The sequence below is a fragment of the Anolis sagrei genome, chromosome 2 (assembly GCF_037176765.1).
Source record: "Anolis sagrei isolate rAnoSag1 chromosome 2, rAnoSag1.mat, whole genome shotgun sequence".
Classification (NCBI taxonomy): domain Eukaryota; kingdom Metazoa; phylum Chordata; class Lepidosauria; order Squamata; family Dactyloidae; genus Anolis; species Anolis sagrei.
Window position 1 is genome coordinate 28,279,347 of NC_090022.1, and position 72,089 is coordinate 28,351,435.

At 42.7% G+C, this 72,089-nt stretch overlaps 1 protein-coding gene across 1 annotated transcript; it reads left to right on the plus strand.

The window, feature by feature from the left end:
- Positions 1-12,376: 12,376 nt before the first annotated feature.
- QARS1 (glutaminyl-tRNA synthetase 1) lies at positions 12,377-55,065 on the plus strand. The gene is made up of 24 exons (XM_060766491.2): positions 12,377-12,560; positions 16,221-16,368; positions 18,579-18,688; positions 20,362-20,437; positions 24,119-24,183; positions 24,464-24,517; positions 25,722-25,782; positions 27,582-27,653; positions 29,026-29,111; positions 29,553-29,639; positions 37,049-37,148; positions 38,268-38,346; positions 38,502-38,610; positions 40,614-40,744; positions 41,978-42,070; positions 42,904-43,041; positions 43,150-43,237; positions 44,539-44,685; positions 44,811-44,915; positions 48,457-48,549; positions 51,097-51,224; positions 52,663-52,729; positions 54,020-54,145; positions 54,833-55,065. Exons 1-24 carry the CDS (start codon positions 12,426-12,428, stop codon positions 54,881-54,883), a joined length of 2,349 nt encoding a protein of 782 aa, XP_060622474.2. The 5' UTR covers positions 12,377-12,425; the 3' UTR covers positions 54,884-55,065.
- The last annotated feature ends 17,024 nt before the right edge of the window (positions 55,066-72,089 follow it).

Here is a 72,089-nt window from a genome sequence, read left to right on the forward strand (position 1 = left end):
AACAATACACATTGACTGAAATGTTAAAAATTATGACACGACATATAAGGAAAGAGACAATATTGTCACTAAGGGTGCATCTACACTGTAGAATGAATGCAATTTGACATCACTTTCACTGCCGTGACTCAATACTATGGAATCCTGGAACTTTTCATTTTACAAGGTCTTTTAGCCTCCTCTGCCAAAGAATGATGGTGCCTCTCCAAGCTACAACATCCAGGTTGCCACAGCGTTGAGCCATGGAAGTTAATGTGATGTCGAACCACATTAATTCTACAATATAGATGCCCCCCATATCCCCTTTCCCTGGGTGTCAAATCTGTTTTGGACATCAAATGTGCCAGATAGAGAGCATTGGATTATGTGTCTGTCTACACTGATGAAAACAAATCTGTTTGGCACAGCATTTTCTTAGTCTGCAGTGACACTGTTGATGCCACACACATTGTGATGAGATTGCTGTAACCGGCCACACATCTCTGCCTGCCAAATTAATTTCCAAACCTCTGCATTATATTCAACCATGTGGGAATGTTTTCTCTATAATGTATGCAGATAAATGTGTTTTCTTCCAAGCGAAGGTGCGTAAATACTGATATACTGATCTACAAGTATTGAGATACATGATGAACCATCTTTTGAAAAACTTCAAAATTCCCCCTGGGAAAGAGAAGGCTCACCTCCCAGTGCCACCAACCAGTTTGGCACATTACTAACTCCTCTCCCCAATAACGCAGCAAAGCTATCCACACGTCTAAAAGTCCAGATTAATAAGAAACACATTACAAACTAATTGTCACAAACATCATGTGTCAGGATCAGAGTGAAGTGTGTAGCTCGCATGACTCTGGAGACCAGGGGTTAATTCTCTGCCTCAAATGTCCAAATGATATGACTAGCTTCCAGTACTTGAATAAAACACTACACTGTAGAGCAGTGGTTCCCATCCTGTGGTCCATGGACTACCAGTGGTCCGGCAAGAACTAAAATATGCTCCATGGACTCATCGTTACTATATCGTTGCAACGAGAGTAATTGTTCTCGCAAAACCCTCTTATAGTGCCAAGGCCTATTAAATATGGTTTTCTGTGGGCGAGCAGATGGCGACTACTGGATGGCATATGTTCTGTATCAGAAACTAGAGCTGATGTGGTCTATCCAATGCAATTTTCTGAACCAGCAACCCAAATAACCAAACTGAATGTAAAGTTGACCAAAAACTGATTTGTAGCCCTTTTGGTGCTAAGGTTGGAGAGTGACCACTGCTGTAGTGTTAATGAAGTTGACACCACTTTAACTGCTATGGCTCAATGCTATGATATCACTGAAGTTATAGTTTTTACAAGCCTTCTCTGCCAAAGAGTGCTAGTGGCGCAACAAAGTACAAATCCCATAATTCCACAGCACTGAGCCAGGGCAATTAAAGCGGTGTTAAGATAGATTAATTATACAAGATAGATGCACTCTGAGCTTCATTTTCTTCTCCCCTCAGGCAGCAAACTATCTTCAGCTGGACTGGATTAGATGGGAATCATACTATCCTTCAATTCCTCCAAGACCCAGAAAACAGAATGAAGATCAATAAATGATTGCCCCTTTTTGTGGCAACAGCAATTAATTTGCCTAAATGGATCTTCTTAAATTCAGGATTTTTGTTACTTGTTTTAATTTGCTATGAATTATTTAAAAGTTGCTGGTTTTTGTGACAAAACTTTCCCAGGGTAGCTCTTAAAGTGTGCGTGTGTGTTAATTATAATAATATTAAACAGTTACAACAGCCACAATAGTTAATAACCACAGTATAAAATCATAAGAGTAAATCATCACAACATAAAATAATTAAAATAGTCACAATGGTTGAAAATGACACTATAAAAACAAAAAGGTGTAGAATGCAACCACTTTAGTGAAAACTACGATTTTCTACATTCTGTAGACTGTAAAATGTAGTCTGCTGGACTAGCCACGTTGTCCAAATGCTTGATCACCGGCTCCCAAAGCAGTTACCATACTCTCAATGCAAGAAGGGGAAACGTAATGTTGGTGGACAGGGAAAGAGATTTGAAAATGGGCTTTTAAAATCATTTTATGTACATGCGGCCCACTCTGTCATTATGTTTGGTTTTCTATGTTCTGTGTATATTGTTTTATATGTTTTGATGTTTTATATTTTAATGTTATGTTGTTTATTTTACTACAATTTGTATTTTTATATTGTAGTTTGTTGTTCAGGCTTGGCCTCATGTAAGCCGCTCCGAGTCCCCATTGGGGAGATGGTGGCAGGGTATAAATAAAGTTTATTCTTATATTATTATTAAAGCCAACCTTAAAAACTGTGGCATTGACACCGAGTACTGGGAAGCCTTTGAGTGCTTTAACTGGAGGTCAGCTGTGACCAGCAGTGCTGCAGAATTCAAAGAGGTGTGAATGGAGGGCAAAAGTGAGAAATGTGCCAAGAGGAAGGCACGTCAAGCCAACCCTGGGTAGCTCTTAAAGTGTGTGTGTGTGTGTTAATTATAGTAATATTAAACAGTTACAACACTTCCATCTGGGAAACGATGTCCTCACTGTGGGAGAACATGCAGATCAAGAATAGGGCTCCACACCCACCTACGGACCCACCGCCAAGACACTACACTTGGAGGACTGCTCTAACTGGAGGTCAGCTGTGACCAGCAGTGCTGCAGAATTCAAAGAGGTATGAATGGAGAGCAAAAGGGAGAAACGTGCCAAGAGGAAGGCACGTCAAGCCAACCCTGGGTAGCTCTTAAAGTGTGTGTGTGTGTTAATTATAGTAATATTAAACAGTTACAACACTTCCATCTGGGAAACGATGTCCTCACTGTGGGAGAACATGCAGATCAAGAATAGGGCTCCACACCCACCTACGGACCCACCGCCAAGACACTACACTTGGAGGACTGCTCTAACTGGAGGTCAGATGTGACCAGCAGTGCTGCAGAATTCAAAGAGGTATGAATAGAGAGCAAAAGGGAGAAATGTGCCAAGGCAAGGCACGTCAAGCCAACCCTGACCAGGACCACTTCCATCTGGAAAATGATGCCAAGACACTACACTTGGAGGACCATCATCCTCGAATTACGAAGGATCACCTAAGTAAGTAAGTAAGTCTGTATTGTATACAATTTCAGGCTCTTAACAATCATTACAAAACAGTAATGTTATTTATCTCAAGATGCTCTGTCCTTTTTTATCTTGGAAGCTAAGCAGTGAATTTGGATGGGAGACCACCAACGAATGCCAAGCGCTGTAGGCTGTACTTCAAAGGCAGGAACAGTAAAACCACCTCTGAGAATCCCTTGCCTAAGAAAACCCTATGAAATCCATGTGGTGACCATAAGTCAACAGCCAACTTGAACGATTCATACACAAACAATGTTATTGCTTATGATTTAATCCCCTGCCATTCAGTTCAAAGAACTTACAAAGCAGCTTATCGCAAATTAAGGCATATGACGTAAAAGGAGCAATGAGTGCAGTGGTGACTTTGGAAGAAAACAGAATCCCCTTGTACAAATGTTTGCTGATCAGGTCTACAAAATGCCTTACGCGTTTAAGGAATCTGCCATCATCAGAGAACCATGAGAAGCCGTTTCACCAGAGGACTGTTTCTCTTTCAAGAGGTGTCGATCTTTATCTTGCCTCCTTTGTTACGGAATGGCATTCTTCTGCCTGATAAGAACATGTCTAAAAACGCAGTGAGAGGATTAGACAGAAGCCGGACAATGAGGACAGTAATCCCAACCATTGGTCTCTGATACATTTCTAAATATATATGACATCAGCCTTCCTTCAACATTACAACACTAGCTAGAATGAGCCAAAATAACAGTGTGAGTGTTTTGCAATAATAGGCTGGTAGCCAAAATGAAATAATTGTTCTTTGTTGAATTGGGATGAGCCCTGATGACCGATTCAAATAGGGATGAAATATAAAGATTGTGGAAAGAACCATATGTAGAGTATTAGTTCTGAATTTCCATGCAGAAATATACTGTACATACTCAGGTGTGTACGTCAGTGTGCTGACGCTCGTAGCTATTTTGGGATGCAGTTTGGCATCTTTTATTCTGCACTCCACTGCCATAGGGTTTGATCGTGTAATGCAGAAGCTTTAAAAAGTCAATGTAGTTCTAGGCAGTGTAAAGGGAAGTATACAAGATTCAACCTAAACATTTGGTAGGACTCTTCTAGGAGCTGTTTGGCAGTGGAGTACACTTCCTCGGTGGGTGGTTGAATCTCCTTCTCCAGAGGTTTTGAAGCAGACACGGAATGGCCATCTGTTGGTGTTCTGTCACACCCTGGGCCTGTAACAATTGTCTTTAGTATAGGATGTATACTTTATGACCAGCAGGAAGCCAGGGCGCCTCAAAGAGAGGTTCTCAGAGATTTTTCTGAAGTGATGGTCTTTAGAGTCTTTAATGATACAACAAAGTCTTTATTATGGAACAAATAACAAATCTTCAATGGTTCAAACGACACTTCAAGGCTTTCTTAGTCTAGTCCTCAAGGGACTGGTACCTGACTTTGATTAACTGTACTTTCTCTGTAAGAAAAAAAAAACCCTTTTTAACCTCTCCTAGGCCGTCTTTTATCTAGGCCTCGTTGATCTGGGTGCTACTACCAATTCCAAATGCATCTGGGCATCGAGTAGACCTACCAGCTGAGGCTTGTAGATATTTCAGCTGGAGTTCCGTGGATCTGTAATGCTGTTCTCCCTTCGAGAATTCTTAGAAAACTTCAGGGCTGTTTCCCTCTGATGCTGTGAGGCTGAGAGGCTGTGAGGCTTCGGGACCTTTCCCCTGGAATTTCTGTTTCTGTATCCTCGGATGTTCTTGATAAAAGCTTTTCTACGGGACGAGCTGGTCTACGTCCTGTAGCTTAGCTACCTTGTGTAAGACTGCCCAAAATGGCTCCTTTCCCTCCCAGAGCCCCGGACAAGAGGCAGAACCAAAGCTTAATTATGATGGACAGGTGGCCTGCCCTATGATTGCGAACTTTAACAGAAAGAAAATAAAGTTTGAGCTCCTGGTACAGCCGTACCAGCACAGTTGGTGAAGGGAACCCCTTTAGTTAGGCACCCCAAGGCTGGTGACAGAAAGCAAGCAGTCTCCGTAGGTGAAGCAAAATCTCTTTATTCAAGTGTGGCCACACAGGGACAAACAGCCAAGACAGACCAGTGTCTTCAAAGAAGGCTGTCTGTGCCATTTGGATCTTTCAGTCACCTTATATACATCTCTTTTCGCTGTGTCATGGGCACACACCTCTCTTATCAGATCAACATTTCAAAAACATGTTTTCTCATATTTTGCCACTTCGGTGCCTCTAAACTGATCATCTTCTACAAACTACGTAAACACACATATTATTGCTACAGATAAGCATTTTGGGTGTTAACCCACCCTGGGCATACTCGACAATAGAGCATCTTGTGTCTTCCAGATACAATATCTCTTCTTGGCTTTCAGCCTTCTTTAGGCCAGAGGAGAGGGACAAACCTCTCTTTAGGTTTGCATTTCAGCATTTCAACATTTCTAAGTTCTGTTAACCCTTTCATTGGGAGTGTTCTGTGTCCATATGTGTCTTCCTTCATGGCGGAATGGGGTTGGACTGGATAGCCCTTGGAGTCTCTTCAAGCTCTGATTCTGTAAGAACGTGAGAGGCCACATACTGCATCTGAGGCTGAATCTATACTGTCCTTTATCCCAGGATCTGGTCTCAGTTTATCTGCTTTAAACTGGATTTTATGAGTCTCCACTGCCAGATAATTTGAGATAATCAGAAAATCTAGTATCAGATCCTGGGATATAGGGCAATGTGGATCCAGCCTGACTGAAGGCATTTCTAGTCCTATATTCTGCTCACATATTAGCCATCCAGTTGTCGATGGGAAGCCTTCTACTACATCATGAATGCAACTGCACCCTCTGTTGATGAGTTTTAATAAATCCATGTCATTATTTTATTGGGCATTGTAGATCCAACAGTGTTGCAGTGGGTTAAACCCTTGTGCTGCTGAACTGCTGACCTGAAGGGTGGCAGTTTGAATTCGCAGGACGGGGTGAGCTCCTACTGTTAGCTCTAGCTCCTGCCAACCTAGCAGTTCGAAAGCATGCAAATGTGATTATATCAATAGGTATCGCTTTGGTGAGAAAAGGCAAAAAGACGCTCCAAGCAGTCATGCTGGCCACATGACCAAGAGATGTCTACAGACAATGCAGGCTCCTTGGCTTGGAAATGGAGATGAGCACCTCCTCCAGAGTTGGAGATGAGCATTGTCTCCAGAGCCGGAAATGAAAGGAGAACCCTTTGCCTTTGTCTGTGTCTTTGTGTTCATTGTATTTCACTATAACAAGGCATTGAATGTTTGCCTGTGTCTGTTTATATGCTGTAATCCGCTCTGAGTTCCCTCAGGGTGAATATAAATGCATTATTATTAGTATTATTATCAGATGAGTCTTCATTGCCAGATAATCTGGGATAATCAGATCATCTGGAATCAGATCCTGGGATATAGGGCAGTGTAGATCCAGTCTGACTGAAGGCATTTCTAGTCTAGTTGCCGATGGGAAGTCTTCCACTACATCATGAACACAATTGCACCCTCTGTTGATGAATTTTATTAAATCCATGGGACCTTCCACACAGCCCTATATCCCAGAATATCAAGGCAGAAAAATCCCAAAATGTCTGCTTTGAACTGGGTTATTTGTGAGATTTTCTGCCTTGATATTCTGGGATATAGGGCTGTGTGGAAGGGCCCCAAGTCATTATTCTATTTTTTAATCCATTCTTTTTTTTTCCTTTTTTTTTTAAAAAAATCTTTTTTTAATCCATTTTTAATCTAATTTTTTAATGTCTGATTTAAAATAATGTCATTAAGTTGCTATTATTGTTTTGTTTTTGTTTTTTGCTCTTTAAATATTTTTCTCTATAGTTACACATACTCGTTCTTCCTTGAAACTAAACTTGGGACTCACTCCCATAAGAAGCCTTGTGTAATTTTACAAGTAAATGTATTACTTAAAACTACAAAATAATGCAAATAACTTTCTTACACATTGGTAAACACTCTCTCCTTGGCTTACAGTTTAACTGTATAATCCTATCCACACTGACTTAGACATAGGTTTAATGGATGGAAAATTGTAGACCAAGGATTCGGCTACATTGAAGAATTAATGCAGTTTGGCACCACTTTAACTGCCATGGCTAAGGCCCCCTCCACATAGCTTTATAACCCATAATATCAAGGCAGAAAATCCCACAATATCTGCTTTTAACTGGGTTAACTGAGTCCACACTGCCATATATCCCAGTTCAAAGCAGAAAATGTGGAATTTTATTCAGCTGTGTGGACGGGGTCTCAATGCACCCTAGAAGCTTTTTTCTCCTCCCTGCGAGTAAATTAGATTTTATCATGTGTAGCCTCAAAATAATTATTATAATTATTCTTGTTGTTATTTATTTCCTTCATGTTTATCCTGCCTTTCTCTTGATATTGGGACCCAAGAGCTGGAATTTGAGGTCTGTCTGGAGCACAGAAATCCTTGCAGTTTTGATTGTCCAGACTGGATTCAAATGGTCTGGTTTTACTGCAAGGACAGTTTCACTGAACTACAGGTGACCTGCATTGACTCTGGTGGATTCACAACTTCAATCCTAAAACATTTATTTATTTGTCGTGTCAGAACAACCAGTCAAATTATATTACATTTCTAACAGAGCAAAGCAAACAAGCAGATTACAAAATTTGTGAGTATGAGAGTTGATTAAATGTTCTTTGACCAGTATCTGGCCACTTGGAGTGCCTCTGGTGTTGCTGCAAGAAGGTCCTCCCTTGTGCATGTGGCAGGGCTCAGGGTGCATTTCAGCAGGTGGTCAGCGGTTTGCTCCTCTCCACACTCGCATGTCGAGGATTCCACTTTGTAGCCCCATTTCTGAAGGTTGGCTCTGCATCTCGTGGTGCCAGAGCGCAGTCTGTTCAGTGCCTTCCAGGTCGCCCAGTCCTCTGTGTGCCCAGGGGGGAGTCTCTCATTGGGTATCAGCCATTGGTTGAGGTACTGGGTTTGGGCCTGCCACTTTTGGACTCTTGCTTGCTGAGGTGTTCCAGTGAGTGTCTCTGTAGATCTTAGAAAACTATTTCTAGATTTAAGTCGTTGACGTGCTGGCTGATAAAACAGATCATATATATCAATGTGGACTTTTTATGCCATACTCAATCACATATGCTTGCCAAAACATATGTGATGATAACAAAATGTTGTTGGTTGTCATATTGTTAAAACTGATCACTCATAAATGTTGTTTTCAATACTGTTTTTTTCCAAAGACATTTGCCCCAAAGCAAAAACGTGAAGTCGGGTCTTGGAATTTTCCTGTAAAACCTGCCATCAAAAATATGTGGACCAGCTTAAAGGATCAGGGTTAGGCATGTCATGAAACAAAGAACCCCCATCTACACTGCCGTATTTATTTATCGTGTCAGAAGCGAATTGAGGGTACACAAACAAAGTTTTTAAAACATTATGCAAAAACTTGGTATCATATGGTCAGTGTGGACTCATATAATGCAGTTAAACTGTATTATATGAGTCTACATCAGGCATGGGCAAACTTCAGCCCTCCAGGTGTTTTGGACTTCAATTCCCACCATTCTTAACAGCCTACCGGCTGTTAGGAATGATGGGAGTTGAAGTCCAAAACACCTGGAGGGCTGAAGTTTGCTCATGCCTAGTCTACACTGACCATATGATGCAGTTTTAGACTGCATAGAATGACACTGTAGATGCGGCCAAAGGTTAGAGGCATTTCTTACTCACCCAATGACTATTACGATAAGTATATATAAAGTTTGCCCTAACGTAAGTCCATCAGTTCCTTTTGCTGTCTAGCCTTTTACTATCTGCCCTGTACTATTCTTGTAATAAACCTCATCATAACAAAGGCACTATCTCCACAACAACAATGTCCTGAACAGACAAACGATTAAGTTGTCTAGAGATAGAGCCTCCCGATAAACTTTGGCCTAATTCATTTTTCCTTCTGGAAAAGATAAAATAAAGTGATATCTGCCTACAGCAAAATCCAGGACTTCATGGGAGTTGATAGTAACACTCATAAAACACAGAACTATATATAAGATTTTACTATCAAAGCCAGGTCTTACTATGGGTAAATTAAAACTGTAATGGTGACTGTGGGGATTTTTGAACTGTGCAATTAATTTCTTTTTTAAAAGTCAGGTTCGACGTGGGATACATGCAACCCAAGTCCTAATCTGTCTATACAAATGTGGAAATAAGTTTGTATGTTCTACATATGGGGTCAGGGCGGTGCCATGGGATAAACCCTTGGGCTGCTTAACTGCTGACCTGAAGGTTGGCAATATGTTCTTGAAGGCTTTGATGGCCGGAATTACTGGGTTGCTGTGAGTTTTGCGGGCTGTATGGCCATGTTCCAGAAGCATTCTCTCCTGATGTTTCATCCACATAAAATACATTACAGCGCATGCGCAAAACCACACACACATATATATATGCAAACACACACATATACACATATACACAAATATATATACACATATACACACATAAAACACATATACACAGACTGGGCCACAGCAACATGTGGCAGGGGACGGCTAGTCTATATAAATAAAAATGTAATGTTCGTTTGTTCGTTTGAACTGGGTTTTATTTATTTATGACATTGATATGCTGCCCTTCTCACCCCTAAGGGGACTCAGAGCAGCTTACAAGATATATATACATACAATATATTATATTATTAGCATAGTACAATATCAGTATTAAATATTACTATATTGTACTATACCATTATATTGTAATATTATTTGTAATATTACATGTAATATAAATATATAATTATAATATCATATTCTTATTATATTGCATAACATTATAATATTGTAGATATTATATGTATATAAAATATATTATATTAGCATAGTACAATATCAGTATTATATATTACTATATTGTACTATACCATTACATTGTAATATTATTAGTAATATTACAGGTAATATAAATATATTATTATAATATCATATCTCTAAAACCACTGGATGAATTGACACCAAATTTGGACAGCATATACCTAACAACTCAATGTATGTCCATCACTCAAAAATTTTTGATTTGGGGAGTTTTAGTTTCTGGGATTTATAGTTCACCTACAATCAAAGAGCATTCTGAACTCCACCAATGATGGAATTGAACCAAACATGACATATAGGACTCCCATGACCAACAGAAAACACTAGAAGGGTTTGGTGGGCATTGACCTTAAGTTTGGGAGTTGTAGTTCACCTAGATCCAGAGAGCACTGTGGACTCAAACAAGGATGGATCTGGACCAAACTTGGCACAAATACTCCATATGCCCAAATGTAAACTCAGATGGAGATTGAGGGAAATAGACCCTGACATTTGGGAGTTGTAGTTACTGGGATTTATAGTTCACCTCCAATCAAAGAGCATTCTGAACCCCATCAATGACAGAATTGGGGCAAACTTCCCACACAGAACCACCATGACCAACAGAAAATACTTAAGGCCATCCAGTCCAACTCCCTTCACCAAGACAAGAAAACGTAATCAAAGCCCTCCTGACAAAGAGTTATCCAGCCATAGATATAGATAGCTCGATATGATTCTCGCACACGGAGATATAGTATCATAGATTTGAAAGAGACCCCTAAAGAAGGACCATTATATGTTGCATGTTCCAGAATAGGCAAACCAGACAATCTCCACATCAATACTGACAAAGAAACAGCAAGAAATGCTGTTCTAATATATGTAATTGCTTTATGCTTGTGGATAAACAGCAAGAAATGCTGTTTACCCACAAGCAGAAAGAAATTACATATATTAGAAACCAACAATTTCTCATTACTTTATTTTCCAGATCACCAGACTGGGCCACAGCAATGCGTGGCAGGGGACGGCTAGTTTCTAATAAATAGCATTAGAAATGACCTAACCTACGCATCACCAGGTACTTTAGTGTGTCCTCAAATCCAAAGTTCAACTATCATTCAACCCAACCAACCTGTTGTGAAGAGGTCCAACTATACTGTAAACTTATTGCACTGTAACTACTAAAGCTCAGTGGCTATGGAATCACAGGAGTTGTAGTTTCACAAGGTCTTTATGGGAGTTGATAGCCTTCAACACCAAAATTATTGCACTTTAACTACTAAAGCTCAATGGCTATGGAATCACGGGAGTTGTAGTTTCACAAGGTCTTTATGGGAGTTGATAGCCTTCAACACCAAAATTATTGCACTTTAACTACTAATCTCAATGGCTATGGAATCATGGGAGTTGTAGTTTCACAAGGTCTTTATGGGAGTTGATAGCCTTCAACACCAAAATTATTGCACTTTAACTACTAATCTCAATGGCTATGGAATCATGGGAGTTGTAGTTTTACAAGGTCTTTATGGGAGTTGATAGCCTTCAACACCAAAATTATTGCACTTTAACTACTAAAGCTCAATGGCTATGGAATCACGGGAGTTGTAGTTTTACAAGGTCTTTATGGGAGTTGATAGCCTTCAACACCAGAATTATTGCACTTTAACTACTAAAGCTCAATGGCTATGGAATAACGGGAGTTGTAGTTTCACAAGGTCTTTATGGGAGTTGATAGCCTTCAACACCAGAATTATTGCACTTTAACTACTAAAGCTCAATGGCTATGGAATCACGGGAGTTGTAGTTTCACAAGGTCTTTATGGGAGTTGATAGCCTTCAACACCAGAATTATTGCACTTTAACTACTAAAGCTCAATGGCTATGGAATCACGGGAGTTGTAGTTTCACAAGGTCTTTATGGGAGTTGATAGCCTTCAACACCAAAATTATTGCACTTTAACTACTAAAGCTCAATGGCTATGGAATCACGGGAGTTGTAGTTTCACAAGGTCTTTAGCCCTCAACACCAAAGAGCATTAGATCCTAGGCAATTAATCTGCATTCAGTGTAAACCAGGCGTGGGCAAACTTGGGCCCTCCAGGTGTTTTGGACTCCAACTCCCACAATTCCTAACAGCCTACTGGCTGTTAGGAATTGTGGGAGTTGTAGTCCAAACACCTGGAGGGCCCTAGTTTGCCCACGCTTGCATAGCAACCCTTCATCTGACGCAACCACATGTAACTCTGCACATTCTCAAATCCCACCTCTTCGATTGGTTCTAGAGGCCGGCAGAACGTTGCAACATTTCTGGCAGCTCTTCTTATTGGCTGGAGGACTGGAGGGCCTTCCGATTGGTTCATTCTGCGCCTGCCTCCTCCACGCCGATTGGTTAGACTGGCAGAAGTGAAGCCTTGCCTGAACGTGGGCGGAAGGAGAGTGGCTGAAGGCAGGAAGCATGGCGGCGATGGAGGCGGCGGCGGATCCAGACTCTCTCCGGCTCTTCCTCGGCCTCGGGCTGAGCGAGAGCAAGGCTCGGGAAACCCTCCGCAACGAGGCGCTCTCCGCGTCCCTCCGGCAGGCAGCCCTACAGGTCCCTTCCCTAAGAAATACCTTTGGGGGCATCTGCACTGTCAAGTTAACGCAGTTTGACACCGCTTTAACCGCCCTGGGCTCACTGCTATAGAATCCTGGGATATGCAGAGTTATCTTTCATGTCAGAGAGAGCTGGTGCCTCACCAGGATTACAAACCCTAGGATGGCATAGCCATGGCAGCTAAAGTGGTTTCAAACTGCGTTAATTCCACAGTGTAGATGCCCCCGTTGTAATTTACCTGACACACAACTGAATAAAATCCCACATTATCTGCTTTGAACTGGACTATATGGCAGTGTGGACTCAGTTGACCCTTGTCTCTTGTGCTATGCTAATAATATAATGTAATATAATATGTTGTATATACATATAATATTTACAATATTATAATGTAATGCAATATGATATTATTATTATATTATAATATATTATAATATAATAAGAATAATATGATATTGTATTGTCGAAGGCTTTCATGGCTGGAATCACTGGGTGGTTGTAGGTTTTTTTCGGGCTGTCTGGCCATGGTCTAGAGGCATTCTCTCCTGACGTTTCGCCTGCATCTATGGCAAGCATCCTCAGAGGTAGTGAGGTCTGTTGGAACTAGGCAAAAGGGTTTATATATCTGTGGAATGACCAGGGTGGGACAAAGGACTCTTGTCTGCTGGAGCTAGGTGTGAATGTTTCAACTGACCACCTTGATTAGCATACAATGACATTAAGTCTAGTCATGTCCAACTCTGGGGGTTGGTGCTCATCTCCATTTCTAAGCCGAAGAGCCAGCATTGTACATAGACACCTCCAAGGTCATGCAGCCAGCATGATTGCATGGAGCGTCGTTACCTTCCCGCCGGAGTGGTACCTATTGATCTACTCCCATTGGCATATTTTTGAACTGCTAGGTTGGCAAAATCTGGGGCTAACAGTGGGAACTCACCCCGCTCCCTGATTCAAACAGCTGACCTTTCAGTCAACAAGTTCACGGCTCAGAGATTTAACCCACTGCACCAATAATATAATAATACTTTATTTAGAGGCCGCCCTAATTCCCCAAGGGGAGTTGGGGTGGCTTCCAGACAAAAAAAGAAAGGCAAACATTCAGTGCCTTGGTAAAAAAAAAATACACATAAGTCAAAAAGTACAAAATAACATCATTATAAATTCATAGTTACTAAACCAGAAAATATAATTAATAATTAAATAAACATAGTTATCTAGACAAACATATGAACACCATAAGGACCAGAGCAACAAAGTGCACAGAAATATATAAAATGATTTTAAATTATTTATAACAGCTTGTGGGGTCAAAGTACAAATTGCCAGCGTCCAAGTAAGGCTGTCATTGAAGTGTCTTTTTAAAAGGTTTTTCTTAAGCAAAGAATACTCAGAGGTGGTTTTGCCAGTCCTTTCCTCTGAAATATATCCAGCAGTGATTGGCAGTCTCCCATCCCAGTACCAACCAGGGCTGGGCCATGTGTACTGAGTCTTAATTACAGTTTAGAATGAGAAATGAAAGAGTGTTTTGATTAAGGCCATCCTGCTTTCTACTTTTCATGCAGCTGTAAAAAAAAAAGTGAAACCAGTTGCCGTATTACATATTAGAGCAATTGCATAATAGAGCATAGTGGAGGAATATTGCATATTAGAGCAATACACAGTTACTTTCCAAACAATAGCTGTTCTGTTGTAGGTTTTTTTTGGGCTATATGGCATTTTCTCCTGATGTTTCGCCTGCATCTATGGTAAACATCCTCAGAGGTAGTGACCTCACTACTTCTGAGGATGCGTGCCATAGATGCAGGCGAAATGCCAGGAGAGAATGCCTCTAGAACATGGCCATATAGCCCGAAAAAACCTACAACAACCCAGTGATTCTGGCCATGAAAGCCTTTGACAATAAATAGCTGTTCTGTTTTTGTTTTTTTTTGCATTGGAATTTCCCTCCAGCAAATCTGAAAGTGAAAATGTTACTTTGAGCGGAGACTACACAGAGAACAGGCAAAATAAGGACAGGGACAGTCAGTCTTCTGCTTCATTCTTGTTACTATTCTCAGACAGAAATAAAATCCTTGGACAAGTGAACCTTTTAGATGTGAATGAGCTGGAATAGGGTTGACCTGAGTCTAAATAGGTGCCACTCTTCCTTCTATAGTTTGAGAACCGGCTGCTTATATTACACCATCCAACTGAAAAATATTATTTTCTTAGTGTCCGTAAGGCCTGTTCCTGGGCACTTGATTCAGAAAATTAGCACTTGATTTAAGCACTTGATTCAGAAAATTGCATTGGATAGACCACATGAGCTCAAGTTTCTTTGATATAGTTATTGTTTTCTATGGGCGAGTAGATGGCGACTGATAGATGGCATATGTTCTTTATCTCAAAAACTAGAACTGATAGGAGGAAACTGGTGCCATTTTTGGAATCAGTCAATCAAATATACCCACAAACAGAGCTAACATTAGAGGCACCAAAATATGTGTTGGTCAGTATTATAGTTCTTCTACATATGCACAATTAGCCCATGTGGCACCACGAGATGCAGAGCCAATCTTAAGAAATGGGGTTACAAAGTGGAATCCACGACATGCGAGTGCAGAGAAGAGCAAACTACTGACCTGCAATGCAACCTGAGCCCTGCCACATGCACAATGGAGGACCTTCTTGCGGCAACACCAGAGGCACTCCAAGTGGCCAGATACTGGTCAAAGGACATTTAATCAGTTACCAAGTTTGCAAAATTTGTGTTTTGTTTAATCTGTTTGTTTGTTTTGTTCTATTAGAAATGTAATACAATGTTCTGGTTGCGGATGACATGATAAATAAATAAAATAGCCCAAGTTGCAGCACAGAAGTGGTTTATAAGGTTTAAATAGTTGATTCCTGAACCACTAGAGGCAACAATAAGCAGGTAATTTGTATGTTTCACTATTGTTTGTGAATATATTCCTACATGAAAAAGTAGGGCAACAGTTCAACACACTGCCTAGCTCAGACATGGGCAAACTTTGGCCCTCCCCAACTCCCACAATTCCTAACAGCCTGAAGGCCTAGCTGATGGCAGTTAAAGTGGGGCCAAACTCCATTCATTTTGCAGTGTAAATGCATCCCAAATCACTCAAAATTGTTTTAGAGAAAGGAAAGGTTAAATTTGCAAAACCTCTGGAGAACAAGCCCTATGAGGAGTGGCTGAAAGAGCTGGGCTTATTTAGCCTGCAGAGGAGAAGGCTGAGAGGAGACATGATAAAGGCAGTGTATAAATATGTGAGGGGAAGCCATAAGGAAGAGGGAGAAAGCTTTGTTTTCTGCTGCCCTGGAGACTAGGATGCGAAATGATAGCTTCAAACTACAGGAAAGGAGATTCCACTTGAACATGAGGAAGAACTTCCTGACTGTGAGAACTGTTCAGCAGTAGAACTCTCTGCCCTGGAGTGTAGTGGAGGCTCCTTCTTTGGAGGCTTTTAATCAGAGGCTGGATGGCCATCTGTCAGGGGTGCTTTGAATGCGATTTTCCTGCTTCTTGGCAGGGGGTTGGACCGGATGGCCCACAAGGTCTCTTCCAACTCTAGGATTCTGTGATTCTTCTAAACAACTTTGAAACAGATTGTAAGAGAAGCCTTTTAGTTCTCCCATTGATTTCTTTGGCTCATGCAGGCACGAAGTCTCCTTGGTTCAGCGGTTGACAAGACAGTGGGCACCCTGTTATATAGTGTGGCCTCTCGACTTAAAGACCCAAAGCATCTTGGCTTCCTGGTGGAGTACATCGCTACCAAGAAAATTGTTACAGATCTGCAGATCAATGGTATGTGTTTAGAATGGAATATTGATTACACTACGTAACATGATTTTTGTGCCTGGGTTATAAATGTAATTTCATAATTGGTTCTATACTTAAAACATGGAAAAGGTTAATTAATTAATTAATTAGTTAATTAAAGTGCCGAAACTTTGTTTTTGCGGGACATCCTGCAGCACCTTTTGCTCTAGTTTTTCAATGAATATCTCATAGGATCTCAGTCAATTCAACATAGTTTGTGGCTGCCACAAAAAGGAAGTTTCAGGAGTATAACAACTACTTTTGAAGTAAGTATTGTACAATTAAACAGGAAATAACACTTTCAAAACAGGAACAGATTTTTTTTCAAATTTTGTTACAAACGGTTATACTTTGTAACAAAGTAGGTTGTTGTAGGTTTTTTCGGGCTATATGACCATGGTCTAGAGGCATTCTCTCCTGACGTTTTGCCTGCATCTATGGCAAGCATCCTCAGAGGTAGTGAGGTCTACTGGAACTAGGAAAAAGGTTTTATATATCTGTGGGATGACCAGGGTGAGACAAAGGACTCTTGTCTGCTGGAGCTAGGTGTGAATGTTTCAACTGACCACCTTGATTAGCATATAATGGCCTGACAGTGCCTAGAGCAAACTTTTGTTGAGTGGTGATTAGATGTCCTTGTTTGTTTCCTCTCTGTTGTTGTGCTGTTGTAATTTTATACTAGTCTCTGATCCTGTCTTTCATCCATATATTTGCAGAACGGTCTCTAAATCAAGATCTATTTATTACAATTATATTTCAACTTCAAGTAAGCTCAAAGTGGCATACATAGCTTTTCTCTTCCCATATAATATTTTTCAGTTTCAGCACTATCACAAGGACAAAGAGGGCTTTTTTGGTGGCTGCCTCAAGAGAACTGGATCTCCCTTCCTGAGTTAATCAGAATGGCCCATTTCCTGTTATCCTTCCATCAGAAGGCAACCCCCCTTTTATTCAGACAGGCTTTTAATATAGATAGATGTGTAGTGTTAGGCTCAGAGCCTTTGCCAGCTACACCAAGTCCTTGTGAGGGCTACATCCGGTCCTCGGGCTGCATGTTGTGAAGGCCAGGTCTAGAGCAGCCATTCTCAAAGTCTTTTAATCATAGAACTCTTCAAAAGAGTTCCCGTTCCTTGGGAAGTCTGACTTGATCACGGTGGTCCACGCTCTGATTATATCCCGTATAGACTACTGCAATGCTCTCTACATGGGGTTGCCTTTGAAGACTGTTCGGAAGCTTCAAATGGTCCAGTGGGCGGCAGCCAGGAGCGGTGCCCAGGGAGCATACAACTCCTCTGTTGTGCCAGCTCCACTGGCTGCCAATTTGCTACTGAGCACAATTCAAAGTGCTGGCTTTAGCCTATAAAGCCCTAAACGGTTCTGGCCCTGCTTACCTGTCCGAACGTATCTCTCCTTACGAACCCTCTAGGAATTTAAGATCTTCTGGGGAGGCCCTGCTCTCGACCCTGTCATCTTCACAGGCTCGATTGGCGGGGACGAGGGATAGGGCCTTCTCAGCGGTGGCCCCTCGGTTGTGGAATGCCCTCCCCAGGGACATTAGATCAGCCTCCAGCTTCTTAATGTTTCGCAAAAAAAGTTAAAACCTGCCTATATGTGCAGGCCTTCCCAAATACAGTGTAGCTATTAAACTCTGATCTCGGAACGGTTGGACAACGTGACTGGATAATGACTGGTAATGAAATGCGGAGGACTTACGGTTTTTATTGTGTTACTGATGTTAATTGTAATGAATTTTTTACCTGTGTTAAATGTTTTTAATGTTTAAATTATTTTTGTACTGTTGTGGGCATCAAATTGTGCTGTTTTGTAAACCGCCATGAGTCGCCCTTGGGCTGAGAATGGCGGTGTAGAAGGATAGTAAATAATTTTTTCCTGCAGAACCCTCATTCTGTCACTGATTTTCCTGCAGAATGCTAACTCTGCCCCTAAGCATGTGAACCCACAAAGTTTTTCAATCTGATTTTCTCACACAATGACTTTTATTTGGGAACATCCCAAATCCACATCCAAGACCACCACACCACATCCTTTCGTTGAGTGGAAAAGCTCCAAACTACATACTTGCTAGAATTATAAGACTTAAAACAACTCGCCCCGCCCCCCGCCTAATCTAACTGCTATATCATACAATTTTTCCTTCTAATCCACTTTTTCTAATCCACTTTTTCTACTTGTAGCTGCTCTGGAGTACATTAAAAGCCACCCTGTGGAAACCATTGACTCAGCAGACTTTGACCGCGTCTGTGGCGTTGGCGTGGTCGTGACACCAGAACAGATAGAAGAGGCGGTGAGTGTCAACATGAGCCTTAGATAGAATAAACATGAAACGATGGCTACTGTTAGCTTCTCCCAGAATTTGAAAAGTTTTTTTTCGGACTATTTTTTAAACAAATTTTTATTTTTACTATAAAAAAATACATACCGTGCACATACAAAACATTTACAATTCCCACCACCAACACAAGGATTATTTTCTTTCACATATTCATTTATCACATATTCATTTCTGGACTATTTATTTATTTATTTACTGTATTTGTATACTGTCTTTCTCAGCCCTCATGCAACTCAGGGTGGTTTACAATGGCAACGATTCGATGCCCCAAAACACCATAAAACATTAAAACAGAATATGAAACCATAACAAGAATATTAAAACATAGATCATTTGCGTCTCTTAATAAAAAACGTCCCATCTCGTCATCCAGTCGTTCCAATTCCTATGTCTTTTACCTTGCATTTTCAAACACTTGCTCAAACAACCAAGTCTTGACTCTTTTCTGAAATGTTAAGAGGGAGGGGCCGATCCCCTTCCCTTTTAATGTCCCCAGGAAGGGTGTTCCATAGTTGAGGGGCCACCACTGAGAAGGCCCTGTCTCTCATCACCACTACAGTGGTCATTCTGACTAGGGGATTCTGGGATTGAAACCCCTTCTGAATAATTTTTTCCCCCAAGAAACCCATAGTAAGTTCGCTTTAGGGTCACCATAAGTCAGATACATCTTGAAAGGCACACAACAACTACATAAACATCAGCAAAATTGTAGTACCTTTAGCTTCACTCGCTCCCCTGCAATACTTACCAGTTGCTTTTCAAGTTGGGGAAAAACTGATTGAGCAAACTAGTTGAATATTTATTTCACTACAAGATGGATGCAAGTCTGTGGGCAAACATAAACCACCACCTTTTTGCATTTGTTACTCGCTAAAAGCAAAAATTGAAACCGAAACAAGAATAGCAGTATTTGCATTGGTTAGAATGAACCCCGAACACTAGGCTTTGTTAGTGCATGTCTCTTTATAAGGAAAACTGGAAGCTCATACAGGCAGTCTGTAGGCTTGTTTTTAAGTTCAATTTTTATGTAAGTTGGAAAAGGTACATTTTTAAGTGTAACTAGTCAATTGTTTCCATTTTGAACAACATAGGGAAGGGTCAACATGCAACATGTTTGCATGGCTGTCTTTCTTGCCCCATTGTGCTGCTTATACTGTATATGTTTTCAAATGTTTAAGAGTTGAAAATTACATATACACACACACGCTTTACATTCAGAAGATTTCACCTCACTTTCTGTCCCTGTGATAATTGGATTTTGAAAAAAATGCTCATGGGAACAAGGATTTGTGAGAAAGTTTCAGTTGAGACACCTTTTTGACATCTTAGGAGTTAATTTCCCTCTCTAGGGGTAGATTTCTCTCATTTCCTGTTGGCTCACTCCCGTTCTTAACTATGAGTCTTTTGAAAGTCAGATGTTTGTAACTCGGGGACTGTTGTTATTATGTATTTAGCTCATCTGTTGCTTAGAGTTACAGCAGCACAGACAACTGTGGATATGTGTGTGCATATACTGTATATCTATGGTGTAGAAAATTAAATACGATATTAGAAAAATGGCCACTTTACATTTCTGAATCCCTTCTCCTGTTTTTAAAGTCAGAAATTCTTGAATTTCTTTCTAGGTAGAAGCTGTCATCAGCAAACACCGAGCCCAGCTCCTTTCAGAGCGTTACCGTTTCAACATGGGACTTCTGATGGGTGAGTCCTCGGTTTGCTTTCAGGAATAAAGAATACCACTCTGCTTCCAATGCATGATATTTCACTATTTTAAGCATCCATATGTATTACAATCCCTTTATCTGTGGGATGGATACCTGCAGTTTCATTTATCTATTTCCAACAAAATATGACCTCTCCAGTTGTTTTCTTTGATTCTCCAGTGCAATGCTATGTCTCTTTTCAGTAGGCCTTACTGTTAAAGAAAAGCACCTCCGGGTGTTATTGGCGTGCATCCCACACCATTTAATGAGCTTGGTAGAGCTGATTGGATTCACAGTCCAAAAACATCCAGATGTTTGGTTGCTGTGAGTTTTCCAAGCTATATAACCATGTTCCAGAAGCATTCTCTCCCAAAGTTTCACCTGCATCTATGGCAGGCATCCTCAGAGGTTATGAGGTCACAACCTCTGACCTCACAACCTCTGAAGGAAAAACAAGGAGGCGATAGGACCTCTTCGAGGAGAAGATGGGGCAATGCTGACAGGGGATAGGGAAAAGGCAGAACTACTTAATGCCTTCTTTGCCTCGGTCTTCTCACAAAAAGAGAGTCTTCAACCTCAGCAAGATGGAGTGGATGAGGGATTGGAGGACATCCAACCCCAAATTGGGAAAGAAGTCGTCCAGGAATACCTGGCCGCTCTTAATGAGTTCAAGTCCCCAGGGCCAGATCAACTACACCCCAGAGTATTGAAGGAACTAGCGGAAGTCATTTCGGAACCATTGGCAACCATCTTTGAGAGTTCTTGGAGAACGGGAGAAGTTCCAGCAGATTGGAGGAGGGCCAATGTGGTCCCAATCTTCAAGAAGGGAAAAAGGATGACCCAAACAACTACCGTCCGGTCAGCCTCACGTCGATACCGGGCAAGATTCTGGAAAAGATTGTTAAGGAAGCGGTCTGCAAACACTTAGAAACAAATGCAGTCATCGCTAATAGTCAACATGGATTTATCAAAAACAAGTCATGCCAGACTAATCTGATCTCTTTCTTCGACAGAGCTACAAGCTGGGTAGATGCGGGGAATGCCGTGGATGTAGCGTACCTGGATTTCAGTAAGGCCTTCGACAAGGTCCCCCATGACCTTCTGGCAAGGAAACTAGTCCAATGTGGGCTAGGCGAAACTACGGTGAGGTGGATCTGTAATTGGTTAAGTGGACGAACACAGAGAGTGCTCACTAATGCTTCTTCTTCATCTTGGAAAGAAGTGACGAGCGGAGTGCCGCAGGGTTCCGTCCTGGGCCCGGTCCTGTTCAACATCTTTATTAATGACTTAGATGAAGGGCTAGAAGGCATGATCATCAAGTTTGCAGACGACACCAAATTGGGAGGGATAGCCAATAGTCCAGAGGACAGGAGCAGAATTCAAAACGATCTTGACAGATTAGAGAGATGGGCCAAAACTAACAAAATGAAGTTCAACGGTGACAAATGCAAGATACTCCACTTTGGCAGAAAAAATGAAATGCAAAGATACAGAATGGGGGACGCCTGGCTCGAGAGCAGTACGTGTGAAAAAGATCTTGGAGTCCTTGTGGACAACAAGTTAAACATGAGCCAACAATGTGATGTGGCAGCAAAAAACGCCAATGGGATTTTGGCCTGCATCAATAGGAGCATAGTGTCTAGATCTAAGGAAGTAATGCTACCCCTCTATTCTGCTTTGGTTAGACCACATCTGGAATACTGTGTCCAATTCTGGGCACCACAATTCAAGAGAGATATTGACAAGCTGGAATGTGTCCAGAGGAGGGCGACTAAAATGATCAAGGGTCTGGAGAACAAGCCCTATGAGGAGCGGCTTAGGGAACTGGGCATGTTTAGCCTGAAGAAGAGAAGGCTGAGAGGAGATATGATAGCCATGTATAAATATGTGAGAGGAAACCACAGGGAGGAGGGAGCAAGCTTGTTTTCTGCTTCCTTGGAGACTAGGACGCGGAACAATGGCTTCAAACTACAAGAGAGGAGATTCCATCTGAACATTAGGAAGAACTTCCTGACTGTGAGAGCCGTTCAGCAGTGGAACTCTCTGCCCCGGAGTGTGGTGGAGGCTCCTTCTTTGGAAGCTTTTAAGCAGAGGCTGGATGGCCATTTGTCAGGGGTGATTTGAATGCAATATTCCTGCTTCTTGGCAGGGGGTTGGACTGGATGGCCCATGAGGTCTCTTCCAACTCTTTGATTCTATGATTCTAAGATGTCTGCCATAGATGCAGGTGAAACATTAGGAGAGAATTCTTATGGAACATGGCCATACAGCCCAGAAAGCTCACAGCAACCCAGTGATTCCAGCTATGAAAGCCTTCGACAACACATATAGATGTTCCTTAGTTCCCAACCTCTACCAGCTAACCCAGTGTTCACAGAATCAGAACACTCCCAACAGATGACCATACAATCTCTGTTTTGCAGAGAGGCCCATAGGATGTTTTCAGGGTGCCAACAAGAAGAGCTTGAAGATAATAGCTCTCCGTTGTTCCTATGCTCCCAGGAACTGGTCCTCAGTATTATATTGCTGCTGAATCTGGAGGTTGTGTGAAACTGTCTTAAACAGTTCTGGCCCAACTTACCTATCCGAACAAATCTCCCCTTATGAACCTGCAAGGACTTTAAGATCATCTGGAGAGGCCCTGCTCTTGGTCCCGCCATCATCACAAGTACAGTTGGCGGGAACAAGAGACAGGGCCTTCTCAGTGGTGGCCCCTTGGCTATGGAACACCCTTCTTAGGGAGATTAGATCAGCTTCTTCGCTCCTATCATTCCAGAAGAATCTTAAAACATGGCTATTTGAGCGGGCATTTGAAAATACGGAGTAACGGATATAATAATGGAATAACTATATGGCGGAACTGGACATTGTTTTAATGATTATTGATTGAAGTATGTTTCATTATAATGTTTGATTTTATTTTTGCTGATGTTTTTTATATTGTATATTGTAATTGTGTCCTTGGTGGCATTGAATTCTTGCCTTGTAAACCGCCTCGAGTCACCGGAAGGCTAAGAGGGGCAGTATAGAAATGTACTAACCGCTCTGAGTCGCCTAAGGGCTGAGAAGAGTGGTATACAAATAAAGTAAATAAATAAATAAATACTAAATACATAAATAAACTAATAACTGTCACTAGGCTTATTTTCTATCAGTATGTTAAGTTGGCCTTTATGGTAGTGGCCAGAGACACTGAATTCCATAAATTAATATGTGTTATGTGGAGAAATACTTTTTAAAGGGGCTATGTCAACTTATGACAATAGAAAACAGAGTTCGCGGTCTTGAAGTATTGTCCAGAAGTTTATTCATACATAATGTGTTTGGCCACAGGTAGAATTATAACCAGGGAGATCAGAAGGAACTTTCAGCAACGTCTCAAGTCTGATTCAGTCATATTTTATAAAATACAGATTCTCTCTTTTATAAGACAGAGGCCTAGGTTCAGAAATTTCTATTGATCCTGATTATAGAGACCATAGAATACAATGTGAGAACCATCCAGTCCAAGCTTCTGCCATGCAAGAACACACAGTAAAAGCACTCCCAACAGATGGCCATCCAGTTTCTGTTTCAAAACATCCATGTTCAGCCATGTTTTGAGGGATCAGTCAAAGACATTCAGTGAACCCACCACTGGCTGGACTTACCGTGTGTGTTTTGTATATGTCTTTTTCAGGAGAGGCACGGAGCAAGCTGAAGTGGGCCGATGGGAAAATAATTAAAAATGAAGTGGATCTTCAGGTATGGCAGGAGCCTACTGAATGGGGGGTTTCAGTAGGAAGGGACCACTCCGACCCCTTCCACACACCTGTATAATTTCCCACATTATCTGCTTTGAACTGGGTCATATGGCAGTGTGGACTCAGATAACCCAGTTCAAAGCAGATATTGTGGATTACATGCCTTGATATTCTGGGTTAGATGGTTGTATGGAAGAGTCCTCTGAGAGCCAGATTAAATCCAGAGTGCCCACATAGATAGTTCTGCCTGTGTTTACCTTTCCTCCCTTATTCATCTGCAGGTCCTCCACTTGTTGGGCCCAAAGACAGAAGCTGATCTGGAAAAGAAAACCAAGGTAGCATTATTAGGTTTTTAAATGCTGTATGTTGTTATTGTTATTGTTTATTGCTTATTGTGTATTTTTTGTTTTTGAGGTTTATTTTATTTTATTTTATTTTAGCTGTTTGTATTGATTATTTGTTATTGCCTTAGTTTATTGATGTGCTGTGGGTTTGGCCTCATGTAAGCCGCACCTAATCCCTTGGGGAGATGGTAGAGGGGTACAAATGAAGTTTTATTATTATTGTTATTTGCCATCTTCACAGCCTTTTTTCCTTCTAGATGCATGTGAGATTTATGAGGGTATTGCTAAATAACAGTGAATAGCAGGGAATCTTAGACCCTCCATGTGTTTGGGACAAGTGCAAATACATCAAAGCAATAGGGCATAATACAAAATAATAATGACAGTGAACTAATTGCATGTGAAAATTAAACATCTAAACACCAAAAATGAAAAACAGGATACAAATAAACACGTAAACAAAGTAAATTAAAAACATAAAACATAATCAATGTTAAAACATAACATTTACCATAATTCTTAGTCACACTGCTCCATTTAAAAAATCATTCTGTTTCTGTATTCTAGGTGTTTTTTATGTATTTAAAATGCTTCTATCCCAGTATAAGAGAAAGATATTAATATTAGTTCTGGAAACTAATACTGGATGTTCATCTGCTGGGGGTGCTTTGATTGTGCTTTTCCTGCATTGCAAAGGGTTGGACTAGATGGCCCATGTGGTCTCTTCCGGCTTTATTATTCTATGATTCTATGAAATCCAAAAATTCATAGAAGCAGGACTCCAAAAGCAGCCTTGTGGACAGACCCGGTGGTTGTGGGACTCTAACATGTTGTTGAGACCAAACAAGCTGGATGGAGTGAAATTGTCAGATGGCAATTTTGTCTATTTGCTAAAACCCTGAGATCCACCAAACAGTTCCTGGTTCAAAAGGCATACATTTGGAATTAAAAGAATTCTGAACCCAGGAATTGATTTTGAGTGCGAGAACTGAACAAAGTTTTGCACACCTACCATATATTCCCATGTCTAAGTCAAGGGACCAAAATTACAGATTTTCAACAGCTTTTCCCATTGCTTATTTTTCTGTAAGGAAGTTTTTTGTCTTCCGGGCAAGAAGGTTGGGTTAAAATGTCAGCTCCTCTTAATGGTGGAGGTTTGTTTGAACCAACTAAAACTCAGATCTTGCTTTTTCAGACCCCAAAGGTCCGTGCGGCAGAGCCAGACAAGAAAGGGAAGGCGGCTGTGGTGGAAAATGGTAAGGCTGCGGCTGAACTCCCTCCTGTAGTTCCTTTTCTTTATTTCCAAGTGCAGGAAGTTCTTGTAGCTGGCATCTGTCTGGCTTTGCTGTGCCAGTTGTGCAGCTTCCCAGTGAACAACACACAGAATATTGGCAGCTATCCATTCTTGCAATTTGCCATGTTGTGTGCTCTATTTTTTATTTTATTTTATTTTTGTAATTTCTGTCCTGGAAAATTCCTCTCACGTGCTGCAACCTTTAAGTTCTGAGCATTGGCAGAAGTCATGAGTGCCCTCTAGTGCTCTCATAAAAACAACAATCACTGTACAAATTAACCCCAGGTTGAGTGTCCTTATCTGGAATGCTTGGGCCCAGAAGAGTATAGGTTTTGGATTTAAGAATACCTGTATTTGCATATATGTGTATAATGAAATATCTTGGAAATGGGACACAAGTTTAAAGATGAAATTAATTTATGTTTCATACACACATAGCTAGCCTGAAGGACAATTTTACATTAGATTTAAATTTGAACATAAAATAAAGTGTATGTACACTGAACCATCAGAAAACAAAGGTGTCACTATCTTAGCCATTGTTGTGGGCAATTTCAGAATATTTTGGATTTAGATATTCCAGATAAGGGATGCTCAGCCTGTGTGAACTTGAGACTTTGTGTAGTTTTAGACAGTTTTTAAAAATCAGCTTTTGTTTATTTTATTTTTATTTAGTTGCTATTTTTATTGTCATCTGTTTGTCCCCATGCTGTTTGTACAGAGGTGAATGAACTGATTTATTTTAATCAGACCAGAAGTACAAAATAATGTGAACATGTGCAAACAGCAAAATCAACATTGTTTTTACAACATTCCCACAGTATGACTAAAACATGGTATAGTCAAATAAAGCATTAATAATCTGTATAAATAAAAATGTAATGTTGGATTAAAATAATTCAAAAACGACTGGTTGAATTGGTATCAAATTTGGACTCAATACACCTAACAGGGCAACGAGTGACCATCACTAATAAAATAATAATAATAATAATATAATAATAATAATAATAATAATATACTTTATTTATATTCCACAAGGGGACTCAGGGTGGATTACAGAACAGATATACGGCAAACATTCAATACCGTTACACAGTTAACAAAGACAGACAGTACATAAACAGAGGTAGAGGTTTCCCATCTTTTCCCATCTCTAACATCTGGAGGCTATGCTCAACTCCAGCCATGGGGGGGGGGGTGTTGCTGTTGTTTTATCTTCCATGCTGAGGAGCTTTCTTATCCGTAGACACGCTCCTGATCGAATCACCAGCATGTCCACATGGGCGCCTTTTATTACTTCCCTGCCAAAGTGGTACCTATTTATCTACTCACATTGCTGTTTTCAAACTGCTAGGTGAGCAGAAGCTGGGCTGACAGCGGAAGCTCATCCCAACCTGGGCTTGAACTGCTGACCTTTCAATCGGCAAGATTTTCTGCAGCTGGCAGTATAACCCGCTTTGTTAAGACTGACCCTAATTAAAGTATGAACTAAATCATGTTGTATGAGAGATACATAAGAATAGAAAATAATTAAAATGTGTAAGTTAGAATATTATCCACTAAGTTAATTCAGAACTGGTTTCCTTAGTTCCTTCTCTGTGGAATTGCAATTGTTTTTAATAATGGTTCAACATTAGGGAATGTGGAACAAGGGGGCTGGAATTAGAGACAGATATTGTTTCAGAGGGGAGTGCTTTGAAAATTCTGCTTTTTGATTCTCTGTGTGAGTGAAGTCCTAACTCAGTATGTTCCCTGCAGGTGATGTGTACCAAGAGACCAAATCCCTCATGGAGCAGCTGAGGGGTGAAGCCCTCAAATTCCATAAGCCAGGTAACCTGTGTTGTCTATTGCTGCTTCTGCTTTTTATGCCATTCTGTTGTTGTCTCTTCTGTCAGTCAACTTGGTGCCTCTAAGGGTCCTTCCACACAGCCATATAACCTAGCATATCAAGGCAGAAAATCTGAATCCACACTGCCATTTATTCCAGTTCAAAGCAGATAAACTGGGATTTTATTCAGCTGTGTGGAAGGGGCCTCAGTGACACAATAATTTAACCGGAGGTTAAACCAACCCATTATAAGAGATGACACATACATAAGATGTAATAACAAAATGTATGGGGGCACAACCTATCTCATGAAAACCTTTCATTTATAGGGTTGCTGGGAGTTTTCCGGACTATATGGATATGTTCCAGAAGCATTCTCTTCTGAAGTTTTGCCCACATCTATGGCAGGCATCCTCAGAGGATGTGGGTGAAATGTCAGGAGAGAATGCTTCTGGAACGTGGCCACACAGCCCAGAAAACTCACAGCAACCCAATGATTCTGGCCATAAAAGCCTTCGACAACACACTTTCATTTATATATTTTGTAAATTAATGATTTGTAAGATAATATACATTTCCAAGATTTGTTGTCATTTCTCGTTCTGTTTGCATGGCATGTCTACACACTGTCACCAATATACACACGGTTTGGAAAGCTCAGCCATAATCCATCAGATAAGTGGGGGCTTCCTCTATTGGGGCATTCATATTAGGCTTGTTAATGACAGGTTGTTATTGCATTTCTTCTAAATAATTTCTCACTTAGTTGGGTGCCAATAATGAATTTCTCTCCAGGATGAAATGTCCTCTTGAGTATGTGAATCCCATGTCAACATGGCAAGGGGAATCTGGAGCTAGAGCAGGCATGGGCAAACTTCGTCCCTCGAGGTGTTTGGGACTTCAACTCCCACAATTCCAATAGGTTGTAAAGAATTGTGGGAGTTAAAGTCCCAAACACCCGGAGGGCCGAAGTTTGCCCATGCCTGAGCTACAGCCTAGGCCTCAAACTGATTCTAGGATTTCCTGTGTAATTATCCACACAATGAAACCACTTCCTTCAGTACCAGTTTGAAACTGCATTAAACAGTTGGTGTAGATGTGCTCATGATCATATCTGGCTGAAAATGGCTTCTCCCATTTGCATAGACTTTGCAGTAAACATTGGCAGCAGGTTAGGGAGCTGGGACAAAGGTTAGCGCAAAAGGTTTCCAGTTTTGTAACTCAAATTTTCCTGGGCACAGACGATGAATCTTTAGCAGACAAATTCCGCAATCTGCAACTAACTGCATTATCACAAGACGGTGGCAGGCTATAAATAAGGTTTTATTAATTACTATTATAGTATTTATACTGTGTGTTATGTTACTTCGCCAGGTGAGAACTACAAAACTGAAGGCTATGTAGTCACGCCCAACACCATGAACCTCCTGAAGCAGCATCTGGAGATCACAGGCGGACAGGTACATTGAGTTTTAAGTTTCCTTGTTATTGTAGAGACTGAGCCCATGTAGCACAGGCATTCCTACCGGCTGTTAGGAAGTGTGGGTGTTGAAGTCCAAAACACCTGGAGGGCTGAAGTTTGCCCATGCCTGATGTAGCAGCTAGCCATAACCACAATATGGTTGACCACTAACGTGCCATTGTCAAGCTATTTCTGATCTTTTTCCTTTCTATTTTGAATATATCCATGGATTTCTGAGTGCATGCACGTATAGAGGTTACTTTTTTGGACAATAGCTCTCAGAATTCCATAGCAATGTACTGATTAAGGGATTTTGGGAATTGATGTCCAAGCAAATAACTTTTTCATAGCTCTGCACATCTATATATATTTACTTACTAGATTCGGTGTCATCCAAGGAGGATATTGCCTAACTCTTTTAAGGTGTCTTCTGCTCTAGGTGCGCACACGATTCCCCCCTGAGCCCAACGGCATCCTGCACATTGGTCATGCCAAAGCAATCAATTTCAACTTCGGTTTTGCCAAGGTGAGAAATTTGCACCTACACAGCAATGTTCCTTATAATAGAATATGTGACCGTATAGATTTCTTTGGATTGCAACTTCCAACAGCCGTAGCCACCAAAGCTAGTGGTGATAATGATGATAGGAATTGTGTTCTAATATCATCTAAAGAGCTACATATTCTCACCAGCACTGCCATAAAGCATATAGGTCTCTCACACTTTGCATTTTCTGTGTCTTTGTCTGTCCCCGCTGTGATTTTCCTCAATAGATTAGTTCGGTGGTTGTTTCTTCTTATTTTGTTTTAAAGCACTGTGACTGCAGCAATAGTATCAATAGTATCATTGTGACATACCCATATTTTGACTTCCAAGTATCAAGTCAAGACTTTCTTCTTTGGGTTGTTGTGAGTTTTCCGGGCTTTATGGCCATGTTCCAGAAGCATTCTCTCCTGATGTTTAACCCACATCTATGGCAGGCATATTCAGAGGTTGTGAGGTCTGTTGGAAACTAGGCAAGTGGGGTTTATATATCTATGAGATGTCCAGGGTGGGAGAAAGAACTCTTGTCTGTTTGAGGCAAGTGTGAATATTGCAATCAGCCACCTTGATTAGCACCCACTTTATTCTTCGTGTCCTCTGCGAAATCCACACCTATGGGTTTTCCTTTGCGCATGCGCAGAAATCCGGAACATTCTAAAGTTTAATGAAATTAAAAATGATTATTTGTGAGGCTCCGCCCCTCTCCCCGCCCCCTCGGTATATATGCCGCTGCATGCGGCTGAGGAGTAGTTCTTTTTTCCGCGCTAATCCGGCAGCATCTCGGAACGTTCTCTCTGTATCTACTGGCTATATCGACCTTTGGACTGTTTTTCTGGCTTCCACCTTCTCCATTCCTGACCCGGACTGGCTGACGACTCTCTAATCAGGCTAGAATGTCTTCTCCCTATTTCAAAAATTGCTCGGCCTGTGGAGCTACCCTCCCTGAGGCCGATAAGCATTCTAAATGCTTACTTTGTTTGGGGGAGGCTCACAATCTCCAGACTTGCGAGATATGTTTGAGTTTTACCACTAGAGCCCGCAAGGGCAGAGACGCCCGATTGAAGGCTCTGCTTTACGAGCGTGCCTTGGCTCCCCAGGCTCTTCCCGCCCCCTCCCATTCCTCCCCAGTTCAAGAGCCCCCCCAGCCTTCCTCCCCACACGTTGGGGACAGGCGGGACTTGGGCCAGGCAAGCGCTTCCCCCGCGGAGCCGCCTAGAAAGAAATCCAAGCCCTCTAAGCAAGCCTCAAGGGCTGCAAAATCGAAAGAAAAATCTACCAAACAGAAAAAGGGACGGCAACTCACTGGTGAACAGCCCTTGAGTCCTCCTATGCTGGAACCGATGCCTCATCTCCCCGGTTCCGTCCTCCAGCTCCAGGAGCCCCTCCCAGCCATGCTCCACATGGACGATCCTTCTTATCTTCCCCCCCTGGAGCTCCTGGCTCCTCAGCTTGAGTTGCAAGCCCAGCCCACAGCGGAGCTTTCTCCTCCGCCCCTCCCTCCCTCCCAAGCCTCACCTCCTCCTTCCCTCAGCCCACCAGATTCCCCGGTTCCGAGGGAAACTCCTCCCCCAGGACAACAAGCCTCTGCGACGCAAGCCCCACGCCGCCGCCAGCGTTCTCCTTCTCCTTCCCCTCAGCCCTCTCCTAACCCCCACCCTCCCAAGAGGGCTAGATCTCACCCTCCCCAACAATACCATCCTTATGGTCCCCAGGACTACCCTTACCATCTCTACCCTCCTCCCCCTCCCTATCCAATATATCCCTTCTACTATCCACCCCCCCCTAACCATCCCAAGGACTACAGTGCCCATTATCCACCACAGTTCAGTTATCCACAGCCTCCACATGCACCCCCAACAGCTACACTCTCTCATCCTCCAGAAGATCAAACTGAACCAGACCCTCCCCAACCCTTTCAAGACCCCCTCACTCAAGTTCACCATGACTCTGAAACAGTGGAGCTTGAATCCACTGATGACACCCCACTTCTCCATGATCCTATCCCAGACTCTGACCCTTCCCCTAAAAATTTAGAAGAGTTTAAAAAATTTTCTGCCCTCTTCATAAGACTCTCTAGAGCTTTGAATCTCGCCACACCTGACCCCACAGATACTGTGGCAGACCCATGCTTCACCTCTACTGAACAACAACAACCAACTTCCACTGTGTTGCCCACTTTACCTTATTTACTAAAAATCTTGAAAAATACTGGAGTTGCCCCGGCTATGGTCCCAGCAACCCCCAAAAGAGCAGACAATTTATATCGTATTGATCTGTCCTCAGCTTCATGGCTTTCTAAAATGCCTAAAGCAAATTCCATTGTAACGGATGCTCAGCCAAAACCTGTACAAACAAACCAGACTTCCCCCTCTGACAAAGAGGGAAGAAAACTTGACTCTATGGCCAAAAAATTTTACTCCTCAGCATGCCTGTTTGCACGCATGGCTCACTATGGAGTATACATGAGTGTGTACCAAACCCATTTGTGGAACAAGATATCCCCTTACTTAGAGTTATTACCTCCAGCCAACCAACCACTGGCTCTGGCTTTTAAACAAGAAGCCCTCCTTTTATCATCTTTGCAAAAAGACCTTGCAAGGAACACAGCTGACACGTCAGGGAAACTCATTGCAGGCTCAGTGGCCCTTCGTCGCCACGCCTGGCTAAGGGCTGCAATCCTCTCCCAATCACAACGCACCCTTATTGAAAACCTTCCTATGGATGAGGCAGGACTCTTCAATCCTGAAACTGATTCACAACTTGAGCATTCTCATAAAATGAAACAAACGGTCTTCAAATATGACCAACAACCATATTCTCACCAACGTCAACGGTGGGGCTCATATTACTACCGCCCCCACTACTACAACAGACCCTACAATACCTCCTTCTACAGGGGACGTCAAAGATCCTACGCCCAGTCTACAGCTCCAAGACGACCACAGCTCCCCTTCAGAGGTCAGTACCGTGGTACCAGGCCTGCCAACAACAACAAACGTCGTTTTTAGCACACCAGTAACCATTACCACTCATCCCTCCATACATACACAACCACTTACATACCTAAACAGACTACAACCCTTTCTTCCAGCATGGCAGTCTATCACTACAGATGCCTGGGTCCTGGACATAGTCGAAAGGGGATACGCAATAGAATTCGACTCTTACCCACCTGTGGGTAGGATCCTCCTCACTCAACCCTCCCAGGAGATCTGGGAGGAAGTACACTCTCTCCTTCAAAAGGGCGCCATATCTCCTAGCCCTTCACAGAATGCCAGCAGCTGCTTTTTCTCTCGATATTTCCTGATAGACAAAAGAGATGGGGGTCTACGCCCCATCCTGGATCTACGCAGACTCAACACTTTCATTACACCCCGCAAATTTCGCATGGTTACACTTCCTAACATACTCCCTTTCATTCCACCACAATCGTGGTTGGCGACAGTAGACCTCCGAGACGCCTACTTCCACATCTCAATTAGGGAGGCCCACCGCAGGTTCCTGACCTTTGCGGTGCAAGACAACCACTTCTCCTTCAATTCTCTCGCATTCGGCTTGTCCACGGCACCCAGAGTGTTCACAAAATGCATGTCTGTCATAGCTGCACACCTCCGCCAACAAGGCATCACAGTTTTTCAGTACCTGGATGACTGGTTATTTTGTTCTATTTCGAGAACACAACTACACAACGATATTCATTACACCTTGTCTCTTTTGCAGGACCTGGGTCTGGTTGTAAACCAGGAAAAATCCCATCTCACCCCGACACAACGAATCCAGTTCATAGGAGCCGTGATAGACTCCACTCTCCAGAAAGCCTTCCTCCCAGAGGACCGCTTCCTCAAACTTCAGCAAGCAATCCGAACCCTCCAGCACTCCCGGCGATCTTCGGCTTGGGCTATCCAATCTATCCTTGGCCACATGTCATCTACCACAAATGTGACCCCGTTCGCCCGTCTAAAGATGAGGCCGCTACAAAGCTGGTTCATCAAGTCCTTCGACCCCCTCCGGGAACCTCAATCTCGCATTCTATATCCGCCACACCCCGTCCTTCACTCCCTCTCATGGTGGACAAAGCAGTACAATGTTCAATCAGGGATGTCCTTCATCCAACCCCATCCCTCCATGTCCCTCACGACCGATGCCTCCAACTCAGGTTGGGGAGCACACCTCAAAGGGTTCAAAGTGAGCGGCCATTGGTCTCCCCAAGACCGCCAATTCCACATCAACGCGCTCGAGATGATGGCAGTAGAAAAGGCCCTCAGAGCCTTTGTCCGCATCATCTCGAACCGCAAAGTCCAAATTGTAACAGACAACACCGCTGTCAAATATTATATCAACAAGCAAGGGGGAACCCGCTCTCAGACACTATTAGCCATATCAACACGGATTTGGGAATGGTGCATTCGGAGGAATGTCCTTCTCACTGCTATCCACCTACCAGGCCAGGACAACACACTAGCGGACTCTCTAAGCAGATCCTCAAAGAACAATCACGAGTGGCAACTACATCACACACACTTCAAGACTCTCACCCGCAAGTGGGGCATCCCCAGGATAGACCTGTTCGCATCCCCCGGGAACACTCATTGCCCTCTCTACTGCGCAAGGCTCCACCCTCGTGCATCCCCAGGTTGTCTCGGGGACGCCTTCCTGTTCCAGTGGTCCCTAGGCCTACTCTACCTCTTCCCACCACTTCCTCTCCTATCCCCCGTCATAGCCAAAATAATTCAGGACAACACAGACTGCATCCTGGTCACCCCCTGGTGGCCACGCCAACACTGGTTTGCTCCCCTGCTCCAGATCTCCAACAAAGAATTCCTCCGCCTCGACCCGACCCCAGACCTTCTCTCAGTGGAGAATGGACTAGTCCTCCATCCAGATCTCCACTCCCTCTCCCTCACGGCGTGGAGGATCAGGCCACAATGAACCTCTCTGAGGAAGTATCACGAATGCTATTGGCCGCCCATAAACCAACCACTAAGAAGTCATATCATTATAAATGGTCATCATTTGGGAAGTTTACACAAGCAGTGGGATTCACTCCCTTATCAGCACCAATTCCTGTGGTACTAGACTTCCTAATGCACCTCTCCAACAAAAACTTCTCCCTTTCCTCAGTCAAATGCTACATAGCAGCAATCTCTTCCTATCGTAAAAAATCCGGCTTGCCGTCCCTTTTTCAAGACCACCTGATTCAATTGTTTCTCAAGGGCTACAAAAATGTCCACCCTCCTACTTCCCTCCCTTCCCCTCAATGGAGCCTAGAGCTAGTGTTATCCCAGTTATCAAAACCTCCCTTTGAACCTATGGCCTCTAGTGACATTTCCCATTTGTCTTGGAAGACAGCATTCCTTGTGGCCATCACGTCGGCCAGACGGTCGAGTGAATTGACGGCCCTCCGCTCCGACCCTCCTTATATCAGGTTCCACGAGGACAAGGTAGTCCTTCGGACTGACGTCACGTTTTTACCCAAAGTTGTTTCTTATTTTCATATGTCACAGGATATTATCCTGCCGGCCTTTTTCCCCAACCCATCCTCCCCGTTGGAGGTAGCGTTACACTCCCTCGATGTTAAGAGGGCTCTTTCCTTTTACCTGCATAGGACCTCCTCCTATAGGAAGTCTCCTAAACTATTTTTGAAATACAGAAAAGACATGTTGGGCCATCCTGTATCCTCACAGGCACTGGCCTCCTGGATTGTTTCAACGATCCGGCTAGCCTACCAATTGGCAAAGAAGGAACCTCCTTCTCACATCGTGGCGCACTCGACTCGCTCGGTGTCCACATCTCAAGCCTTTCTTCGAGGAGTCCCTCTGGATCAAATTTGCAGGGCAGCTACGTGGTCTACACCATCCACGTTTGCCTCCCACTACAAGTTGGACATTCAGGCGAAGAAAGACGCTGCTTTTGGCAGAGCTGTCCTTTTTTCCTGCGTGGCATGACCCACCTCCAGGTCAGTAGCTTGCTATTCACCCATAGGTGTGGATTTCGCAGAGGACACGAAGAATAAATAGAGGTTGCTTACCTGTAACCGTATTTCTTCGAGTGTCCATCTGCGAAATTCACACAACCCGCCCTTCCTCCCCTCTGTCATGCCTGTAGACCTAGCTGCGATTAGCGCTGGGGAACTACTCCTCAGCCGCATGCAGCGGCATATATACCGAGGGGGCGGGGAGAGGGGCGGAGCCTCACAAATAATCATTTTTAATTTCATTAAACTTTAGAATGTTCCGGATTTCTGCGCATGCGCAAAGGAAAACCCATAGGTGTGAATTTCGCAGATGGACACTCGAAGAAATACGGTTACAGGTAAGCAACCTCTATTTTCTCAAGGACCTAAAAAGGTGGATGTTCCACTGTGCTAAAAACGTGGATGTTCCACTATGATTAACAGTTCACCAGTTGATTTACTATCAGCTCCTGTACTTTTTCACTGTCCCCTTCTCTATACACCTGGCATTCAAATGACAAATGGCATTACCCTTTTAGCCCTAATTATTATCGGCTCTTGCAATTTTCCTCCAGCGCAAGCTCCTAACCCTCCAAGTTCAGTATTTACTACTGTTCACACTATTGATTGTTTTATAATGCTGTGTTATGTTATTATAACGTGTTTGTTTTATTTTATTTTATCTTATTGTGTCGTGTTTTTAATCTATGTTTGCCCGGGCTTGTCCCCATGTAAGACAACCTGAGTCCCTTTGGGGAGATGGAGGCGGGGTATAAAAATAAAGTTATTATTATTACATTATTATTGAATAGCCTTGCAACTTCAAAGTCTGGTTGATTGCTGCCTGGGGGAATCCTTTGTTGGGAAGTGTTAGCTGGCCCTGGTTGTTTCTTGTCTATAATTCCCCTGTTTTTTGAGTGTTGCTCTTTATTTACTGTCCTGCTTTTAGAGGTTTTTTAATACCGGTAGCCAGATTTTGCTCATTTTCATGGTTTCCTCCTTTCTGTTGAAATTGTCCACATGCTTGTGGAATTTAATGGCTTCTCTGTGTAGTCTGACATGATGGTTGCTTGTTCTTTATTTAGTGTTCTGATTTTAGAGTTGTTTAACACCAGTAGCCAGGTTTTTTAGTACTGGTAGCCACCCTGGACATTCCAGAGATATATAAAACCTCACTTGCCTAGTTTTCAACAGACCTCACAACCTTTGAGGATGTCTGCCATAGATGTGGGTGAAACGTCAGGAGAGAATGCTTCTGGAACATGACCATACAGCCCGGGAAACTCACAGCAACCCAGTAATTCCTGCCATGGAAGCCTTCAACAAATTTGTTCTTCTGCTTCCCTTTCCCCAGTGCTTTAGTGCCACCCTTTACTGGTCTTATTTTTCTTGTTTGGAAAGGGAATAAGGGTTCTGCTTAATCTTTCCTCCTCTTCAGGCAAATGGTGGAATTTGCTTCCTGCGCTATGATGACACAAATCCTGAAAAAGAGGAAGAGAAGTACTTTACAGCCATCCGTGACATCGTGGAATGGTTAGGTATGCCCTCCCTATAGGACAAACATAAGGCCCATGAGCAAAATCTGTTCTGCCATGTCATTTTTTGTGGCCCTCCAGATGGTGGACTACAATGGCTGTATTCTTCATCATTAGACATCGTACTAGAGCTGATGGGAATTGTGATGCACTAACAACTGGAAGGCTGTAGTTTTTCTTTTTAGTCAGAATAGTTGAATTTGCATTTAGGTACAAGGCTTGTGGATAGGATGTCTGATTTTAAAATTTCCTTTTATTTTTTTCCTCCCAACATCAGAGCCACAAAGGCTGCTGGGTTATAATTCCCATTCTCCTCAGTCTGCATGGTGGATAATCAAAAGTGGTAGAGTTGTTATTCAATAACATTTGGGACCCAGATTAGGTAAAAACTAAAGAGCACTAACCACTCTGTAAACAAAATTATAGTTTGCTCTCTGTATCCAAAGATTCTTTGTCCATGGATTCAGTGGCCCTTTGAAGGCAACAATCAGGCTGACGTGGCCTTCAATGAACATGAGTTTGACATCCCTGACCTGGACACATACCATATATATTCGAGTATTAGCCAAGTTTTACAGGTCCCCTTTTTAGGCTAAAAAAGCCCCCCTCAGCTTATACTCGAATCAAAGTTATTTATTATTTTATTCTGTTGTTATTTTTATTACAATTATTATTTTACTCTATTATTGTTATTATTGCATTTATTATTTTCTCTATTATTATTACATTTATTACTTTACTCTCTTTATTATTATTGGAAAGACACATAAGCACATTTACATTGAAGAAGGTTAGAATAATGGTTTAATCAGAGTTGGACAGTCTTATCCTAAATTGGAGTTTTATGTAAAATATTCAAAATCATTTAACCTACTGATGCCTGAATTAATGTAATTTTTGCTATCTATTTTTATTTTGAAATTTACCAGTAGCTGCTGCATTTTCCACCCTTGGCTTATACTCGAGTCAATACGTTTTCCCAGTTTTTTGTGGTAAAATTGGGCGTTTCGACTTATATTTGGGTCGGCTTACACTCGGGTATATAGGGTACTTGTTTATGATAGTGGTGACTGGCACATAGGTGGGTTTGCTTTTTTATGACTGGACATTGATTCCCCGCAGGATACACTCCTTATGCAGTGACACATGCCTCTGACTACTTTGACCAGTTGTACGCCTGGGCTGTGGATCTCATCCGGAGGTGAGAAGACTTCCATCCTCCTCTCTCCCAGCGCCTCCCCAGAGTGTCCCTTCTGGCATGCTTAATAGGAATGTCTGTCTGCAATATATTTGCTTTCCTTCTTGTAGCATGTGTTCCTTGTCCTTGTGGCTGATGTTTGATTTTCCTCTCCCCAGGGGACATGCTTATGTTTGCCATCAGAAGGTGGAAGAAATCAAAGGACACAACCCACCTCCCTCCCCATGGCGAGATCGGCCGATTGAAGAGTCGCTCCTGCTTTTTGAGGTAGTCCCCTTTCATGTGATCAAATTGGTCTGGTTCTCCCTGGTCTCACTCCGGAATGGGATTTGAAATAGCTTTGGGTCATTCTTTGTGTCTCTGATCTTCAGCATTCCTTGCTGTACATTATTTATAAGTTAGTGCCTTTGGCCACGGTAGCGCAGCATGTAAAACCACCAGCTGCAGGAAACCTGCTGACCGGAAGGTCAGCAGTTCAAAGCTGTGAGTTGGAGTGAGCTACCCTAGCTTCTGCCTACCTAGCAGTTCGAAAGCATGTAATGCGAGTAGATCAATAGGTCCTGCCTCAGCGGTGATGTCAAAGGGTGCCCCAAGCAGACATGCCGGTAACATGATTAGAGAAGTCTATGGACAACAGGCTCCTCAGCATGGAAAAATGGAACAAGAGCACCTCTCCATAGCCGGAGTTGAGCATTGCCTCCAGATTTGACGTGCTCATTTTCTGTAACTTATTATTATTATTATTGACACAAAAGCACAGTATATCACAGCAAACGAGATCTATATGCTGGATTTCGTATCATAAAATCACAAGTTGAACACTTCCCAAGCGTCTAGGACTGTGTGATGTATTTTTGAATGATGCGCACAGATCCAAGTAAGGTGGCCTTTTGCAGCTGGCAGATCGTGATTTTGTCGATGTTTATTGTTTCCAAATGCCGGCTGAGATCTTTTGGCACGGCACCCAGTGCGCCAATGACCACTGGGACCATATGTACTGGTTTATGCCAGAGCCTTTGCAGTTCGATTTTGAGGTCTTGATAGCGGCTGAGTTTTTCCTGTTGTTTTTCCTCAATGCGGCTGTCACCTGGAATGGCGACATCAATAATCCAGACTTTTTTCTTTTCCACAATCGTGATGTCTGGTGTATTGTGTTCCAAAACGTTGTCAGTCTGGATTCGAAAGTCCCACAATATTTTTGCGTGTTCATTTTCCATGACCTTTGCGGGTTTATGATCCCACCAATTCTTTACTACTGGCAGGTGGTACTTGTGACATAAGTTCCAGTGAATCATCTGAGCCACAGAGTTGTGTCTTTGTAGTCCGTCTGTGCAATTTTCTTGCAGCAACTGAAGATATGATCCATGGTTTCATCAGCTTCCTTGCACAGTCTGCATTTTGGGTCATCCGTTGATTTTTCAATCCTGGCCTTAATTGCATTGGTTCTGATGGCTTGCTCCTGGGCTGCAAGAATCAGGCATTATTATTATTATTATTATTATTATTATTACTATTATTATCTGCTTTTGTTAAATTCAGCAATCTCAGCTACCTTGCTATTTCTCCTTTTACAATAAGTTTCTTTTTTTAACATAATATTCATTCGTGTTAAAAATAAATCTCAAAGAAGCATTTTAGATGTATAAAACATTGTTCACTACAAATGAACTAAACTATTTAAAAGACAACTACTGCTAATTTCCCACTTTTTAGCTGATGGTTATGCTTTATTGGTCTACACCCTTTGAACAATAATGTTATCACACTTCTACTTTTGGCAGTGCTCTACTAATTAATCCCATAGTTGATAAATAACCCCATCAGTGTTGGTGACAAACAGGTCCCAATTATTCCTAAAGTTCGTCAAGGATTTCTCCTCAGTCAACACAGTCAATTTGCCCATCTTGGCTATTTCACAACAATAGGTTTCCATCCCTCATGGTTACATCTGTAATAGCTGATGAAGGGTCAGAAAACCGTACAAGTATCAGTAGCCAAATGCATTGTTTTTATATTCTCTCTCCACCACCCATTCTTTTTATAGTTATTGCCATTTATCCTAATCCCTAATTCAGTTCTGTCTGTTCCCTTCCATCACTACTATTTACTCAAGATAAAAAGTTATTTAAAGTAGCTGAAGTCATGGTACAAAACAACTGCATTTCATTTCTTTTGCCTTGTATGCTTTATAATTTATTGGCATGTATATAACCTGGAATTGTTTACCTATAAGTAGCTGGTTCAAGGCTCCGTGTGTTGTGTCTCCATAGGACATGCGTAAAGGGAAGTTTGCTGAGGGTGAGGCCACACTGCGCATGAAGTTGGTAATGGAGGATGGAAAGATGGACCCTGTTGCTTACCGCATCAAATACACCCCACACCACCGCACCGGGGACAAATGGTACTCAAGATATTGTATATGGTTCAATTCACGTTGAATGGGATTGCATTGAACATTGTGTCGTGGAGGTTAAGATCTTCTGGGGAAGCCCTGCTCTCGATCCCACCTGCTTTGTAGTGTGGTTGGTGGGGACGAGAGACAGGGCCTTCTCAGTGGTGGCTCCTCGGCTCTGGAACTCTCTCTCCAGCGAGATTAGACCAGCGCCCTCCCTCCTGGCCCCTCAGAAAGAAAACAAAGATGTGGTTGTGGGACCAAGTTAAATAATGCAGTGCAAAGAATAATTAGAAAAGATGTGCAATGACAATCAGAGTGACCACGTTGTAGGAATTTTGGATTATGTGATTTTAAATATTTATACTGGGGTGTATTTATTTATTTATTTATTTATTTCGAGCACTTTTACCCCACCCTTCTCAACCCCTAGAGGGACTCAGGGGTTTAAATTCTCTTTAATGCTTAAATGTTGTTTGGATCTCATATTTAATGGTTTTAATTTATAGCTATAATTTTAGTGTTTAGTTATTATGATTTTTTTCTGTTTACATGTATTTTGGCATTGAATTTTTGCTATTAGTATGTTTTAAACCACCTTGAGTCCCCTCCTGTGATGAGAAAGGCGGTGTATAAATATAGTAAATAAATAAATAAACAAACTGTGAAGCACTTTCTTTAGGGCCAGTGGGCTGATAAAGTGTAAGGGGAAGGAAGGCGTTTCTGGTTTAGGTTTTCCATTGTGGTGTATTTCTGTAAAATACACATACTAAAACATATGGTACAATTTAAAATTCATAGTTAAAAGTTGACGGGGAAGGCATGCAGGAAAAGATAGGTCTTCAGTTATCTCTTAAATTTTGATAGCTGATTTAGCTGCCGAATTTCCCCTGAGCTGTAGAGGTTTGCACAGAACTCTCTAATATGGGGAAACCGTGTTTTGAAAGATTTATAGAGTGTTATCCTTTATATAAGGGCTGGTCTTGTTTTGGGTCTATGTTCCAGTACACAGGAAGGTTATAGTGCAGCTTGTGCATGTTGTTCTTCCCATGTTGTCTAGGGGGTTCTGAGAGTGGTCATCCACAGGAATATATTTTGCAAGCTCCGGATTGTGGAAAAGTCGGTGGGTGTGGGAGGATGGATGGCTGTGCTATTAAATAAAGAGAACCCATGGGGAAGAAGCATCTGTTTCCAGATTGAGGTGGACAGTTCTGGAGATCTGATCTTGTGGCTGCTTTGCAGGTGCATCTACCCCACCTATGACTACACACACTGCCTCTGTGACTCCCTGGAGAACATCACTCACTCGCTCTGTACCAAAGAATTTCAGGCCAGGTGAGACACAGTGGGGCTGTCCTTTTGTGGAAGAAGGAAAGGGAGATTCCTATGGCCTTTAATGAACTCCCTCCTCCCATGGTTGGAGAACCTAAGGTCTTGTGGGGGATGATGGATTCTATGAGCCTGAATGTGCAAGGCAGTGGTCTCTGGAAGTTGTTTTTGGAAAATGGAAATCTTCATAAACTTTTGGAGATTTTATGATCTTTGGAAAGGCATGACCTTGTTAGAAGTCACAACCTTTTTGAAAAAAATGATGCCATAACCTTTTTGGGAAAATTGCATCCACCAGCATTCATGCAGGGCACCTAGGTTTCTCAGCTGTTAAACTGATGTACGAAGACATGTCTTTGAACGGTTATGCATTATATGAGTCTACACTGACTATGTAATGCAGTTCAATCTGCATTATAATGGAAGTGTGGGTGGGGCCTTAATTAGCTTCTTTAAATTGTGCATTAAAACTTGCAATGTATTCATCATCTCACTGACGCAGAAATTGCAAGTTCTCACTGTGTAGAGATGGCTTAATTCTCTGTGCAGGAGTAGCATCTGCCAAAGTATTTTGAGGATTTTGGAAAGATGGGTTTCTAGTCCTCATGATTAAGGGGGGGGGAGAGATTGGCTTGATCTGTGCTCATTCCTTTTCTAGTTACTGCACTTCTGCTCCTGTCAAAAACTGTCTTGCTAAAAATCAGATAGGCACTGAAAGCCAAGAATATTTGAGAAAAAGGAAGATGTATGAACACATGGCTCTCGCCAGCCTGAGGCTTGTGCCTCCTGATCTATGCAAAACCTGCTCAAATAGGCACTGTTTCCTTCTCTCCCGGCAGACGCTCCTCCTATTTCTGGCTCTGCAATGCCCTGGATGTCTACTGCCCTGTGCAGTGGGAATATGGACGCCTCAATCTCCTCTACACAGTTGTCTCCAAACGGAAGATCATCCGCCTCGTTGAGGCAGGGGCAGTCAGGTAAGGGCAGGTTGGGCTAAATTGTCTGTGTATTTGGGGTGTGTGCAGGAATTACCTGGGGTACCTGCTCAGCTCCCTGCTCTTCATTGCTGGTGCTGCTTTTTCTAGGGATTGGGACGACCCACGGCTCTTTACGTTGACAGCTCTGCGACGCCGAGGTTTTCCCGCAGAGGCCATCAACAACTTCTGTGCTAAGGTAAAAATACACACAGTAGGCTTCATAGAATCATAATGTGGGAGGAAACGTTATGTGCTCCTAAACACCCTAAAAGTATACCTCCTGTACCAGTGTCATGGTTGTTCTGCACAAAACTGGACTGATGCCTCGAGAATGGGGTGGGCAACACAAAGCCTAATTTCAAAAGCCTTTTGTGAGTGACTAGTTTTAGTCAAGTGATTTTCCTTTATTGTGGCAATCGCAGTTGTAGAAGGAAGGAAAAGAAGAGAAGTAGGGAGTGGGATGGGGAAAATGAAGATATGAAAGAAAAAGACAAAAACAGACAGATGGGGCAATGTGTGTTTAAAACAAAACATTTGGGGCAATGGTGTTGTGAAGTGATGAATCTACTTCAGGTTTTCGTATGATCTTGAGGGTGCGGGGGGAGAGAAGATATTGTATTGTAAAGAAACCTGAATGTATGAACTCAGCCTGGAGCAGATTCACTGGCCCGTGGAGGATACTACCTACTATTTGATAATGGGAGGGAGAGAAGTAATGGAAACTTGGAGAAAAAAAAATTTCTTGAGGCCAACCTCTTGCTGACAAGTTTTTCACATGTTGCTAGAATGCTGTTCCCAATAATTCTGGCCAACATATGGAGCTGAATTTTGCAGGTGGGGTAGGAGGAGACTACACAGTTTACCCAGTGGTTCTCAACCTGGGGTCCCCAGATGTTTTTGGCCTACAACTCCCAGAAATACCAGCCAGTTTACCAGCGGCTAGGATTTCTGGGAGTTGAAGGCCAAAAACATCTGGGGACCCCAGGTTGAGAACCCCTGGTTTACACCTTTACTTTATGGTATGTTGCAGATAAATAGTTACTTACTCCTGGTTTAGAAGACAGAATTGACTGGGAAACATGAAGGATAATAACTGAGCAGCCTGAGCCACCAACTCAAGATACTTCTGTCTTGTTGACTCTTTAGACCAGGCTTTCACAGCCTGTGACCCTCCAGATGTTTTGGACTTCAGCTCCCATATTTCAATGGACAAGCTGGCTAGGGTTTCTGGGAGTTGGAGGCTCAAACATCTGAAGGGCCTGGGTGAGACCAAAGACTTAACTATTCCAGCATTCTGGCTTCTCAAATGCCTATAGAGAGTCCACAAGTAGGACATGAAGGCAACAGTGCCTTCTTTTTCAAGTTCTTCAGCCGTTTATGTACAGGGGTACTGCTCTGACATTTTAGACTGGAATCAACAGGCATCATTTTCCATGAAGTGGTGCTTCTTTAGTAGAACAGTTCTTTCCATGTAGCTGACTTTCATGTATCCAACAGGTGGGTGTGACAGTTGCCCAGTGCACCATGGAGCCCCACATGCTGGAAGCCTGTGTACGCGAGGTGCTGAATGAACAGGCACCGCGGGCCATGGCTGTGTTGGAGCCACTGCGAGTGACCATCACCAATTTTCCCGAAGAACACAAAGTAAGTGTGGGACTTCTAGAAATAAGAGAAATGATGCGGTGGTTGCTCCACCTACCTCTCGGCACCTAGTTGTCTCTTAGCAGCTCTGGAGCACACACATAGCAACACTTCTGTCTTTCTTCCAGACCATTGATGTCCTTGTACCCAATTTCCCTGCGGATGAGACCAAAGGTTTCCACAAAGTCCCCTTCCAACCGACTGTCTTCATTGAGCAGAGTGACTTCCGTGAGGTGAGTAACTCCACTGTTGAAACAGTTCCACTGATTACCAATCTGTTTTTGAGCAGAATACAGAGTGCTGGTCATGACCTTTCTAGCCCTACATGGCTTGAGTCCAGACTTTCTGAAAGAAAAGCCATATCTCCCTATATTTTTATTGGGGTTGGGAGCAGTAGCAAGCAAGATATTATATAAGGAGCATACTTTACACACATCCTCGCCTTGACATCTGATAACCACCTCAGCCTGCGGATGTTGATAGACCATATTCTGTTTTTAATGTATTGTGTTTTAATTGGTTTGACTCCTTGTGTTTATATTATGTTTATCTAGTTTATCCTTAGTTAATTTCGGTTGTTTGTAAGTTATATTTAGTTCATATCATTTAAGTTTCATCTTGATTGTTATTTGTTTGTTTTTTGCATTGAATATTTGCCATTTTGTTATACATTGGAAGCCACCCTGAGTCTCTTCAGAGAGAGAGGGCGGGTTATAAATAAAGTATTATTATGTTGTTGTTGTTGCTGTTGTTGCTGTTGTTATTGTTGTTGTTGAAGGCTTTCCTGGCCAGAATCACTGGGTTGCTGTGAGTTTTCCGGGCTGTATGGCCATGTTCCAGAAGCATGCTCACCTCTCAACAAAAGATTGCCCCAGGCACTGCCAGGCCATCAACTGCTAATCAAGGTGGTCAGTTGAAACATTCACACCTAGCTCCAACAGACAAGAGTCCTTTGTCCCATCCTGGACATTCCACATATATATAAACCCATTTTCCTAGTTCCAACAGACCTCACTACCTCTGAATAGATGCAGGCGAAACGTCAGGAGAAAATGCCTCTAGAGCATGGCCATATAGCCTGAAAAAACCTACAACAACCCAATAAATAAGTTAGGTTCTTGTGGGTTTTTTCGGGCTATAGAGCCATGTTCTAGAGGCATTTCTCCTGATGTTTCGCCTGCATCTATGGCAAGCATCCTCAGAGGTTGTGAGGTCTGTTGGAAGTAGGAAAAATGGGTTTATATATCTGTGGAATGGCTGGGGTGGGGCAAGGAGCTCTTCCCTGCTGCAGTTAGGTGTGAATGTTTACCTGATCACCTTCATTAGCATTTGAAGGCCTGCCTGAGCCTGGGAAAATCTGTTGCTGGGAGGTGTTAATCTGTGCCTGGTTTTTTCCTCTCTGTTGTTTAGCTGTTATAATTTTAGAGTTTTTTAATACTGGTAGCCAGATTTTGTTCATTTTCATGGTCTCTTCCTTTCTGTTGAAATTGTCCACATGCTTGTGGATTTCAATGGCTTCTCTGTGGAGTCTGACATGGTGGTTGTTGGTGTGGTCCAGCATTTCTGTGTTCTCAAATAATATGCTGTGTCCAGGCTGGTTCATCAGGTGCTCTGCTATGGCTGACTTCTCTGGTTGAAGTAGTCTGCAGTGCCTTTCATGTTCCTTGATGCATGTCTGGGCGCTGCGTTTGGTGGTCCCTGCGTCAGGAGAAATGCCTCTAGAACATGGCTCTATAGCCCGAAAAAACCACAAGAACCTAGTGATTCCAGCCATGAAAGCCTTCGACAATACAATAAATAAGTTGTTTGCAGGTTGGGGATTCAGGATGTTGTAGTCCATGTATGAAGGGTAAAATGGAGTTTTAAAATAATTTATTATGGGTACTAAAGTATATGTATCTTAAGTTTTGTACTGGGTGGCATAGTTTTTTAATTCATCTGACTTTATGAGTAAGGTACATGGCAAAATGGCTACCAAGTGGTTAGTCTATGGAACAGAGCACACGGATCTGGCATTTAAATCATGGCTACTTTAGACTTCTATTGTTCTGTGCACTGCTTCTAGGGGAAAGATTCAAAAGAGAAATTCAGCAATAAAACAGCAGGCATCACTTCAAAAATGGAGCCTATTTTTGGGGATGTGGGTCTTCCCCTTACTGGGATGGGAGGGTGTTCAGTCAATCTAAATAGCCAGCTGTTGGAGGTGCCCTGACTCTGGATTTCCTGCATGATGTGGGAGAAGGAAGAATTGACTTACTAGCCCTCCCTGCAACTGAACGAGTCGGTAATGCAGCAGTTTCACTGCTCTGGCAGAAGGCCTGGGGATGTAGCCACACAGTGGGACAGTGCCAAACTCAAATACGTTTCAAGTTACAGGAGCCAAATGTTGTTGTTTTTTTTTTCTGAGGGAAATGAATTAATCTGCAGTGCAGTGGCCCTTGCCCAAACAATACAAGAGTAACACGTAATAGCAAAAAAAAAAAAAAAAAGAATAACAATTTGACTGACTGCAGACAGCAGCCAACGCATCTCCCAGAGATGATAGCTAAGCTGAAGATGCTTACCTGAAAAGTCTCTTTGCCAATACTGGAATGCCATATATACTCCTGTATAACATAAAACTGCCCTAAAATAATAAAGCAGAGCATCCAAAAACCCAACAGGATACAAATGTTGAGCATCAGATCCTTAGCAAGCAGAGCGCGAAGGGATGTGGCTGTAAAGAAGTCAGATCTTAGGAGGCAAACATGCAGAGTCCAATCTTTAAAAAATTCCAAAAGGTTTATTTACAATAATAGGAAATAACTGCATTTCTAAATAATCAAGAACTAGGTCTGAGCTACTCTAACACCCATCTCTTCTGTGGTTTCAAAAGAGGGGGGAAACACCAATCACTACATCTCTCAGCTAGATTTCATCAGAAACGCCAACTCTACCCTTTTCCACAGCAGACGATTCTTGCATGGAAATAGAATTTTCTCAAACTAAATGTTTTCCCTGTTACTACCTTAGTTCCTGCTTGTGATCCTCCAGATTGTGTTGAATAGTTCCCTTAACCTCCAATACCATATGTGGTTACAACTGATGAGGCTTACATTTCAGCAGCTTCTGAGGGGTCATATGTTGTGCATGCCTGCCTCAGCAAACAACTCGGACAACCCCACAACTGCCAGCTGTATGATTCTGTCTGAGCCAAAATTATATGGTGGATACTTCCTTCTAACTCTGAGATCCATGAAACAGCTTTTATTAGGATAATACCTTACTATACTATAGGTGATCACTCATGTCTGGATATGATTGTTTTCCAAGAGTAGAGTCTATGCATAGTTGTACTCTTAAGAGCCTGTAATCTAATAGTATTTATAATATGATAGGATAGTTGCCCCCAGTGGCATAGTGGGTTAAACCGCTGAGCTGCTGAACTTGCTGACCAAAAGGTCGGCAGTCTGAATCCATGGAGCAGGGTGAGCTCCCGCTGTTAGGCCCAGCTTCTGCCAACCTAGCAGTTTGAAAACATGCAAATGTGAGTACATCAATAGGTTCCACTCTGGCAGGAAGGTAACAGGTCATGCTGGCCACATGACCTTGGAGGTGTCTATGGACAACGCCAGCTCTTTGGCTTAGAAATGGAGATGAGCACCAACCCTCGAGTCGGAAATGAATGGACTTAGTGTCACGTGAAAACCTTTACCTTTACTTAGGGTAGTTGATTAAATGAACCTCTTTCTTCCTTTGGTCTTCTCTGATGTTTGGTCTTCTCTTTTTGGTCAGGTTCCAGATAAAGGCTACAAACGCCTGGCGCCTGGCCAGCCAGTGGGTCTGAGGCATACAGGGTATGTCATTGCTGTCCAGAACATTATTAAGGTGAGTGTGGCCTGGGGCTTGTTGACAAATCCTTTGCTCCATTGCTTGTAAAATAAACCCTAGAGAGCTGTGAGAAATGTGTAGTTTTTGACATGTTTATTTATTTATTTATTTATTTACTTCGCTTATATACCGCAATTCTCAGCCTGATGGCGACTCATTGCGGTGTACAACATAGAAAACAGGTGCAAAATACAGTATACAATAAAATATCCGCAGTACATAATTATCAAAACATCTCATCAAAAACATCAACATTACTACAAGCCATGATGAACTGTCTTTCCCATCATTGCTAAGTAAAATGTATCAAGGTTGACAGACACTGTAACCCAAGAAGATCTAGAAGGCCATTCATATCATCCTCTGCTCCAGTCATAATAGCACTCAGCCAATAGAAAGAGTCAGTCATGGCTCAAATTAGCCTCACCACCTTTTCCAGGAGCTAGGATCTTGGAGTTGGAAGAGGCCACAAAAGCCATCCAATCCAGCCCCCACACAATCAAAGCACCCTCGACAGATGGACATCCAGCCTCTCCTTAAAGCTAAGGTTGCAACAGTGTAGGAATGCTCCTTGAGTCAAGTTTGGCCCAGCCTTGTATTGTTGTTTTTTCTCTCTTTTTCTATCCACCTATGAGTTTTGTTCAAATGTATGAACAAGCAGTGGAATCCAATTTGTTTTATTTTAAGGTTTTGTATTTACATTTCAGAAAAATGATCCACAATAATAGAAAAGGGGGAGAGGGACTCCATGATTAGCACTCATCCACCCTAAAACCTGTTCTGTAGCGCTCCTGCACAGTTTTCTGTAGCTAAGTATCTCTTTTGCAAAGGCCATAGTTACCTTTTGGTGGGACATTTTTTCCCAGGCTGTTTTGATGTTCTCCCTGACATCCTATTTCCATGTTCACATGCTCTGGTTGAGTATTTTATTCCTGCAGATACAGTACAAAAGGACATGAGTAGAAATGGAAAAACACTATAAAATTTTACCTAAATATTTTATGGTATTTAGAGCAAAATACTCAGTTTAGGGAGCATAGAACAGGAAGAAGATTCCCTGACTTCCCAATAAGTATTTTATTTATTTATTTAGGACATTTAGGATATTATTTAGGACATATCCCGCTTTTCTCTGCTTGCAGACTCAAGGCGGCTTACAGCATAAAAACATACACATTCCAACAGTTAAACTATATGCACACCAATAAAATCATGGTAGAACAACAGCCAGAGGTAGTCAGATACTACTCAGTGAGTGAATTATGACTGTGAGGAACTTTTTGAGGAAATACACAGATGTGATTTCAGTTTTGGGTAAATGGCTTTTGATCCAGAGTGCCCAAACAAGAAGAAATAGGATTAGCAAATTGATCCACTTTTCATCATTGATCAGAATAATCGAATTGAAGAGTTGGAAGAGACCCCAAGGACCATCTAATCCAGTCCTCTGGCATGAAAGTTTATACAACCATGACAATCCTAACAGATGGCCATCCAACTCTGATTTTAAAAAAACAAAACACACCATTCTCCAGCGTACTGCCTCAGTGGCAGTACATTCTACCATTGATCAGCTCTTACAATAAGGGAGTTATTATTTTTAGCTGAAGCAATGAGAGAGACACCTTGTCCCCTTAGGAAAGCTATGTTTGGGGAGAGGAATTTTGGAAAATGTGAATCTCCATAACCATTTGGGAAATGGGATTCATAACCTTTTTGGAAAGTCACTGGTGACTGAAAGGCATGACCTTGTTAGAAGTCACAACTTTTTGAAAAATGAAGTTCACCAGCATTCATGCAACTAGGTCTCACAGCTGTTCAGCTGATGTACCCAGGTATGTCTTTGAACTCCTAGGGACAAAGGCATGCCAATGCACAAAATATATATATTCAGCAGAAGTGTTCCTTTAGTTGTCCCCAAAAAAATCTACTCTTCCCTTAAAATATATTTGCCTTTAAATCATGCTTTCAAGAGACAAATAAACAGTCTTCTTTAAAAGTAACATTTGGTTTACTCACAAAACTTCATATATACAGCACACAGGCACTTTGCTTATGAATCCAGTTACAATAGGATTTGAAGTAGTTTCTCTGTGTAGGTAACACAGGGCATCTTCCTTAAAATAGTCCATAGTCCAAAGGAGCTTCTGTATAGCATACTGTTCCTATATCTGTCTGAAGGCCTACAGATGGCTTCTATGCTCTCTAAGAGTCTAATAGCTTCTACAAACTACAATAGAGACTTAGTCCTGAAACATGTCCAGACCTGATCACATGGTCTGCAGCCCCTCCCACATCAAAAGGGTTAGATAAAATTGCAAACCAATATACACATACAATACAGCAAGCAATTAGTAAAGTAATGGTGCTGTAATAGTAAGTAATGTAATAGTGCTGGTATATACATAACAAACAACTAGTGGAGGCTTGAGAAGGTTGCTATTTCCAACAAGGAAAGAGTTCCAGGCACAGACACCTATGAAATAAAAAGGCAAAGACATTAGATGGCTTCTTCATGGAACTGACCTCCACATCTCTATCTAGGACAGTGATGGATGTATACGAGAGCTTGAGGTGACCTGCACCAAGTCGGAGGCAGCAGAGAAGCCCAAGGCCTTTATCCACTGGGTGTCAGATCCTCTTGTTTGTGAGGTTCGACAGTATGAGCGCCTGTAAGTATTGGAATGGCAGCGGTTCTGAATCAACTCAGGTGAGGGGAAGCCTGGTGAAAAGGCCAGCTGGATTTCCCATCATCATTTTGTCTTTGGATACTCTAATAAGAAGGAAAGCTAACAGAGTGGAAAGCAGGTTCCATCTGCATCTCCTTCCTCCCCTGCCTCACTTTAACCCAGTGGTGTTCAACCTTTGGTCCTCCAGTTGTTTTGGACATCAGCTCCCAGAATTCCTGAGCATCAGATGAGCTGCACAGGGCTTTTGGGAGTTGGAGTCCCAAACACCTGGAGGACCAAAGGTTGGACACTATTGTTTTACCCATCCTCAGATATCAGATGGTCCAAAACAAAAGTAAAATGGTCTGAAACAAAACTTTGTCTAATAGCTCATAAAGGAAAAGGAAAAGTTTCCCCTTGACATTAAGTCTAGCCGTGTCCAACTCTGGGGGGTGGTGCACATCTCCATTTCTAAGTCATTGTCCGTAGACACCTCCAAGGTCATGTGGCCGGCATGATGGCATGGAGTGCTGTTACCTTCCTTCAGAGCGGTATCTATTGCTCTACTCACATTTGTATGTTTTCAAACTGCTAGGTTGGCAGAAGCTGGGGTTAAAAGCGGGAGCTCATCCCACTCCCCAGATTTGAACCGCTGACCTTTCAGTCAACAAGTTCAGCAGCTCAGCAGTTTAACTTGCTGCGCCACCGGGGGCTCCCTAATTCATGCAATCCATTAAAAGAATTCACACTATTTTCCATATAAAAGAGATCCAAATCACAATTTTTTTTATAAAATACCATAGGTTGTTGATTGTTCCAACTGTTATAGCTGTCAGTGGACCACCTGACTCCCTTCCACATTCAGAGTGATCTTAATTGCCATTGAAGATGGCTGCCACATTTTACCCTTGCTATTTAGGCATAACTTGGAAGCTATCTGGATCCCAAGTGATATAGGCAATCAAAGGTTCAAGCCAGCACATTAGATTGTGCCTGAAAATGCACAATAGTGTCGTTCAAATGATGGGCTGCAAACACTGGTTTTGCAAGAAAACAATTGTCCTTGTCATACAGTGATTTTGTCTCCCAACCTAAAACTAAGCATCCCTGTGCTTTTCACCTAGCACTGAGTGGTAGAAGGTAGAACAAATATCTTAGCTGCTTTATTGCAAAATAAAGAAGCTTTTCCTTGGTATAATAGTTACCTTGTTCTTTCCTGCTAAGACAGTATGGAGAAGAGTTCCAGGAAGATTTTCTTGACCTTGCTTGCTCTGCTCAATCCAGTGATTCAGGCCAGATGTATCTGTGTGGTTCAGTTAGATCCTCAAAGGAAAGAGAGGGCCACTGTGCCCGGCAAATATCAGACAATCTGTCCTTATCATCATCATATTCCAGCAAACCAGTCCACTTCATAAAGGTGACTTAACCCTTTGACTTGCAGGTTTCTGCACAAGAATCCAGAAGATCCTGCAGAGGTGCCAGGGGGATTCCTGAGTGATGTTAATCCTGTGAGTGATGGGTCCAAAAACCTTGGGTGGGTGGAAGGGGTTGTGTGCATGGAGAAGGATGTATGAGGGAAGGTACAATAAAGGAAACTTTACTTAAAGTTTAAACATTGTAATGTAAAAGTGCTGGTATATTGTATGTAATATGAATAATATTGTAAAATAATATATTTATTGTTTATACTACAACTTATATGGCACTAACAATGCAATGTACTGGTAATGTATTATATATATCGTGGTATAACAATATAGTACAATATAATAATATATAATAATATAAGTTACATATAATATTGCAGTATAATAGATTATTATTTTTGGTGTAGATGTGGATTTGTTTTTGGGTTTGGGGGCGGGGTTGATTTTTTTTTCTTTGTTCAGCTTCTCATGGCATTGAATGCTTGCCAATATCTGTTGTAAACCACCCTGAGTCCCCTCGGGGAGATAGGGTGGGATATAAATAAAGTTTTATTACTACTAATACTACTACCACTACTAAAGGAAAAGCTAGAAAACTATAAGACATCCAGTGTGATGCAGTGGTTTGAATGTTGGACTATGAGTCTGGAGATCAAGCATGTAAACGTACTGGGTGAACTGGGGCAAATCACATTCTCTTGGCCTCAGGGGAAGCCAAAGACAAACGCCTGTGAACAAATCTTGACAAGCAAACCCCATGACAGAGTCACTTAGGATTGTCATAAATCGGAAATCACTAGAAGGTGCACAGCCACAACAAGATTCAACGACAGAGATTTGAAGACATAACAGTAATGGCATATGGTTGAGCTCAGGCACGTATTAAAGACAGCATTAATAATATACCAGGAAATTACCAGGGATGCCTCTCCTATCAAAAGAGAAAACTGTATATTTTTGGGTACCTAATTTAATATATTTATTTATTTATTTTATATACCACTTTTCTCACCCCTGGGGAGGTGGGGGGGACTCAAATCTATATACACAGAAATAGTGTCAAAATTCATTGCCTTACCAATGTACACCAAATTACAATCAGCACCAATATATTTTGATGGAAGTGTTGGTGAATTGGAAAGTCATGATCCATCTGAGCTGCTTTAGAAATGTGCCTCTGTCAAGCCAATCATAGAAATATTGGTGGAGCCAAGTAGTTATAATAGTATATGCGCTATGAGTTACAAGCAATATATATGTATGCATGTATGTTTGTGAGGATAAAGAAGCTTTGGCAAAGCACATTTCTGAGAAGAAGGCCCATTGCCAGCTTTTATCATCTCAATTTCCAAATCTTTCTCCTCCCATCAGGATTCTCTCAGTGTGATTGAGAAGGCTCTGGTGGACAGATCAGTGAGTGGCGCTAAACCATTTACCAAATTCCAGTTTGAGCGTCTAGGCTATTTTTCTGTAGATCCTGACACAACAAATGCAAAGGTGAGTTCCAGGGGAAAAAATTTGAATGGATGGGCAACAGTGGGATGCCAGGGGACTGCCTTAGCCTTCTACATAGGAGACCTTGGGGCTGTAACATTCCTCCAATGCAAAGAACACCAAAAGCTTTTTCTGTCCCCAATTCACTTTAGGTTTTGTCAGGACACATTTGGCATGTTTAAGAGCCCTCTGGATCATTTTAGACCCAGGAGAGGCCTTGTTTCACAACAAGAATTGATTAGAAGTCACTTCAATTTGTAAAAAGTCTTTTCCTGGGTCTAATTTTTTTAAAAAAATGTGAAAAAATGACACTCCCTGGAGGTCCCAGAGGGGGGAAAATGTTCCTAGGGGCTCCCAACCCTAACACTATATAGAATAGAACAGAATAATTTTATTGTTATTGTACATCATTCAATGCAATTAAATGCCATCAATCAATACCCATTATATTATCTAGGAGTTTGAATAATGCTGGGAAAACTCACTTACTAGGTTTACTGTTCCTAGAATCTTACAGCTACATGGGATGCTAGCTGGATTGTCCTAAGAAATGTAATTGAAAACAGTGAATTTCCCAAGTCCTCCCTCTGAAGCCATTAGAGGCATGGAGTGGCCTCTAAAATGGGCAATTGTGATAGTGGCATTGGGGTAGATGAGCTGGGTTCCTAATATCCTTTGCTTCTTCTTCAGCTTGTGTTCAACCGGACAGTGACCCTAAAGGAAGATCCTGGAAAGGTGTGAGAAAGTTTCCGCAGTTGGTTTCTGGTTATCCACAAAGTGGATCTGGAGTCGCTTCCCCTGCTTAGACAGGGGCGATGGTGGCGTGCATCACCTGCACACTTGTCTGCTGTAGAGCCACAATTGCCTTAATATGCATCCTGGATAGAGACCTATTGCCTCAAATTAAAAAAAGAGCCTCCAAATATGGTTTCTTGTGTTGTTGGGGGATGAGATGGGAAATGTGAGACAGAAAGGGAGCATGCTTTTGCTGTTGGGTTCTTATTGAAGGTGAGTGGGTTATGATTCCCAATGTTGTCCTCCAAGTGTTTTGAACTTCAGCTGCATTGTCTGATTAGGGTTTATGGGAGCTAATATCCAAAACACCTAGAGGCTTAGGAAACATCAGTCTACAATAAACAAAGATCTTCTTAATAGAGCCTGAGGCTCCTGAATCCAATAATTAGTCCCAATTAGAACAAAAAACTTGAATCAGAGAGCTTGTTAAGTCCACATTCTGGGGGGTCGTGACAGGGTGTCAAAGGAGTTGCCAAAAACCATCAGAAAACACAGTATTTTCTGTTGGTCATGAGGTTTCTCTGTGGGAAGTTTGGCCCAATTCGATTGTTGGTGGGGTTCAGAAGGCTCTTTGATTGTAGATGAACTATAAATCCTAGAAACTGCAACTCCCAAATGTCAAGTCTATTTTCCCCAAACTCCACCAGTGTTCACATTTGGGCATATTGATATTCGTGCCAAGTTTGGTCCAGATCCATCATTCGTGCCAAGATTGGTCCAGATCCATCACCAAGGAGAGAATGCCTCTAGAACATGGCCATATAGCCCGAAAAAACCTACAACCCAGATCCATCATTGTTTGAGTCCACAGTGCTCTCTGGATGTAGGTGAACTACAACTCCAAAACCAACGGACAATGCCCACCAAACCCTTCCAGTATATTCTGTTGGTCATGGGAGTTCTGTGTGCAAAGTTTGGTTCAATTCCATCATTGGTGGAGTTCAGAAGGTCTTTGATTGTAGGTGAACTATAAATCCCAGCAACTAAAACTCCCAAATGACACAGTCAATCCCAGCCCAACCCCGCTAGTATTCAGATTTGGGCCTATGGGGTATTTGTGCCAAATTTGGTCCAATGGATGAAAATACATCCTGCATAACAGATATTTACATTATGATTCACAACAGGAGCAAAATCACAGTTAATGAAGTAGCAATGAAAATAATTTTATGGTTGGGGGTCACCACAACATGAGGAACTGGATTAAGGGGTCGCGGCATTAAGAAGGTGGAGAAACACTGCCTTAGATTCAAAGGTTCTGTCCAATTGTATCAGATTTAGGCACAAAGATACATATTCTTTAACTTTTTGCTTTTGCTACTGAGAGTCATATAGCAAAGATTGTATCACTATTATGGAACTGAAAGGACTGTTGTGAGTAGAATGTACTTACTGTGAACCAGAACTGGAACTCTTTCCCTTGGATTTCCCTCTATACATTTGTATATCACCGTGCAGGCAAAATGTCTCTTTAAGACAGCTTGCAATTTTTCAAATATAAAGAATTAAAAGGATAACAGTCCAGGAAATTCCTTATCTGGAAATTAGCTATGCTCCATGGAGCCCCCGTTGGCGCAGTGGGTTAAACCCCTGTGCTGGCAGGACTGAAGACCGACAGGTCGCAGGTTCGAATCCGGGGAGAGGCAGATGAGCTCCCTCTATCAGCTCCAGCTCCTCATGCGGGGACATGAGAGAATCCTCCCACAAGGATGATAAAAACATCAAATCATCCGGGCGTCCCCTGGGCAACGTCCTTGCAGACAGCCAATTCTCTCACACCAGAAGTGACTTGCAGTTTCTCAAGTCGCTCCTGACACGACCAAAAAAAAAAGCTATGCTCCACAATCTGAAATTGACAACATAGATAGCTGAGATAGTGACACCTTTGCTTTCGGATGGTTCTATGTACACAAACTTCATTTCATGCACTAAATTCTTAATATTATATATAAAATATGTTTAAGGTATCTATGAAACATAAATAAATTTCACATATAGACTTTGATCCCATCTCCTAGATATCTCAATATGTATATGGAAATATTATCGGAACATCTGAAAATCTGTGAAAGCCACCCACTGCATAGCTACCAGCCTCCTCCCAGTAGACTCAAATCAAGGAAAAGCTTCATGAGAACTACCACTCCTCTTAACGTTCACTCACCAACAGCAAGACTATACCTCTTGGCAACTACACCAGGAAATCCCAACTGGATGGCAAACCAAGAATGGGCAACTTGGAAGTCCTAAACAGATTTAGAAGCAAAGTGGGAAGATCAAAAGACAACATGTCAAAATGGCACTACCCCGAAGAATCTTCCTCTTTGTGTGACTGTGGAGCGGAACAGACAACTCTGCATCTGTATGCTTGCTTGCCTCATACACAGAGGAAGCTACAGACAATGTGGTTGCTGTTGCTGTTGAAAAACTATAGCAAAATGTGCTGCAGGATGTCCCACAGAAACAAAGTTTTGGCAGTGTAATAAAACATTTTCCATGATTTTATGATAGAACCAATTAGGAAATGACATTTACAACCCTGAAACAAAAATCGTGTTATATAATGTAATCAAATCTGCAAATGTGGAGGGACAGCTGTACTGTAAACATATTAAAAGTATATATGGGGGGGGGGGGGGGCAAAAAAGCCAATGGGATTTTGGCCTGCTTAAATAGGAGTCTAGTGTCTAGATCCAGGGAAGCCATGCTCCCCCTCTATTCTGCCTTGGTCAGACCACACCTGGAATCACACTGTGTCCAATTCTGGGCACCACAGTTTAAGGGAGATGTTGACTAAGCTGGAAAGTGCCCAGAGGAGGGCGACTAAAATGATCAAGGGTCTGGAGAACAAGCCCTATGAGGAGCGGCTTAAAGAGCTAGACATGTTTAACCTGCAAAAGAGAAGGCTGAGAGAAGACATAAGGGCCATGTATATATGAGGGAAAGTCATTGGGAGGAGGGAGCAAGCTTGTTTTCTGCTGCCCGGGAGACTAGGATGCAGAACAATGGGTTCAAACTACAGGAAAGGGGATTCCACCTGAGGATGAGGAAGAACTTCCTGTGAGAACTGTTCAGTAGTGGAACTCTCTGTTCCGGAGTGTGGTGGAGGCTCCTCCTTTGGAGGCTTTTAAGCAGAGGCTGGATGGCCATCTGTTGAGAGTGCTTTGAATGCAATTTTCTGACTTCTTGAGAGGGGGGTTGGACTGGATGGCCCACAAAGTCTCTTCCAACTCTATGATTCTATGTAAATACTAGCCATCCCCTGCCACACATTGCTGTGGCCAACATGGGGGTTCTGTGTGGGAGGTTTGGCCCAATTCTATCATTGGTGGGGTTCAGAATGCTCTTTGATTGTAGTGAACTATAAATCCCAACAACTGCAACTCCCAAATGTCAAGATTCTATTTTCCCCAAACCACCAGTGTTCACATTTGGGCATACTGAGTATTCGTGTAGAGTTTGGTCCAGATCCATCATTGTTTGAGTCCACAGTGATCTCTGGATGTAGGTGAACTACAACTCCAAAACCAACGGACATTGCCCACCAAACCCTTCCAGTATTTTCTGTTGGTCATGGGAGAACTGTGTGCCAAGTTTGGTTCAATTCCATCGTTGGTGGGGTTCAGAATGCTCTTTGATTGTAGGTGAACTATAAATCCCCGAAACTACAATTCCCAAATGGCAAAATCAATTTTTTTAGTGAAGGACATACATTGGGTTGTTAGGTGTCTTGTGTCCAAACTTGGTGTCAATTTGTCCAGTGGTTTCTGAGTTCTGTTAATCCCACAAATGAACATTACATTTTTATTTATATAGATATGATAAGTACAACAATAATAACTTGGAGGGAATTATTGATCTGATGGCATGTTTGTACATTTCTGGGATTGTCCCTTGAGAAACTGTTCTTCCTGCCAAAGCTAGCATAGGAAAAAATATAGTGTATATAAAATCATTAGGGCAGAACTTGTGCAAAACACACAATAGCCTCTGCCACATTATCAGGACTATTTGGTTGGATCAGCAGCACTATAACTCAACTTCCACCTACATTGGAGTATCTTTATGCTGATGATTTGGGCTCTTTGGTTGAATGCTGTCGGCCACTCATGACTTAACTCCAGGCAGACAGAGGCTGCCGACCAGAAGGCTCTCCGGAGGATCAGAGCTGGCTAGAAGCAGTTGACGCAGGATGATTTCTCCGGCAGCCTTTCTGCTTTGCTGATTCCTCCCAGGAAAGGCAGGAAACAGGGAGAGTGGGGACCAGCTGCTGCTCTGCTGATGAGGTGTGAGAAGAGCTGATGCTATTTCTGAAACAATAAGACTTATTTGGTGTTGGTGATGCACTGCTCCAGAGCTACAACTTGTGGGCGTACAGTGGGTGATTCACAACCCAAAAGCGTTGCCAATGTGTAGTGGAGTCGGTCTTGTGATTCTCCCCCATTTGAATGGTTTAAGAACCTCAGGCTACTGGGATGCTGAAAATACACTCTCAATTGATTACACGGCTCAACCAAAAAAAATTGTCTTGGCCTTAGTATTATGCAAAGCAAGCAATTGTCTCAGGCAGCTGGTTGTAAGTGTCATTGCTATTTGACTACACTTATAGAGGGCGCATCTACACCAGGTTTGGGCCAACTTGGGCCCTTCAGGTGTTTTGGACTGCAACTCCCACAATTCCTAACAGCCTCAGGCCCCTTCCTTTCCCCCCTCAGCCTGACACAAAAACAAAAAACTATTTTATTGAGGTTGGTCATTGCTGTCCTCCCAAGAAGTAAACGTCTTCTTAGTTTGCATCTCTTCTACACTGTGGAATTAATGTAGTTTGAGACCCCTTTAACTATATGGCTCAGTATATTGTCGAAGGCTTTCATGGCTGGAATCACTGGGTTGTTGTAGGGTTTTTTTTGGGGCTATATGGCCATGTTCTAGAGGCAGGATAGGACAAAGAACTCTTGTCTGCTGGAGCTAGGTGTGAATGTTTCAACTGAAAAGCTGGAATGTGTCCAGAGGGCGACTAAAATGATCAAGGGTCTGGAGAACAAGCCCTATGAGGAGCGGCTTAAGGAGCTGGGCATGTTTAGCCTGAAGAAGAGAAGGCTGAGAGAAGACATAAGGGCCATGTATAAATATGTGAGAGGAAGCCACAGGGAGGAGGGAGCAAGCTTGTTTTCTGCTTCTTTGGAGACTAGGACGCGGAACAATGGCTTCAAACTACAAGAGAGGAGATTCCATCTGAACATGAGGAAGAACTTCCTGACTGTGAGAGCCGTTCAGCAGTGGAACTCTCTGCCCCGGAGTGTGGTGGAGGCTCCTTCTTTGGAAGCTTTTAAACAGGGGCTGGATGGCCATCTGTCAGGGGTGATTTGAATGCAATATTCCTGCTTCTTGGCAGGGGGTTGGACTGGATGGCCCAGGAGGTCTCTTCCAACTCTTTGATTCTATGATTCTATGACCACCTTGATTAGCATTTGATGGCCTGGCAGTGCCTGGAGCAATCTTTTTGAATCACCTCTCAACAAAAGATTGTTCCAGGCACTGCCAGGCCATCAAATGCTAATCAAGGTGGTCAGTTGAAACATTCACACCTAGCTCCAGGAGATAAGAGTTCTTTGTCCCACCCTGGTCTTTCCACAGATATATAAACCCATTTTTCTAATTCCAACAGACCTCACTATCTCTGACGATGCTTGCCATAGATGCAGGCGAAACGTCAGGAGAGAATGCCTCTAGAACATGGCCATATAGCGCGAAAAAAACTACATGGCTCAGTTCTTTGGAATACTAGGGATTATAGTTCGTTGAAGCACTAGCACCCTTTGGCAGGGAAAGCTAAAACTACAATTGCTATGATTCATAACACTGAGCCAGGGCAGTTAAAGTAGTGTCAAACTGCCTTAATTCCACAATGTAGATGCACCCTTGGCACCCAGACGGTAGTTGCCAAGGAGTTGGGAGAGGCAAGGGCTTTCTCTGGGCCCAGCTCTCTCTAAGGGATCAGGGCTCCCTGAAGGCAAAGCCCAGCCTGCTTTAATATCCCCATGTGCTCGCTGACATCCAAAGTACCAACCACTGCTGCTTAAGGTGGCAAGGCGGCCTTACTTTGGGGTGGCATTCGATCCCCTGCCTGGCCCCCCAAGATGGCAAGCAGGACAAGGCTCTCGGGGATAATTCTTTGGCTTCAGCTTGCTTAGCTAGCCTAGTCCCCGAAAGGGCAAGACAAACTGCCTGCCCCAATGCTGCTTTTTCGCCAGTCCACCTTAAAAAGAGCCCGGCGTTCCTCACTTTGCGCCTAGGCCTGGGTGTTTGTATACAGCAGAAAAATGTGCGGGGATTTAAAGGGGCCGCGACCCCAATTTCAGCCTCCTTTGGAGGAAGAAGAGAAGGATTTGGGCAGCAGCAGAGAAGGAAAGGCAAAGGGTAGCAGTGGAAGTCTTTGCAACCAGCAATCTGTAGAATTAATGCAGTTTGATGGCCCTTTAATTACCATGGCTCAAGTCTATGGGATCCTGGGAGTTATAGTTTTGCAAGTTTTTAGTTTGGGTTTTTTTTGTCGTGTCAGGAGCGACTTGAGAAACTGCAAGTCGCTTCTGGTGTGAGAGATTTGGCCATCTGCAAGGACGTTGCCCAGGGGACGCCAAGATGATTTGATGTTTTTATCATCCTTGTGGGAGGCTTCTCTCATGAGGAGCTGGAGCTGATAGAGGGAGCTCATCCACCTCTCCCTGTTGGTCTTCAGTCCTGCCGGCTCAGGGCTTTAACCCACTGTGCCACCGGGGGCTCCTTTTAGTTTGGTGTGGCACCAGAACTCTGGCAGAGAAAACTAAAGACCTTGTGAAGTTTTTTTTTTTTGTCGTGTCAGGAGCAACTTGAGAAACTGCAAGTTGCTTCTGGTGTGAGAGAATTAGCCATCTGCAAGGATGTTGCCCAGGGGACGCCTGGATGATTTGATGTTTTTATCATCCTTGTGGGAGGCTTCTCTCATGTCCCTGCATGAGGAGCTGGAGCTGATAGAGGGAGCTCATCCGCCTCTCCCTGGATTCGAACCTGCGACCTGTCGGTCTTCAGTCCTGCCGGCTCAGGAGTTTAACCCACTGTGCCACCGGGGGCTCCTTTTAGTTTGGTGTGGCACCAGAACTCTGGCAAACTAAAGACCTTGTGAAACTACAACTTCCATGGTTCTGTAGCCTAGAGACATGGTAGTTGAAGGAAAGGGCCTGAGGCTGTTAGGAATTGTGGGAGTTGCAGTCCAAAACATCTGCAGGGCCCAAGTTGGCCCATACCTGATCTGCACCGTGGAATTAATACAATTTGATACCACTTCTCTTGGGTGCATCATCGTTCTATGCTGAAGAATTAATGCACTTTGACATCACTTTCACTGCCATGGCTCATTGCTGTGTGGAGTCCTTGGATTTGTACTTTGGCGAGGTAACAGCATTCTTAGGCAGAGATGGCTAAAAACCTTGTCTACAACTCTCAGGATTCCATACCAATGAACCATGCCAGTTAAGTGGTATCAAACTGCCTTACTTCTATAGTGTAGATGCACCCTTTGTCAGTAGACATATTAAGCCATGGTTGTCACAGATGGCTGCAAAATGTCTAAGCCAGGCATGGGCAAACTTCAACCTAACATCTGGCAGGCTGTTAGGAATGGTGGGAATTGAAGTCCAAAATACCTGAAGGGCCGAAGTTTCCCTGTGCCTGCTCTATCTTATGTTAGCACTGTGCACCATTTTGTAGCAATTTATCACCACCCTAATTTGGACAAAAAGGGGATTGAAGTTGAAGGAGTGGTACAGGCTTGCTTGCTTAGGCGATCCCTCGTTGTCCGAGTAGGATAGTCTTCCAAGATCAGTGTTCTGGTGTGTCTGTAGATCAGTGGTTCTCAACCTGGGGTCCCCAGATGTTTTTGGCCTAAAACTCCCAGAAATCCCAGCCAGTTTACCAGCTGTTAGAATTTCTGGGAGTTGAAGGCCAAAAACATCTGGGGACCCCAGGTTGAGAACCACTCCTGTAGATGACTGTGGAGCCCTATTCTTGATCTGCATATTCTCCCACAGTGAGGGCACTGGTTTCCAGGTGGAAAGCAGTCTCGGATGGGGTTGGCTTGACATGCCTTCCTCTTGGCATATTTCTCTCTTTCACCCTCCATTCGTGCCTCTTCAAATTCTACAGCACTGCTGGTCACAGCTGACCTCCAGCTGGAGTGCTCAAGGGCCAGAGCTTCCCAGTTCTCCATGTCTATGCTAGAGTTTTTAAGGTTGGCTTTCAGCCCAGCTTTAAATTTCTTCTCCTGCCCACCAACATTACATTTTCCGTTCTTGAGTTCAGAATAGAGCAACTGCTTTGGGAGATGGTGGTCGGACATCCGGACAACGTGGCCGGTCCAGTGGAGTTGATGGCAGAGGACCATTGCTTCAATGCTGGTCATCTTTGCTTCTTCCAACACGCTGACATTTTCCGCTTGTCTTCCCAAGAGATTGGCAGGATTTTCCAGAGGCAGCGCTAATGGAATAATTCCAGGAGTTGCATGTGACGTCTGTAGATAGTCCATGTCTTACAGGTGTATAGCAGGGTTGGGAGGACAATAGCTTTATAAACAAGCACAGGACCAGTAATAGAAATACATTTATGATTAGCCTTGCTAGCTGGTATCTTAGTATTATTGTGTGTCTTCAAGTCAAGTCTGAGGTATGGTGATCATGTGGTGGATTTATCATGATGTTCAGAATAGGAGACCCCGGTGGTGTCATGGGTTAAACTCTTGTGCCAATTTGAATCTGGGGAGAGTGGGGTTGAGCTCCCTCTGTCAGCTGCACAAGGATGGTAAAACACCAAACATCCAGGCATCCCCTGGGCAACATCTTTGCAGTCAGCCAATGTCCTCACACCAGAAGTGGCTTGTGATTTCTTAAAAAAAAAAAAAATACTTGGCAGAATTTGTTCAGAGAGGTTAGCTATGGCCTTCCTTTGTTCAGAGAGGTTAGCTATGGCTGAGAGAGTGTGGTTTGCCTAAAGTTGCCCAGTCGGTTTCCAAGGCTGAGCAAGGATTTGAACGAATTGCACTTTCTAGGTCTTCTAGCATAATCCTATAGTCAGTTTCTCCTAGAGGCTGACCATACAATCCGAATCGAACTCCAAAATCACGGCTCCACGCTGGTTCTAGACCGTTATACAGGCTGCCATCCTTGCTTGGAGTTACTGTTCCCTTTTTAACAAAGGGATGGGAGATACCCAGGACAAAACAAAGGGCAGAAAAGAACATGCAAGTAGTGATTTTTCATCAAGATTTCAGCATTGTCTTTGCTCCTTTTTTGTGTGGGTGAATTTACTTAGGAATTTCAGCACTTATTTACTGTTGTTATTGTCATTTCCCATCTATCCATTACAGCAAGAGTGGTGTTGGTTTCCTGCAAACAAGGATGTCTTAAGGACTTAAAAACATCTGGAAGACGGTGCTGAGTGATGCCTTTACACATGAAAATACCTTACGGCTTCTTTGCTGCTAATTATCTATCCTACAAGTCAATTCTGATGTGAAAGAATTGGCCGCCTGCAAAGACGATGCCCAGGGGATGCCCAAATGTTTTAGCATCCTGTGGGAGGTTTCTCTCATGTCCCCTCATGGGAAGCTGGAGCTGACAGATGGGAGCTCACCCCGCTCCCTGGATTTGAACCGCCGACCTTTTGGTCAGCAGTCCTGTTGGCACAAAGATTTCTCAAGTTGCTCCTGACACGAAAAAAAATCTATCCTACAGGACTAGGAAGGAAATTTACTTAAACTCATACAAGTAGTGTGAGGAGTTAAATTATCGCTTTTAGATGTTAAGTCAAATTGGCTTTTTTTGTATTCGAAGTATAGTCATTGGGTTGTTGTAGGTTTTTCCAGGCGGGATGCTTGCCATAGATGCAGGCGAAACGTCAGGAGAGAATGCCTCTAGAACATGGCCATATAGCCTGAAAAAACCCACAACAACCCAGTGATTCTGGCCATGAAAGCCTTCGGCAATACATTGAAGTATAGTCATGTTTGTTAATTTTTTAATCTTTAGTGACTTTGAGTGTTTGTTTGTGTTTTGTTTTGTTTTGTTTTTTTGTGGTAGGTGGGCCAGTTGAATTGGCTTATAAAATGTTTCAGATGGAGGCTATGAAATAAAAATTGAATTGCTTTCCTGCAGTTGACTACTAGAGCCCTTTTGGGATGGTAATTGATGTCTTTGCAGAGAAGAGATAAAACTAAAAATCTTCAACCCCCAGTAGATCTCGCCTTGCCCACCCTGAACCCATCTGTCTACTGAGGCTGCAACTAAAATCTCAATAGATTAAAAACACAAAACAAGGACAACTTACTAGCAGCAACCACTCAATTGGCCCATTTGGGAGATCCTTTGGGGGAACATTTGTGTTGGCTTGGGGAACAACAGAAATAAACAGTTCTACCCACAAGACAAAAAAAAGGGAGGAAATGTTTCTGGTATAAAGTAATGAGCTTTCTAATTTATCTTTTATGGTGTGGGATTTGGTTTGAAATATATCTTCATTTACACCTTTATGCCTTCTAATCCCCTTGTATTGATTATGGCTAAGGTGGGGAAGAAAGAAATAATAGAATAATAATCATAGAGTTGAAAAAGACCTCTTGGCCATCCAGTCCAACCCCCTGCCAAGAAGCAGGAAAATCATATTCAAAGCATATCAGTTAAAATCCTGTACCATTATCAAGGGACCAGTATATGGTTGTGTTGGTAACATTTTAAAATGTTGACTATTTCCGCTACCTTGGCAGCCACCTCTCCACAAAAGTCAACATTGACACTGAAACACATCTCCTGAGCTCTGCGAGTGTGGCATTTTTCCAAATGAAGCAGAGAGTGTTTGAGGACCAGGACATTTTATTTATTTAAAGGAGACCACAGTGCAAGGCTTTTGTTTTTGTTATTTTTTGGTTGTGTCAGGAGTGACTTGAGAAACTGCAAGTCGCTTCTGGAGTGAGAGAATTGGCTGTCTGCAAGGACATTGCCCAGGGGACGCCCAGATGTTTTGATGTTTACCATCCTTGTGGGAGGCTTCTCTCATGTCCCTGCAAGGGGAACTGGAGCTGACAGAGGAAGCTCATCCACGCTCTCCCCGAATTTGAACCCACGACTTGTTGGTCTTCAGTCCTGCTGGCACGGGGGTTTGACCCACTGCATCACCGGGGGATCAGGTGCTAGTTTATAAAGCTATTGTCCTCCCAACCCTGCTATTCACCTATGAAACGTGGACTGTCTACAGACGTCACACTCAACTCTTGGAACATTTCCATCAGTATTGCCTCTGAAAAATCCTGCAAATCTCTTGGGAAGACAGGCGGACAAATGTCAGCATGCTGGAAGAAGCAAAGACCACCAGAACTGAAGCAATGCTCCTATGCCATCAACTCTGCTGGACTGGCCATGTTTTCCAAATGCCCGATCACGTTATCTGAAGGCAGTTACTATATTCCGAACTCAAGAATGGGAAACATACTGTTGGTGGACAAGAAATGAGATTTAAAGATGGGGTTAAAGCCAACCTTAAAAACTGTGGCATAGACACTAAGAATTGGGAACTGGCCCTTGAGCGCTCTAACTGGAGGTCAGCTGTGACCAGAAGTGCTGCAGAATTCGAAGAGGCATGAATGGAGGACAGAAAGGAGAAACATCTCAAGAGGAAGGCGTGTCAAGCCAACACTGACTGGGACTGCCTTCCACTTGGAAACCGATGTCCTCACAGTGGGAGAACATGCGGATCAAGAATAGGGCTCCACAACCACTTACGGATCTACCGCCAAGACACTAAACTTGGAGGACCATCATCCTCAGGCTACGAGGGATCACTTAAATAAGTAACACGGCTATGCTAAGAGTCTCTTTTTCAGATATAAATTACCTTGAGTTACAAGTATGGATCTTAGATGAGCAAACTGGCCTTATAAAGCTGTTCATATTGCTAATATACAATGAGGAAATTCCTGAGTTCTGTATGAGCCAAGCTGCTTATCTCTGAACCTGTTAGTGCAAACTTTGCTAAAGCCTGGACAGAAGTTATGGACTTTGGGCTCCAGGGACTTATTAGGATGGAATTCTATGTACCATAATTGTAAGAAAATCAGAGCATAATGCTCATTTACTTATTTTAATATTATTATTCTGTTCAGCTTAGCTGTATGGATCAAGAGTTATTTCTATGCTGCCTTTTCGGATCTCTTAATATTTCTAAAGTATTTGCAGTTTTGAAAAGTATTTATGCTTCCATTACTTGTTTGGCTACAGAGTTACCCTTTGGGCCTAAAGTTGTTCTGAAATTCTTCCTTCTTTTCTTTATTAAATTTATATTTCTCAAAATTGGGACCCAAGATGGACCTGTGTCTATATGATTGTTCCTATTGAAATTTACAGGTTTACTCCATCTAAGCTTTAGGAGGAACCTCTATAGTTGTTCAACAGTCAAACTCACTGCCTTGGAGTGTGGTGGAGGCTCTTTCCTTTGAACAGAGGCCAGATCGTCTTCTGCCAGGGGTACTCTGATTGTCCTTTTCCTGCATGGCAGAGGGTTGGACTGGCTGGCATCTGGGGTCTCCTCCCACTTTTATGATTATATGATAACTGAAAAATATATTTCTGCAACGTTTGACTGTTCTACAACTATGGCAACACTGGCAGTTTCCTTTTGTTGATGTTTTGTGAAATGTTTTCTTGCTGCTCTCAAAAGCTTTGATCACTATTATAAACCCTGAGTGAGAATCATGCATTCTTCCAAAGACTGTTGGATTACAGTATCTAGCTTTTCTCGCCATTGGATACACTGATAAAAAATGATGGCATTTCCAGTCGAATGACATCTAGAATGAGGCAGGATTTTCCACTCATTACAAAGCATAAAAATTAATGTTAGCTGATGACTGGATATTTTGCATAGGCTGGAGTGGGGGCAGAGACCTATAAGTCTTCCTTTTTCCTTCATATTAACTAGAAATTGTCCAGAACAGAACAGTTACATTGCAAATCGTAACACTGATATAACCCTGCTTTTAATAGAGTCAGCAAGTGGGTATCAGTATTTCAGTTTACTCTAATGCAGTGTTTCTCAACCTTCCTAATGCCATGACCCCTTAATACAGTTCCTTATGTTGTGGTGACCCCCAACCATAAAAATTCATAACTGGAATTTTGCTACTGTTTTGAATTGTAATGTAAATATTTGATTTGCAGGATGTATTTTCATTCACTGGACCAAATTTGGCAAATACCCAACATGCACACATTTGAATACTGGTGAGGTTGGGGGGGGGGGGGGGGGAAGTATTGATTTTGTCATTTGGGAGTTGTAGTTGTTGGGATTTATAGTTAACTTATAATCAAAGAGCATTTTGAACTCCACCAATGATGGAATTGAACCAAATTTGGCACACAGAAACCCCCCCCCCTTTTTTTTTTGTCGTGTCAGAAGCGACTTGATAAATTGCAAGTCACTTCTGGTGTGAGAGAATTGGCCATCTGCAAGGACGTTGCCCAGGGGACGCCCGGATGAATTGATTTTTTTTATCATCCTTGTGGGAGGCTTCTCTCATGTCCCCGCATGAGGAGCTGAAGCTGATACGAGGGAGCTCATCCGCCTCTCCCTGGATTCGAACCTGCAACCTGTTGGTCTTCAGTCCTGCCAGCACAGGGGTTTAACCCACTGCGCCACCGGGGGCTCCTATAGAACTCCCATGGCCAACAGAAAATACTGGAAAGGTTTGGTGAACATTGACCTTGAATTTTGGAGTTGTAGTTCACCTACATCCAGAGAACACTGTGGACTCAAACAATGATGGATCTGGACCAAACTTGGCATGAAAACTCAATATGCCAAAATGTGAACACTGGTGGAGTTTGGGGAAAATAGAACTTGACATTTGTGAGTTGTAGTTGGTGGGATTTATAGTTTTCCTACAATCAAAGATTATTCTGAACCCCACCAATGATAGAATTGGGCCAAACTTCCTACACAGAATCCCCAGACCAACAGAAAAAACCCCAGTGTTTTCTAATGGTCTTTGGTGACCCCTCTGACACCCCCCTTGCGACCCCCCCCCCCGGGGAAAAACTGCTCTAGTGGAATGTATTACTATATTGTATAGTACAGTATCCTAAAAGATTATTCCTTCATAATATGCTGTGTAACCCTGAAGGGTGGAGTCAACTCTCCATATCTATGGATCTTTTATCAATGGATTCAACCATTCATGGCTTGGGGAAAACATTTAAAACCCAATTTTGCCATTTTATACAAGGAATACCATTTTATTATGCTATTGTAAGTCATGGGACTTGAACATTCATGGAATTCTGTATCTATGGTGCATCCTGGAACCAAACTCCAGTGGGATCACAGTATAGCTTACTTTGTCTTGAAGTAAAGTAATAACATACAATATCTTAGATGAAATAGAAGTGACTAGCTTGATCTTGAAGGAGTTGAGGTTGGTGACAGGGAGCTCTGGCATGGGCTGGTCCATGAGGTCACGAATAGTCGGAAGCAACTGAACGAATTAACAACAACAAAAGATGAAATAACACTTCCTAGCCTAATGAGGAACATTCCATATGTAGACTGGTAAGTAGACAAAACATCGCCTATCTTACAGGTGGGGAATGTATCACATTCCAGATTGGGTATTGGCAAACTTTGGCCCTCCAGGTGTTTTGGACTTGAACTCCCACAATTCCTAACTGCCTACCAGCTCTTAGGCTTTATGGGAGTTGAAGTCCACCCCAGAGGGCTGAAGTTTGCCCATGCCTGTTCCAGGTGCTTTTGGAGCATAATTCCTCTCATCCCTGACCACTGGGCATACTATTGGAAGCTGGGTCCAGCACCATCTGGATAGCTATTGCCATATCTCCCATGTCTTAACCTTAATTTGGGGGGATCCAGAATTTGGGGGAATCTTGAATAAGAGTTTACAGTGGAGATATGCTGGAATACTCCCAAAAGGGATTGGGAAGAGTGAAAGCATGCAATCTTTATATATAGTTCCAACATTAAACATGTAGTGGAGTGTTTAGGCTCAAGCCCAAAGAGATCTAATTTTTGGAAATATATCTTTCACCTGGAATGCAAGTGTAGTATAATGGTCTGTGTTGCGTTATTAGGCAACAGCAAACACTTCCCAAGGGTCTAGGTCTGTGTGATGGATTTTCGAATGATGCGTGCAGATCCAAATAAGGTGGCCTTTTGCAGTTGACAGATCACGATTTTGTCAATGTTTATTGTTTCCAAATGCCAGCTGAGATCTTTTGGCACGGCACCCAGTGTGCCGATGACCACTGGGACCACCTGCACTGGTTTATGCCAGAGCCTTTGCAGTTCCATTTTGAGGTCTTGAGAGCGGCTGAGTTTTTTCTGTTATTGTTCCTCAATGCGACTGTCACCCGGTATGGCGACATCAATAATCCAGATTTTTTTTCTTTTCCACAATTGTGATATCTGCCTTATTGTGTTCCAAAACTTTGTCAGTCTGGATTCGAAAGTCCCACAGTATTTTTTGCGTGTTCATTTTCCACTACCTTTGCAGGTTTATGATCCCACCAGTTCTTTACTACTGGCAGGTCATACTTGTGGCACAAGTTCCAGTGAATCATTTGCGCCACAGAGTTGTGCCTCTGTTTATAGTTCATCTGTGCGATTTTCTTGCAGCAGGTGAAGATATGATCAATGGTTTCATCAGCTTCCTTACACAGTCATCAGCTGATTTTTCGATCCTGGTCTTTATTGCATTTGTTCTGATGGCTTGCTCCTGCAAGAATCAGGCCTTCTGTTTCCTTCTTCAGGGTTCCATTCGTGAGCCATAACCAGGTCTTCTCCCTGTCAACTTTTCCTTCAAGTAACTGCCCATGCAATGCTTTGTTGTGCCAGCTGTCAGCTCTAGTTTGGAGTGCAGTTTTCTTGTACTGGTTCTTTGTCTGCTGTGCTTTGAGAAGTTTTCGATTAGTGACTTCGATTAAAGCAGGTACTTGGCTTTCCTTGTCATCATCATTATTATTTGCTTGCTTGCTTGCATGCTGGTCACTTCTGTGGCGAGAGAATCAGCCGTCTACGAAGACGTTGCCCAGGGGACGCCCGGATGTCTTGCAATCCTGTGAGGAGGCTTCTCTCATGTCCCCCACCGGGAAGTAGCAGCCAATAGTGAAAGGACCAAGGCAGAGACATCTCCAGCTCATCCCCTGTTTGGGTATCAGCCAGCACGTCAATGACTTAAATCTAGAAATAGTTTTCTAAGATCTACAGAGACACTCGCTGGAATACCTCAGCAAGCGAGAGTCCAAAAGTGGCAGGCTCAAACCCAGCACCTCAACCAATGGCTGATACCAAATGAGAGACTCCCCCCTGGGCGCACAGAAAACTGGGTGACTTGGAAGGCACTGAACAGACTGCGCTCTGGCACCACGAGATGCAGAGCCAACCTTCAGAAATGGGGCTACAAAGTGGAATCCTTGACATGCGAGTGTGGAGAGGAGCAAACCACTGACCACCTGCTGCAATGCAACCTGAGCCCTGCTACATGCACAATGGAGGACCTTCTTGCAGCAACACCGGAAGCACTCCAAGTGGCCAGATACTGGTCAAAGGACATTTAACCAACTACCAAACTCACAAGTTTTGTATTTGTCTGTTTGTTTGCTTTGTTCTATTAGAAATGTAATATAACGGAATGGTTGCTCTGACACGACAAATAAATAAATAAAAGTGTTCCATTCGTGAGCCATAACCAGGTCTTCTCCTTGTCAACTTTTCCTTCAATCTTGTCAAGGAACTGCCCATGCAATGCTTTGTTGTGCCAGCTGTCAGTTCTGGTTTGAAGTGCAGTTTTCTTGTACTGGTCCTTTGTCTGCTGTGCTTTGAGAAGTTTTCGATTAGTGACTTTTCCCTTCAATTTTGTCAAGGAACTGCCCATGCAATGCTTTGTTGTGCCAGCTGTCAGTTCTGGTTTGAAGTGCAGTTTTCTTGTACTGGTCCTTTGTCTGCTGTGCTTTGAGAAGTTTTCGATTAGTGACTTTTCCCTTCAATTTTGTCAAGGAACTGCCCATGCAATGCTTTGTTGTGCCAGCTGTCAGCTCTGGTTTGGAGTGCAGTTTTCTTGTAC

Bases quoted from the DNA above. Each gene is read 5' to 3' on its own strand.
- QARS1 (XM_060766491.2), top strand. From the start codon at position 12,426: ATGGCGGCGATGGAGGCGGCGGCGGATCCAGACTCTCTCCGGCTCTTC. The intron at 44,686-44,810 runs GTAAGTGTGGGA...TCTTTCTTCCAG, and splicing joins ATTTTCCCGAAGAACACAAA to ACCATTGATGTCCTTGTACC. The intron at 51,225-52,662 runs GTAAGTATTGGA...TTTGACTTGCAG, and splicing joins GTTCGACAGTATGAGCGCCT to GTTTCTGCACAAGAATCCAG.